The 72,089-nt window shown below is 41.6% G+C and overlaps 1 pseudogene; it reads left to right on the top strand.

The window, feature by feature from the left end:
• Positions 1-46,730: 46,730 nt before the first annotated feature.
• Positions 46,731-71,806, top strand: LOC122544132 (uncharacterized; annotated as a pseudogene).
• The last annotated feature ends 283 nt before the right edge of the window (positions 71,807-72,089 follow it).

Here is a 72,089-nt window from a genome sequence, read left to right as displayed (position 1 = left end):
TAGCATTAAAAATTCCATAAACAAAGTTGCTGGCAAGCAGGATTATTTCGTGCTCATCTTTAATGCTATCCTGAGAGCACTCGTTTTTCTGATAAAATTCCTACTGTAGCATTTATTTGGCGATTGAAGTGTAGGGAGTGCGTGGGAATGGTTGTGTGACAGAAAGACATGCAAAAAAAAAACATGAGCTGATGAAGGACAAAACCGGAATGAGTGTAATGTTCTAGTTGAGTCAGGAAAGTGTAGGGTTCAAATGCTGTCTCAGCCGATTTATTCAAGCCCTATTAAATAGAAGGAACAAAAAACAGGTAATGGTCGCTCTGATTGAAGCATGTATGTACTTTACCCCAATCTATTCAGCCACTCCCTATAGTTCTACCCTGACAACATTCCTATAAACCTTTTCTAAAATATTTCAAGTTTCACAACATGTTTCCTACAGCATGGATACCAGAGTTGGATGCAGCATTCCAAATGTGAGCTCGTGAATGTCCTCCACAGTTACAACATGACTTGCAAGCTCCTATTCTCAATACACTGACCCCTCAACGCAGGATTAGCAAACACCCTCCTCACTAATCTGTTTACCCGAGAGTTCTATTTCAATACGATATGAACCTTCAACACAAGGTCGCTTTGCTCGGCAACATTCCCCAGGATCTTACCATTACGTGTACAAGTTCTTCCCTGATTTGTCTTTCCAAAATGGGCACCTCACAACCGGTGATACTGATAATAACGCGGTTAGTTCTCACATTATTATGGATAAGGAAATAGATAAATGAGGAATAAAGGGTTTAATCGGGAGAAGTCTTGTAAAACTGAGTCGTGATTTGGCAGAGGTAGATTACTTTGGAATGGACTGCTGAACGCTAAACCACTGCGAGGTGCTGAAAATGAGATTCTTCGGGCAAAAGGCAGGCATGGTTCCAAAAATAAAAAAAGGTGCTGAAAAGTCTAGACTTCCAAGGTTGTGTTGAAAAATATAGGGCTAGATTAAACGGAAGAAGAAGACTTATGATAGTCACTAATAACCCTCACCGCTACAGATAACCTACTGCAGAAAGTGCAGAGATCAAGTAAAAAAGATGAAAGGAAATCATGACAATATACTAGCAAAGAAAATAAAGGAAAACAAAAAGTAGATTAACCAGTACTTTAAAAGCAGGAGGATAATTCAGGAAAAGGAATGTTTCAGGAAAGAATGGGGAGCATCAAAAATAAACAAGGGACTTAGTGTCAAGATATGGCAAGAACTCCAGAAGAATTCTTGTGGAGCTTTAAATAGTGTTAAGCCCATCCTGCAAACCATTTTATCAAAAAGAACCTTGAAATTGTATGTAACTGCTGTATGACAGGAGATGTGTTCGTGTTTGTGAAATGCACTTGTGAACGCTTTGTGGAGGGACATAGTCGACAGTGAGAAAGGAAGTATGGGAGAAATCCACTAAGGCAAAAGCAGATGACTGCAATATCCTCTGTTCATCATCGAAAGTCACTGCACTGCATCAGTGCATTGAGTACGGGTAGCTCATTCAGTTCAAATTCAGACTTATAATCTGAAGATCCGTGTTCAGGCGGTGCATTTAAATCTGATCTGTCCATGTAATTGCTGATTTCCGAGTTCCTGACCAATCAATTTAAACAGATCCTTTCATTGTACTCGATTGTGTTGTCGGTGTAAGTATTTCTCAAACACAATCCTCCAATTTGTGAACCTTCTTTCTGAGAGTCCTTCGGATTTGTTGGAAACAGACAAGGGGATCATGAAGAGATTTTTTATTCTCCAAGTTTTAGATTGCTTACAGTGTGGAAGCAGGCCCTTCGACCCAAGAACTCCACACCGACCTGCCGAAGCACAACCCACCCAGACCCATTCCCCTACATTTACCCCATTCACCTAACACTACGGGAAATTTGGCATTGTCAATTCACCTAACCTGCACATTTTTTTTTGGGACTGTGAGAGGAAACCGGAGCACCCGGAGGAAACTCACGCAGACACGGGGAGAATGTGCAAACTGCACACAGTCAGTTGCCTGAGGCAGGAATTGAACCCGAGTCAAAGGCTTGGGGCAACTGCTGCCAAAGTCCAATGGGGAAAGACCATTGTCTCAGGTCTTTTTATCGAGGTTGTTGGATTTTCCCGGTGCTTCACATAGATGTAAGTATAGTTTTGTACAAGTACGAAATGCGTTGGATTTGTTTCTTTGATAGAGTGAATCTCGAATAGTTGTTTCGTTCTTCATACACTACTGTACAGAACTGAACTGCTTTAGTGACTATTTTTGTACGTAAAAAAATTGAAATAAAATATACTTTGAAATAAAAAGAAGTTCAGGGGAAGATCAAACAGAAAAAATCTTTTGACAGTCGCAAAAAGATAAACACAGCAGATAATTGAGTGAAGTTTCGAAATTACAGGGATCAAGTTTAAAAAAGGGAGATCAAGCAGAAGGAATGAAATATATTAGGAAGCAAGTTGAAAGAATAGCCAACGATGTTTTACGAGTACACAACGTGTAATAAGATATTTAAGGAAAGAGTGGGTTGCTCTCAGAGATGAAGAAGGGGATCTGTCTGAAGATGTAGAGAATATGGAAAGCATTGCAATAGAAATTTTGTTGCCCTTTAGGTAGCGCAGATCTCAAACTGACAATTTCTTTTTCTTTGGTTTCAGTAAGACAGCCTTCGTAATAACCACACAGAAGAGTCAGGAAATAGTGTGTAATTGGTGTAGGATGTGAGATGCATCCTGCCTCGTGAAAAGTATTCATGAACGCATTGTGGAAGCTGCAGACGGCAGTGAGGAAGGAGGTCTGAGAGAAATTCAGTAGAAAAGCAGATGAATTCTTACACATGGTATGTATCAATCTATTTTCTAGAATAGAGTGGTGCTGGAAAAGCACAGCAGTTCAGGCAGCATCCGAGGAGCAGGAAAATCGACGGCTTTTGATGAAGGGCTTTTGCCCGAAACGACGATTTTCCTGCTCCTCGGATGCTGCCTGAACTGCTGTGCTTTTCCAGCACCACTCTATTGCGGAATCTGGTTTCCAGCATCTGCAGCCATTGCTTTTTCCATGTATTTTCTGCTTGTTCATGTGCCTAAGTGCGTTCCAAACACTGCCATCATATCTTTTCCTAACATTACCCCTGCCTACCCTGGTTATGCATTCCAAAAGCCTACCACCCACTGCCTATGCTACCTGAGCTGCTGAGCTTCAACATCGATTTATGTCCTTGGTGTTGTTTGTCCATTTAGGTCAAACAGCGTCGACGTTAAATTGATCAAATGTTTCGCTGTCATTAAGCCAACCTTCCACATCATTTGAAACGCAGGAAAGAAATGAAATTATGTGTAACTGGTGCAATTGTAAACGGATTGTGGAAGTCAGAGACAACAGTGAACAACGGAGAGTGAGACAAACCCATACATTTGAAGAGGAAATCGATGCAATAGCCTCTATTCACCAGCGAGTGCCACTGCTGTGCTCTGCAGTTTTCAGCACAGATTGAGCAGCTGGTCGATCATTCGAATTTTATTGCGTGAGTTCAGGAGTAAAATAATTGCCCGATTGCTACATTTTAATGGGAGTTCTGAGTATAGCCCGTAAGCAATCAATTCACGATATATACAAGGCTGATGTCTTTAAATTCTCAAAAGCACATTTGCCCAGACCAAAAAAAAATCGATTTCTTGCTCGTTTTCATGACTGTCTCGGTAACACTGGTTAATATGTATAAATTCCTTCCATTGCAGTTATTTGGTGATATAGAAGTGGAATGTTTGCGACTGAAGTGTAAGCAGTGTGTGGAATGTTTGTATAACAGAAACACACTGGGCAGAGGAGATAAAAGCTGAAAGAACTGCGGATGCCGCAAATCAGAAACAAAAACTGAAATTTCTGGAAACGTTCAGCACATCTGTGGGATATAATTCAGAGTTATCTTTTGGAGTAGAGAGACACTGCCACAGACCTCTAGGAAGCTTTTCCATCAATTTTTGCTATTGTTTCCATACAGACTCGATCCCGATGAACGTCAATATAAGACCATAAGACATAGGAGCGGAAGTAAGGCCATTAGGCCCATCGAGTCCACTCCGCCATTCAATCATGGTTGATGGGCATTTCAACTCCAATTACCCACATTCTCCCCGTAGCCCTTAATTCCTTGTGACATCAAGAATCATATGTCAATGATACTAATCTAAAGATAGTTTAGGAAAAAGTGGGAAAGTGTCAGAAATGAAGAAGGGAACCCTTGAGTAGCATTGAGCTGAAACTGATGAATGTTTTACTGTCAGCAGGACAATCCTGAAAATAACTGGACAAAAAAAAAAGAGTGCGTAATTGATGGGAGATGAGGTTGTGCTTGTGAAATGCAGTTGTTAACAAATTGTGGAAGATCGAGGATGACAGTGAGAAAACAAGTCTGCAAGAAATTCGCAATGACAAAAACATATGAATGCAATATTCTCCGCTCTTCAATCTGTGTCACTGGCAGCACAGACCGTATTTTTAAATCTGGGGATTTCGGTTTCCATTCCCTGTTTATGTGCTGCTTTTAAATCTGAGCTGTGCATGCCACTGTAGATTCTGCAGTCCCTAAACATTTAATTCAGGCTGACGTTTTTATTTGTACTTTATTGCTGGTCGATTTAAGCATTTCTGAAAGACATATTGGATGACCATTACGCCCCTCTTTCAGTGTCGACCGGACTGGTAGGAAACCGTCGAGGTAATCATCATTCCAGAGCAAGGAATTGCCCTCAGACGAGAATTAAGGAATGACACATTCCAAGATCCTGCACTTGGTACTGAGGGTGTAGTGGGGAAAGATGATCTTCTAATGTTTTTTTTCTGTTGAAATTATCGGACGCTCCCAATGCTTCGAGTAGATGTAAATATAGTGATGCACAAGTAGGAAATGACTTGGCATGTTTGTTGGTTGGAACCAAACTCATTTTAGTTTGTTTCTTCATACGATACGTAGTAAAACTGAACTACTTTCGTGATTATGTTTGCATATGAAGGTATTTTTACGAAACTAGCATATTTCTTGAATAAAAAAGAAGGTAAATCCTGGGGAGGATTAATCTGAAAGCGAAAGTTTTGGACAGTCATAAAAATGATTAAGCAAACAGTGGATTGAAGTTTGGAAAGTACAGTCACTATGTCAAAAAAAAAGAAAGAACAAAGACGAACAGAGTGAATGGAAAAGTATTAGCAAAGGAGTTCAAATAATACCCAACGATGTTTAACAAGTATATACAACGCATTTAGATAGTTAAGGAAGTAATGGGTATCTATCAGAGATGAAGAAGGAAACTTGTGTGAAGATGCAGACGATAAGGAAAGAACTGTAGAAGAATTTTTGCGAGCCTTTAAGCAGCGCGGAGCTGAAACAGATCATTTAATTTTGCTTTCAGTAGGGCAACCTTGAAAATAAACACACAATATAAAAAGGAAAGAATATGTAATTGGCGCAGAATGGGAAATACATTCGGCTGGGTGAAGTGCACTCGTGAGTACATTGTGGAGTTTGGGAAAGTTGACGATGAAGAAAATCTCAAAGAAATCCAGAGATACATAAGCAGATGAATGTCTACACATGGTGTGTCTTCAAGATTTTCTCTCTGTTGATGTGACTGCCTAAATGCATCTTAACTGTTGCTGTCGTATCTGCTTCTGCCACCTCCACTGGCAGTACATTCCACATACCAAAAGCCCTCTGTGTATGCTACCAGAGCTGCTGAGTTTCAGCAGCAATTTCTTTCTTTCTTCTCAGCTATTTAGGTGAGATTTTGAACAACATTGACGTCAAACTGGTCAAGTGTTTTGCTTTCAGTAAGCCAATATTCAACATAACTGCTTGCGCACACAAGCATGAAAGATTGTATAATTGGAGCAGGACGGAAGATGAGCTTCTGCTGGGGAAATGCAATTAGTAAACGGATTCTGGAAGTCCAAAACCGCAGGGAGAAAGGGAGTCTGCGACAAACCCGTAAAAACAAGCGGAAATCATTGCAATGAGAGTTGGAGGCTGAGGCGAGGCCTTATAGGGGTTTATAAAATGATAAAGGGCATGGATAGGGTAAATAGACAAGGTCTTTTCTCTGTGGTGTGTACGTCCAGAACCAGAGGGCGTAAGTTTAGGGGAAGAGTTACAATGTTAAAAAGGAGCTAAGACGGAACCTTTTCACGCATACACGTGATTCATGTGTGGAATGAGCTGCCAGAGGAAGTGGTGGAGGCTGGTACAATGACAACATTTAAAGCACTTCTGGATGACTTAATGGATAGGAAGGATTTAGAGGTATACTGGCCAGGTGCCGGCCAATGTGGCAAATTTAAGTAAGGAGATCGGGTCAGTTTGGATGCCTTGGGCTGAAGCATCTGTTTCAGAGCCACGTATCTCCTTAACTCTCTAACTGTCTGATCTGCTCTGGCCTTCGCCTAAAATGTAGATCTATTGATTCAGCTTTGGATTGTTGTTTCATATTTGAATGACAACATTCAAGTACTGACAATTTCCCAAATCATGTCAGTCAATGTAAATCTAAACAAAATTTTTATTTAAACTGGGTTTCAAAATCAGTACCTTCTGCGTGTAACACAAAAATGATAACCACTACACTATGGAACCAGCACATCATGCTGTGCAAACCCGTGAACCAACTGATGCATCTCTTTTATTTGATTTGAAACAAGATGCTTTCCGAGCCCGCTCCTTCTTTCGGTAGCTCACTGTCCTTCCTGTGGATTGAAGTAAACTTGTTGGTCAATAACCTGGTGTCATGTGACTTTTGACTTTGTCCAGCCCAATGCAACAAAAGTACCTATACACCATGTGTTTTGCTTGATACGTACTGGTTGCAGCCATTTGTAAGAATGTTTTTTTTCTTTTAAGAGAGCAGTTTGTTGTGAATTCCAAGTTGTGATTTGTGAAGAAGTCTCAGTGGGCTGGAAACATTAACTGTGCTTTGTCTCGACAGTTGCTACCAGAGCTGTTGAGTTTCACGAACAATTTGTGCCGTTTTTGTTGTGAATTCGTTTGGAAGCGTTAAGATTGAAGTGATGAATTTGTTTTTGTGATGTCATGAAGCAACCTGCGGGACAACCGCGCACTCATAAAAAGATGAGAGGGTATATATTTGGGGCAGGATGGGAGATGCATTGCTGCCGGTTGAATGCAATTGTGAACACATTATGGAAGTCAGAGGAAGCAGTGAGAAAGGAAATGTGTGATACAAACTCCAATAGTAAATAGGAAGTCAATGCAATATTCTCAGTTCACCACTGAGTGTCACTGCATCGATCAGCAATAAGAAGCCTGGGTGGTTCAGTTGTTAGCGCCTCCAACTGTCAATTTGAGGATCCAGGGTCCACACCCCTGTTGGGGCGCTGCTTTTAAATTGGAGTTCTCATTGCAGTCCATAAGCAATTGATTCATGATATATTTAGTGTTTTGCCTTTGAAGTGTCAAAAAATAAAGTTGCCCAGAATCAACAGTTGAAGTGTTATCCTGTTTAGTTTTCTTACTGCCTGTTTAACACTCGTCAACATATCTAAAATCAATGCATTTCATTTACTTTGTGGTCGAGACGTGGACTGATTGCAATTGACAGTGAGGAGTGTGTGGAAATGTTTGTGTGACAGAAACATACTGGACAGTGGAGGTGAACATTGTGGATGCTGCAAATCAGGAACCAGAGCAAAAATTGCTGGACAGTTTGAGCTGACCTGACAGCATCTGTGGAGAGAAATCCGAGTTAAACTTTCGGTTTGAGTGACCCATCCTCAGATTTCTGGGCAACGTTTCCATCAAAATCTGATTTTGTTTCTCGTCAACATAGACACTGAGAAAGTTCAAAATACGAATGACAGCAACCTTTCAGATCAGCAAGGGAAAATCCTTGTAGCAGAATGTACAGAGATCAAGTAAATCAAGAAGTAACGAAATCAAATATAGGGCATGATAATATATATTCGCAAGGAAGATAAAAGAAGCCCATAGCTTTTTTTTAAACAATATCAAATGGCAAACCAATAGTTCAAGAAACCGGATAGTTAAGGAAAAGTAGGGAACCGTCAGACACGCGGAAGGAAGCTTGTGTGAAGTTGCCTAGGATATGCAAACAATTCGAAACAGCATTGAACCCTTAAGTAGCGTTGAGCTGAAACTGATAAACACTTTGCTTTCAGCAAGCCAATCCTGAAAATACGTGTTAAAAAAAGGAAGAGTGTGTAGTTGGTGCGGGATGGGAGATGAGTTTGTGCTGGTGAAATTCAGTTTTCAACAAATATTGGAAGGTCAAAGAGAGCAATGATAAAGGAAACATTGAAGAAATTCACAAAGACACATGTACACGAATGCAATGTTCTCACTAAGCTACCGAGTTGCACTGGGTAGCTAAGTCATTAGAGCACCAGACTTGGAATTTGAGAGTCCAGGTGTCCATCCCTGCTCCCATGCCGGTTTAAAGCAGGGGCTATCCACTCCAGAGTACTTGCTGCTCTCCCTCAACAATCAATTGAGACTGACGCTTTTGCTGTACATTATTGGCTTGTTAATATAAATATTTCTCAAAAACATATTGGTGGACCTTTCAGTCCCTCTTTGAATGCCCATCGGGCGGGTATGAAACAGTAACTGGAATCATCATGTTGATGTTTGAGGAGTTGTCCTCAACTGAGTGTTGCAGACAGACACATTCCAAGGTCCAGGACTATGTGCTGAGTGGGGCACTAAAGCATGGGGCAGCTGCCGCCAAGGTACAGTCTGAAAAGACCACCGACTGATGTCTTTCTGCCAAAACAATTGGATGCTTGAGTGACTAAAATATGTTTAAATATAGTCGTTAATAAGGAAGACATGCCTTGGGTTTGTTTGTTGGTTCGAGTGAAACTCGAATGTTTGTTTGTCTCTTCATATGATACTGTATAGAACTAACCTGCTTTGGAGACTACTTTTGTACATAAAGATATTTTTTAGCAATCAAGTAGATTTTTTGATCAAAAAGAAAGCAAATGCTGGGGAAGATTAAACAGAAAAATAAATGCTTTGACAGTGACAAGAAAAGGTCAATTCAGCAGATAGTGGAGTGTAATTTTTGAGAGTAGATGGATCAAGCAAAAAAATGAATAAAATCGAAGGGAGGAAATGGAAAACAGATTAGTAAACAAGTTCAGATAATACCCAACAGTGTTTAACAATTATATCACGTGCAATAAAATAATTAAGGAAAGAGTAGTTATATTGATCAGAGATGAAGAAGGGAACTTACGTGAAGATGCAAAGGATATGGGAAGAGTTGTAAAATAAATTTTGTGACCTTTAAATAGCGATTAGCTGAAAGCAGACCGCCTTTAAAATATGTTCACATAACGAGCGAAAAAAGTGTGGGTAATTGGTGCAGAATAGAAGATGCATTTGGTCTTTTGAACTCGATATGGGAACGCATTGTGCAGGTTGGAGTCGACCATTGAGACAGAAGTTAGGGAGAAAGCCATAAATAGAAAAGCAGATGAATGCAAGGTTCTCTTTTCACCAGTAAGCATCGCTGAACTATACAGAAAGAGAGGGCCTGAATGCTAAATCATATGTGCCATCTAAGGTTCAAGTCCTTGTTCAGATGCTGGTTTAAGTCAGAATTGTGCATGACAATGTAGACTACAGAGTCCCTAAACAATCAATTTAAACCAATCCCTTTAATATTCTTAATTGGGTTTTTGATGTAAATATTTCTCGAAAAAGTAATTGCCCAGGCCAAACAAAGACAATTTTGACAAACTGAACTTGTTTGCTGCGCAAATAAAACACATTAAGCTGTTTCCGTTGCTTCTGAGTTGCCTCAATGCTCTTCTATCTAGAAGGACAAGGTTAACAGATATGTTGGAACACCACAACCAGCAAGTTCCCCTGTAAAACACTAACTGTATTGACTTGGAAAGATATTACTTTACCTTCAGCATTGCTGGGGCAAAATCCTGGTATTGTTTCTCTAACGGTATTATTGGGTCTAACTACAGCAAAGGGACTACAGAGGCTCATGAAAGCAGGTCACAACCGCCTTCTAAAGGGGCAATCACGGCCAATCAACGATGGTTCAGACAGCAAAAGCCATGTACAACGTACGAATAAACAAATGATAACGAGTATTTTGCTGTTTTTTTTAAAGGCAGATCATTCTCTTTGGTTTATTTTCCCAGGCATTATAGAGGATACAAAGATCATGGGGGCATGCATTTTGTAAATGGACAAGGCCTTTTCCCTGGGTTGGAGGAGTCCAGAAATAGAGTGTTAAGGTTTAGGGTGAGAGAGGAAAGATTTAAAAAGGGACTGAAGGTGTAACGTTTCCACACAAAGGTGGTCCATGTATGGAATTGGCTGCCAAAGGAAATGGTGGGGGCCTGTAGAGTTACAATGTATAAAAGCCGTCTGAATAGATACATGAGTAGGAAAGTGTTAGAGGGATATAGACCAAGTGCTGGTAAATGGGGCTAGATTAATTTAAGACATCTGAGGACCAAAGGGTTGATGAGATGGACCAAATGGTCTGTTTCCTTGCTGAACATCTCTATGACATTATCACTCTACAAATAAATAAACATGAACACTGCGTTGTAAACTGCAGCAACTTTGTGCCAACCTCCTGCATTCAGCCTCGAGTGTTCAGAGAAAAAAAGAAATATGATGAAATACTAAAGGAATGGAATGTCAGATTGCACATTGAGGAGAGCAATGGCTCTAGTAGTATAATCACAATGTTAATAATCTTGAGAATAGAAAGGTGTGGCGCTGGAAAAGCACTGTAGGTCAGGCAGCATCCAAGGAGCAAGGGAATCGACGTTTCAGACATTAGCCCTTCATTAGGGATGTCGGGGAAGGGGGCTGTGAGATAAATAGGAGAGGGTTTGTAGCTGGTGGAAGGGAGCTGGGAAGGTGATAGCTGGATGCAGGTGGAGGGCGACGCTGATACATCAGAGCAGACGTAGAATGGAAGGTGGAATGGAAGATGGGCAGGTGGGATAGTTAACGACGGAGGTGCCGTGTTGGAAGTTTGGATCTGGAATGTGTGGGTTGGGCGGGGGAAGATGAGAAAACTGGTGAAATCTACGTTGATACCGTGTGGAAGATGGGGCGTTTGTTCTCCAGTTGTCAGGCGGTTATGACTTGATGGTGGAGGAGGCCCAGGACTTGCATGTCCCTGAAGGAGTGGGAGGGCCATTTGAAGTGGTCGGACAAAGGCTGGTGGGGTTGTGTGGTGCGTGTGTCTCAGAGATGTTCTCTGAAACATTCTGTGCGTTGGTCGTTGGTGTCCTATCTCCTCAATGTCGAGAAGACCACATCAAGAACAACAGACAGAGAGAGTAAGCTGTTTGGATGTACAGGAAAATCTGTGCTGCGTATTGAAGGATAATTTTGGACCTTGGATGGAGGTGAAGGGGTGGTGTGGTCTCAGGTTTTGCTCGTCTGGCAGCTGCAAGGGAAGGTGCCAGTAGAGGAGGGTGGTTGTTGGGGAGAGTGGACTTAATGAGGGAGTCGCAGAGTGAATGGTCCCCACAGATTGCCAAGGACCTGGGCCTCCTCCACTGCCTAATCCGAGCCTCTCGACGCCTGGAGGAAGAACGCCTCATCATCCGCCTTTGGACCCTCGAACCACACAGCATCAACGTCGATTTCACAAGTTTTCTCATTTCTCCTCCGTCCACCTCATCCCACATCCAACCCTCCAACTGTTGAACTATCCTACCTATTCATCTTCCTTCCCATCTATCTGCTGTACCCTCCACTCTAATCTATCACCATCACCCCCCCACCTGCATGCAACTATCGTCTTCCCTGCTACATTCTCTCCAGCCCCACCCTGTCTCCTATTTATCTCTCAGCCCCCTTCCTCACCCCACATTCCGGATGAAGGGCTTATACCAGAAACATCAATTTTCCTGTTCCTTGGATGCTGCCGACGCATCTTTATATAGCAGAAGGGGCTGCACCTCAACGTTTGGTTGGACCCAGGCTCACACTCTTGATCTACAGCCTTTGAACAGGGAAGTGCAGGCACTTCAGAGGTCTTCGAGTGATGTATTTTTAGGGTGAAAGTACCTAACATGTTACCTTAGGTCTAAAAATGATTACAAGGATTTATGCGTAATGATAGAACATTACATGAACAGAACTAAATTGGCGCAGGTGTGCTTGGCATTCAGAAACATGGCTAATTGATAAATCATCATATTGCAGGCAATTTTCTTGTGAAATTTCGTATTGCCAAACTCGTAATTCAGATATATGTGACAGACTTGGGAGACTTGGGTCGGAATCCCAGCACAGCAGATGAATGAAAGTGACTTCAATCGAAATTTGGAGTTAAAACTTAATAGATTTTGCTTGCAAATATCAAAAGAGCCACATGGATATTTTACTGATTGTGGGAAGAAAATCTGCTAAGAAACATTATTCACAAAGTTATGATTCGGCGATGCCTGTGTTGGAATGGGGTGTACAAAGTTAAACATCACACAACACCAGGTTATAGTCCAACAGGTTTAATTGGAAACATTAGCTTTCGGAGCGCTGCTCCTACATCACGTGGTTGTGGAGTACACAATTATAAGACGCAGAGTTTAGAGCAAAACTTTACAGTGTGATGTAACTGAAATTATACATTGAAAAAGACCTTGATTGTTTATTAAGTCTCTAATCTGTAAGAGAGACCATGTTAGTTTCACTTCTTTAATATGTAGTTGTCGATCATATGTGTATGTGGGCGTGTGTGTGTGTGTGTGTGTGTGTGTGTGTGCGTGTGTGTGTGTGCGTGCGTGTGTGTGTGTGTGTGTTTGTGTCTGGGGTGGGGAATTGTGAGTGGCCAGTTGGAGAACACTTCAGCAGTCCAGGACATTTGATCTTGACCATCGTCTGACCATCCTCCAAGGCGGAGTTCGGGACAGGCAGCAGCGAAACGTGGCCTAGCAGAGGCTGATAGCTATGTTCGGTACCCATAGGGAGGGTCTCAACCGGGACCTTCGGTTCCTGTCACACTACAAGTGACCACCATTGCACTATACACACACACATGCGTGCGTGCACATACACATACACTCCTACAAACACACAGACACTCCTATACACATATACGCATATGTTCTCACACACTTCTGCAGACACACACACACACTTCCACACTCACACATGCACCCTCACACAGATGTAGACCCCTTTACACTCACACACACATGTACAACTATCTCTCACAGACAATCATAGTCCCCTCACCCTGACACATGCGCACACTCCTACAGACCCGCACACTCACACATGCATCCTCTCACAGACTTAGATCCCTTTATACTCACACACACACATATGCACTCTCTCTCACAGATACTCACAGCCCCCCACCCCAGCCACACACACCCACAAACACAAACCCAAATGCACCCATACACCCGTACAATTGTGGGGTGAATTTGTACGTGCAGAGTTACATTGTACTTTGCTCAAAAACTGCATGAAACGATGTAAAACCCAGTTAGATCAGTTTTTAGATTAGAAACAGTCTAAACATTGTAGCACAGACATCAGCACACCTTCAACATATTATCTGGACCGACACCAATTGTTAAAGTTAACGTGAGAATGTAACTTGTCAAAAACGGTTTTGTGATTTACTTGTGAAAGAAGTGAAACTAACATGGTCACTCTAAAAGATGACAGTCTTACCAAACAATCAAGGTATTTTTCAATGTGCAATTTCGGTTACATCACACTGTAATCGTTTGTTATAAATTCTGTGTCTTTCAATTGTGTACTCCACAACCACCTGATGAAGGAGCAGAACTCCGAAAGCTAGTGTTTCCAAATATAGCTGTTGGACCAGAACCTGGTGTTGTGTGATTTTTAACTTTATTAACTCAGTTGGCTTCATCTTGTGCCCTCACTGTGAAACAAATATGGAATAAGAAATACAAAGGAAAAAGAGGTTCTGTTGATAGGCCTGTTGAGGCACAGTGGTAGTATCCCTCCCGCTGTGCCAGAAAATATAGGTTCAAGTCTCAAATGTTCTAGAGGTGTGTAATAATATCTCCGAGCAGGTTGATTATAAACAAGTTTTAAATAAAAGTCTAATGATGGCTATGAAACCATTGTTGATGGTCAGGAAACATTCATCTGCTTCAATAATGTCCATTCGGGAAGCAAACTACCATCTTTACCCGGTCTGGCCTACACGTGAGTCCAGATCCATAATTGCACTCTGGGCAATGAATGGATGAAAAATGCATGCCCATATCCTGTGAAATGCATAAACACGAAGAACGATCATGACGAATTATCCATCATGTAGCCTTTGTTATCAGTTACAAAGGAAGCAGGAGCATTTTACCCAGTGTGAATTATTTATTGTAAGTGACTATTGTCAGTGTGAGTTAGCAATGCCAGTTTCTTGATTTCAGGCTGAAGATGCTCTCAGTCTAGACAGCAGTTACCCTGTCCTCTTCTCACTCTAAATGCACCTATCCTTAATGCTCTGGCATCCCTTAGTCTGTCGCCCAATCTTAACCTATTTTTGTATTATCTTCCTTTCCCTTCTGTGCTTTGTACTTGACCTTAAACACCTCTGTTGGCTGGATGATGACCTCATCTTCCTCCTTGATGAATGAGTATTCACTGACATCGACACCCATTTTGGTTTCAATCACAAGCAAAGTGTTATCACCTCGAACCTTCTTTATAAATCGTTCAGCTAATGTCAAGTCCAAGGATGATGAAATGAAGTATTGAAACCTCACATTTTTCCCTTTCCTGGCATGGAATGCCTTTTCAATTTACCGATAGGTTATGCACCTTTTTCTTTTTAACTTTTCCAGGGTGACGGAGAAGAAGTAGACAAAACGTTTGAAGTAGAACTTCCACTTGTAAATGACATTAATAGCTCCCTATTGCCTGCTTGCTGCATGTAACACCTGGTACAATACAGATGGTCAGGTGTAGGCGTGAATTTCCACCAGACGCTCTCTTCATAGTCCCCATGGAATAACACAGTTTAGGCCCAAGCTGCTGCTTGCCTTGAACCTGCCTTTCAGGATACTTGACATCCCTTCCATTCCATGCCTCGTCAGCCTGTCTGGTCTGCCTGAAGACATAAGAAACAGAGCTGTTCGTTATGTCCAGGTCAATGTACTTTTCTCCAGATCTGAAAGCAACAGCTCTCTCACCTGGGAAACAAAAGCGAATCAATGTTCAAATGCATCAGTGTTAACATCCTGGCGCTTACCATTCGTCAGAAACGGAAGTGTGCTCACCAAGTAAACACAACGTCAAAAAGAGCAGGTCAGAGGCTCAGAACGTTGCAGCCAGGAACGTTCGCCTCCAGCAAATAAATTATGGTTAGGCAGCCAGCAGCAGAAATAGCTTCTACACTGTATAAGCCTCAATCATGGTGAGAGATGGTGTCTCTGTGGTTAGCACTGCTGCCTCACAGCACCAGACGCACAGCTTCTACTCCATCTTGGTCTGATTGTTTGCACATTCTACACGTGTCTGCACTGGTTGCCTCCTGCAGGACAAAGTTGTCTCGGCTAGCTGGATTTCCCAATACCCAGCGATGTGTAGATTAGATGGATTAGCTGTGGAAAATGCTGGGATAGGAAAGGATATAGGTCTGGGTGGTATACTCGTCAGAGGGTCGGTGTAGAAAAATGGGTCGAATGATCAGCTTCTATACTTCAGGGACTCTATGATCATGCATTTTGGGACGTCTGGCTGGTTCAGAACCCGACCTCAGTTTAAAATGCAGCACGGGCATATTATAATTTGTAGTTTCCCGTGTTTACAAAATAAGGCAAGTGTCATTGTGTCTCTCGACAAACTGGTCGCATTCTATCTTATATGTGGCAGTAGATATGTGGAGAACAATGTTGGTCACATCACTCGAATCAAGGTAGCATTTGATTTAAAAAAATGAGGATTATTGAAAGTAAGATTGGACGAAGTGAGTTGAAGTTAAATTAAATGAAGTGAGAAGCAAATGTCGCCATGAATGTATGTTTCATATTAAATATGGGTACTAAAAGCATTAAGTAAAGAAGGGCATGTGTAATTTAATTCTAAATGATTTACCTCCCGTTTTCCTGTCAAGCAAAGTTAGAATACTGAAGTAAAAGATTGCAGTATTTCTTTTCAGGCAACAGAATAATATTTCTTAAAAATGTCATGCAGCATAACGATAAGAAACAAACCACTAGGAGCTGCTGATGTGTGATCTTATCACCGACATTTTCCCCTTTACAATCAGCATATGTTGTCCCTTTTCCTTATCTGAGTACGCAATTTCCTTTCAAATACATGAAGTGATTCCTACAACCCCATGTGAAAATCGATTCCTCATTCTTATTCAAGTTTGGGGGTTGGGATGGGGATGCAGTCGTTAGTACTGTTGCATCACAAGGCCCAAGGGTCTGCATTTACTTTCAACCTTTGATGACTCTTTATGTGGAGTTTGTAATGTTCTCCCTGTATATGTGTGGGGGCTTCTGATGGGTGCCCTTGCTTCCTCCCACAGTCCATGGGTTTTGCGGTGCTGATTTTGGACTGGGATGCACAAAGTCAGAATTCACATGCGTGACAATGCTGTCACTTTAAAAAGATTATTTTGTCCTTTTTAAGAGAGTTTATATAAAAAAACAGAGGTATCAAAGAGTCGAGTTGAACAAGGTAAGGGGGCGGTGGGGGGCGGGGGGAGCAGGCAGTTCTCCCCAGTACATGTCCTTCTCGTTTGATTTGAGCTGTACGAGTTACAAGATGTGTGAGTTCATAAACTAAAAAAGCTCAAGTAAAGGCTTTCTCTGACGTTTTTTGAAATCTCTCTCTGAGTTTTGTTCCTTCCTTCCTGTGTTTGATGTTGCCTCTTTTTGCCAAGGGGTATCTTTATGGGATGTGACCACATTGGAAAGTTAATGAGGAATAGTTACTGTATAAAGTCGGTTATGTTTTCCAAAAGTTGTTATCCTAAATTCCGCTTTATTTTGTTCGTGTTTCAGCTGTCGTGTTTAAACAAATTCTGTTTTACTTAAAGCAGAGTGGTTTAACCAGCTGCATCACACCTGGAACATCCACACCTATTCTACCTTTGACGTATGAAAAATTAGGGCTTACGTTACCTTCCCAAGATATTTTTGAGTGTTTCTGGACTGGTGCATAACACATGACATCAGGCTATAGACCAACAGTCTGTTTGAAATCAGGTGAAGTGACGAAGGAGCAGCGCTATACAATCTTGTGATTTCAAATAAACCTATTGAACGATAATTTGGTGTCATGTGACTTTTGACTCATCCAAAAATGTCCAGGCTAGACATAATTAAAAACCCTTTGTTGGGTTACAGTGAGGGAATGCTCAGTGTAGACTTCGTGAGTTTAATGCATCTCATAAGCCCTGCCTTCTAGTTCATTACCCTGATTTTCACTGAATCCCCCTCTATCAACAACCCACAAAAGATCTACAGGAGCAAATCAGATGCTGGGAATTCTGCTGCCGGTCATTGATCTTCTGTTCAATCACGTGATGAAGGGCAGCACTGGCTGGCAGAGCATTTATTGTCCAAACATAATTTACCAAAGGGCAGTTAAGAGTCCATTGCATTCGTGTGATTCTGTAGTCACGTGTAGGCCAGATCAGGTAAAGGTGGCTGATTTCTTTCCTTTGTGCATTACCGAATGAGGCCTTTTTTTGCCCTGATAATCAATAATACTCATCATCAGACTCCAGGTCAATAACCAGAAATCTAACTGGTATTTTTCTAAAAGTTGGTTCTAAATTTCAGCAGCTGCCATGGACGGACTTCGAACATGGTTCATTGCCTGGCAGGCCAACTCAACGGCTCACCAATAACTTCAGAAAACCACAAACGCCGCTGCTGCTTTCCTAAAGTACAACGATAAGATCAGAAGACATAGGAGCAGAAATTAGGCATTTCGGCGCATCAAGTCTCCATCGCCATTCAATGAGAGCTGATAAGTTACTTACCCTCTTTCTCCCGCCTTCTCACCATAATACTTGAAGTCCTTGCTAATCCAGAACCTATCTATCTCAGCGTTAAATATACTCGCAGCCCTGTCCTCCACAATCTTCTGTCGCAGTTAATTCCATAGATTCACCACTCTCCTTATCCCCGTTTGCAAAGATTTTCTATTGACTTTAAAGCTGTGTCCTTGGATCATAGTCTCTCCTACCAATGAAAATATCTTCCCAATATCCATTTTATCTCGGCCATTGAGTATTCTGCATGTTTCAGTTAGATGTCCCTCACCCTTCTAAACTAATTTGAGTATCATCCCACAGTCCTCAAGCGTTCCTCGTCAGTTAAGGTTTTCATTGCAGGGACCATTGTTGTGAACCTCCTCTGATTCAGCTCCAGGGCCAGTACATACTTCCTGAGATGTTGGGCCCCCAAGTGCTTATAATACTCTACATGCGTTCTGACCATGTCCTTGTAGAGTCTCAAAAATATATCCCTGCTTTTATATTCGAGTTCACTCAAAATAAATGCCATCTTTGCATTTGCTTTCTTAACTATGGACTCAGTCTGGAAGTTTATCTAGAGAGAATTCTGAACTAAAATAATCAAGTCTCTTTGCACTTCAGACTTCTGAATTTTCTTCCCATTTAGAAAATAGCCCATACTTCAATTTTCCTTCCTGAAGTATATGATTTCACAATTTCCCACGTTGTTCTCCATCAGCTACTTACTTACTCACTCTCCTGACCTGTGCAAATCCTTCTGCAGCCTCCCTGCCTCTCAGTATTGCCTGACCCGCTACCCATCGTTGTATCATCTGCAAACGTAACAAGTAAGCCGTCAGTTCCATCATCTAGATCATGAACGTATAAAGTGAAAAGTCCAGTGTACGAGACACAAGCCAGGCATATAATGGAATACTTTCCCATTATCTGGTCGAATGCCATTCCCAAAAATGAAGTGATTGGGCAATCTTCCCCGTGCTCTGGGAGAAAATTAGATCGTCGACCAAAATCCATTAACCAAGTGGAGACTGAATTTCGAGTTAGAATGTACCATCAGTTACAGAGTCCCTATGCTCTTAAAGAAAGTCAACATAGTGTCATAGAGTCATAGAGATGTACAGCATGTAAACAGATCCTTCAGTCCAACCCGTCCATGCCGACCCAATATCCCAACCCAATCTAGTCCCACCTGCCAGCATCCGGCCCATATCCCCCCAAACCCTTCCTATTCATATATCTATCCAAATACCTCTTAAATGTTGCAATTGTACCAGCCTCCACCATTTCCTCTGGCAGCTCATTCAATACACGTACCAACCTCTGTTTGAAAGAGTTGCCCTTTAGGTCTCTTTTATATCTTTCCCTCTCACCCTAAACCTATGCCCTCTCGTTCTGGACTCCACAACCCCAGGGAAAAGACTTTGCCTATTTACCCTATCCATGCCCCTCATAATTTTGTAAAACTCTTTAAGGTCAACCCTCAGCCTCCAACGCTCCAGGGAAAACAACCCCAGCCTGTTCAGCCTCTCCCTGTAGCTCAAATCCTCCAACCCTGGCAACATTCTTGCAAATCTTTTCTGAGCCTTTTCAAATTTCGCAACGTCTTTCGGATAGGAAGGAGACCAGACTGCAAACAATATTCCAATGGTGGCCTAACCAATGTCCTGTACCGCCGCAATATGACCTCCAAACTCCTGTACTCAATACTCTGACCAATAAAGGAAGGCATACCAAACGCCTTCTTCACTATCCTATCTATCTGCAACTCCACTTTCAAGGAGCTATGAACCTGCACTCCAAGGTCTCTTTGTTCAGCAACACTCCCTAGGACCTTAAATGCATAAGTCCTGAGAAGATTTGTTTTCCCAAAATGCAGCTCCTCGCATTTATCTGAATTAAACTCCATCAGCCACTTCTCAGCCCATTGGCCCATCTGATCAAGATCCTGTTGTAATCTGAGGTAACTCTCTTCACTGTCTGATGGAACCAATTTATTTGATTACAGTCTCCATTAAAATGACAAATAGGACAGATTATATGCGAAATTTTGGATATGCATTCACGCGGTTGCCGCGCACAATACGTTTCCTTTATAATGTCCAGCTGGAGACGCTGGATTCGCTATCAACAATAAGCCACAGAGGCCGGTTTCCATCACCACGTCACCCTTTACTTAAGCATGAACAGTCAGTGACTTCAGTCCTGCCTCACCAGAGTGTCAGTGTCTCTGACAGTCCCCTTTTTATATGTCAGCTAGAACTCCCAGGTTAACAGCTCCAATCAACGAACTGATGTTCTATGAGGTCCAGCTGGCTGACCCCGTTAGAATCGCTAGTCTGTATTATCGAAAGCCATAAACATTAAGAATGAACGTTTCCTTTAGTCCCAACAAAATTTGGAATACACATAGTCCACATATAGAGACAATAGCACAGGCAAATTAAAACCTGCATTGCTTCCATGTTCTGGGTTTCCCTCACTGAAAAAAATGACGTTAACTCCGGGACTTAGCTCTGTTGCTTTTCATTCTCCATTTGATCTTGCAGTGCAGTGCAGTGCAGGGTTTAGCAATCAACAAAGCTCGGTGATCCTGAAGCAATAAAAAAGGGAGCATGTGATACATTGGGGTGTGAAGTACAATGACTGGATGATAAAGCATCAGATGGACCCATCCACGCTGTAATGTTGGTTGCAGGGTTTTGGAGTAATGATAAGTTGGGTGCTCTTTTGACGTGGTGGTATTGTTATAACTCCGAACCCGGAAGCCTGGATTCAAGTACCATTAACTCCAGAGGTGTGTAATGACATACTTGAACAGGTTGATTTTAACAACTGGTTCATGAAAAAAGTCAAACCATTCCTGCTCTGTGCCGTTTGTACTTTCATTATCTTCTCTTCTAGTGTTCATTGAGATTTCTTTCAAGGTTACATGAAACTGCTTTCAATGCTGTCTTGTGTCACATATTTCCAATTACGACAACTGGTGGAGTAACTGTTTGCCTCATGCTATCATTGGTAATTCTCTGCAGTCTGAACAATTTAGTTACCTATGCTTCTACACCAGCGACAGTTTTCCTTTCGTCTTTCGATTATAAGCTTTAAAAATGGTTAATGCCTCTAACGATCCCACCCTATTGGCTCCGGAGTCGTTTAGGGCAATAGTCTCCCGACTGTGCTGCCAACTCTGGTTGGTATGTCCTATTAGTGGTTCAGATGTCACACAGGGGTGGTGCCATTGATCTATTTTTGGAGGTCAAGTGCAAGAGAAAAAATATGCAGTTAATGGCACGAGGTTCACAAGAATGTTCATAGAGATGAAGGGCCGAGTACATGAGGAATGGCCGAAAACTCTGGATCGGTAGTCGACAGAGTCTAGAAGAATGAAGGAGAATCTGAGTGAAACTTACAGAACAGTGAGAGTCCTGGATTCAGTCGACGTGGAATGAAGTCTCCACTCGTCAGAGGGGCTAGGACCAGAGGACATTGCATTGTAATGAACGGACGAACCTTGTGAACTGAGATGAGGATGGCACTCTCCAATGAGAAGGTGGTGAATCTGTGGAACTAATTGCTGCAGAATGATGTGGCGATCAAGTCATTGAGTGTATTAAAGACAGCAAAAAATGGTTCTTAATGAGTAAGAGGATCAAGTGTAACGGGGAAGAGATTAGCACTGCTGCCTCATAGAGCCAAAGACCTGGTTTCGTTTCCAGTCTTGGATGACTGTCTGCATGGACTTTGAACATTCTCTCTGTGTCTGTGTGAGTTTCCTCCGGGTTGTCCGCTTTTGTCTTACAGTCCAAAAATGTGCAGGTTAGGTGGACTGCCCCGTAGTGTCCAGGGATGTATGGACTATGTGGACTAGCCATGGTAAATGTGGGGATAGGGTGGGCCTGCGATGCATTTTCTTTGGAAGATTGGTGCAGACTTGATAGGCTGAAATACGTCTTTTGCACTGTCAGGATATTTTGAGAAATATTTCTGCCATGATCTAATGGCGATGCAGATTTGGTGGGCCGAATGACTTAATTCTGCTCCAATATCTTATAGTCTAAGAACCTGTTGTTCACAGTGAGAAGGAATTATATGCACAAATGCCTTATTCAATAGCACTAGCAGCACGGAATTGAACTTCTTATTTTAAAGACATGACATCTTAAAAGAAATGAAAACGTGTACCTGTAACACATGGGGATTTTGATAAAGCTGAGTTTACATTGAGAAGTGGTTTGTTCATATTCGGTCAGTTTTTTTCTATGTGGGCTATCAAGCATGACTTATGCTGCTCACAAGCTTTGCTGGCAGTTGTGGTTAGCTGTCGTCAGGGTAAGAAAAGACGATTTAACACTTCCTGAATCAGATGTACACATGCAATAAATTACAGCTTCCTTGATGCCTGTTCGCTCTAAAAGACAGAAAATGTATGAAATATTTTTAAAGGATACATTGTTATCAAAACAGAAGTAAATCAAGTACTTATCTTCTTGGACGTGGGAATGACCTTGTGCTGGTAGTTAGTGGGGAATTAATTTTCTCCTCTGCCTTCCTGTATCTATTATTGCCTTTTCTCTTTCAAGTCATTGTGTAAAACAAATCAAGCGTTCTCTTTTTTGTGATTTCCTGCCCGACCTATGAGTTAGATTTAAAGCCATGTCTTCTCTCACACTCTCTCTGTCTCTTAGACATGGACCTCTTTACCTCTGCCTCTCCATATCTCAACTTTTTTTAACTGTCCCCCTCTCATTTGCACAATGTTTTCTTTAATCTCTCTCAAATCACTTTTCTCTTTCTCATCTGTTGCTCATCTGTTTATTCTCCTTCTGGCCTTATGTTTTTATGGAATCCCTACAGTGCGGAAACAGGCCCTTCAGCCCAACAAGGCCATACCGACCTCCGAAGAGGAACCACCCCAGACCGATTCTCTTATATTTATCCCTTACTAATGCGCTTAACCTAGGCATCCTTGAACACGGTGGGGAATTTAGAATGGCCAATTCACCCAACCTGCATATCTTTGAATTGTGGGAGGAAACTGAGCACCTGGAGGAATCCCACGCAGTCACGAGGAGAATGTGCAAACTCCACACAGACAGTCGCCTGAGGGTGGAATCGCACCCAGGTCCTTGGCGCTGTGAGGCAGCAGTGATAACTACTGAGCCACCATTCCACCCAAAATGCATCTGGATTGGTCTTTGTGTAAGAAGGGTTTGCAGTGTTTTGGGCCAGATGCTGGAAAAGAGGGCTGACTTAGCTAAAGTTCTGTTCAGCATGGACAAGTTGGACTGAAGGGTCTGTTCTAGTGCAATACGTCTATATGACTGTCGAACTGTGAAATCTGCTCAGGCCTCCATGCAACATGTCAATCTTTCGATTAAACACATTGGATTCTTGGTACACATTTGAATGGCAACATGCAAGTCATCACAATTTTCCAACTCATTTCAGTCAATTTGCCCTAAAAGAGATTGGTGCCACTGTGGCCCGAACCAAGGGCTTTCTGTAAAGCAGATATGATATACACTACACTATGGAATATGCTTCTCAGCAGCTTTTCTCCGTATCCTTCTCCACTCTAAGGTCTTCATCAGATCTCCAGCAGCTGCAGTGCTCACTTTCTCCCTTTTGTGCTTATATGGCGCGTCCAGTTGGCTGTAATATGGTGGGTAATCGCCAGACAGTTGATACAAACGGTTTCAGTAATGGTAACAGCATTAAATGTCCCGGGCAACGATTACATTACTGGTGATGATCACTACTTGACATTTACGTGCTATGAATGTTACATGCGGGAAAAATCTATAATTGGAGGTCAACTGTTGTAAATAAGGCGTCGCCCACTTAAGGTTGAGGCAAGAAGTTTTTATTTTTAATCTCACACTGTGCCATTAAACTTTGAATCTCTCTTCCTTAAAACATATTGATGGCAGAGACTTTGCACCTTTTAAATGCAGATTTAGATTGGCTTTTGTTGAGGAGAAAAAGTGAAATAATTGCCCAACCTGGGCGGGAAGGAGAATGAATCATATCAGCCACGATCTTAAAAAAATACTAAGGCAGACTGAACACGCAGCCAGATCTACCTCTGTGGTTCATTGAAATGCTGCTGTATTTGAGTATTTCTTTACCTCTGTTGCACTTACACGATTGAACCATATTTAGCATTTAGGCAGAAATTTATGCATCTGTAACTTAATTTGAAAAGGAAAACAAATTGACCTCAGTGGTCAATTGTCAAAAATATGCTTGCCCTTTTAATTTTTAGAAAGGAAGATGAAATGTTGTTCCAGACTAATAACTTTTCAGGTATTAAGTACGTGGGCCATTCAATCGATTCAGTTGCGACTAATGTTGGTTCTTCGCCATTTAAAAAAAATCAACTTTTGTCTATTCATGCATTATCGAAAAACTGATCACTTTGGTGGTTGGCTAATGTGGTGCCACTGTTTAAGAAGGTTGGTAAGGACAAGCCAGGGAACTACAGACCAGTGAGCCTGACGTCGGGGTGGGCAAGTTGTTGGAGGGAATCCTGAGGGACAGGATGTTCATGTATTTGGAAAGGCAAGGACTGATTAGGGATAGTCAGCATGGCATTATGCGTGGGAAATCATATCTCACAAATTGATTGAGATTTTTGAGGAAGTAACAAAGAGGATTGTTGAGGGCAGAGCGCTAGATGTGATCTACATGGACTTCAGTAAGGCGTTCGACAAGGTTCCCATGGGTAACTGATTAGCAAAGTTAGATCTGATGGAATACAGGGAGAACAAGCCATTTGGATACAGAACTGGCTCAAAGTCGAATATGGAGGGTGGTGGTGGAGGGTTGTTTTCAGACCGCAGGCCTGTGACCAGTGGAGTGACATTAGGATTGATGATGGGTCCTCTACTTTTTGTCATTTACATAAATGATTTGGATGCGAGCATAAGAGGTACAGTTAGTAAGTTTGCAGATGACACCAAAATTGGTGATGTAGTGGACGGCGAAGAGGTTTACCTCAAATTACAACAGGATCTTGACCAGATGTGCCAATGGGCTGAGAAGTGGCAGATGGAGTTTAATTCAGATAAATGCGAGGTGCTGCATTTTGGGAAAGTAAATCTTAGCAGGACTTATGCACTTAATGCTAACGTCCGAGGGAGTGTTGCTGAACAAAGAGACCTTGGTGTGCAAGTTCATAGCTCCTTGAAAGTGGAGTCTCAGGTAGATAGGATAGTGAAGAAGGCGTTTGGTATGCTTTCCTTTATTGGTCAGTGTATTGAGGTCAGGAGTTTGGAGGCCATGTTGCGGCTGTACAGGACATTGGTTAGGCCACTGTTGAAATATTGCATGCAATTCTGGTCTCCTTCCTATCGGAAAGATGTTGTGAACCTTGAAAGGGTTTAGAAAAGATTTACAAGGATATTACCAGGGTTGGAGGATTTGAGTTATCGGGAGAGGTTGAATCGGTTAGGGCTTTTTCTCTTGGAGTATCAGTGACTGAGGTGTGACATTATAGAGAGTTATAAAGTCATGAGGGCGTGGATAGGTTAAGTAGACAAGGTCTTTTCCCTGGGGTTGGGAACTCTAGAATTATCGGGCATAGGTTAAAGGTGAGAAGGGATTAAAATAGACCTAAGGGGGAACTTTTTCATGCAGAGGCGGGTGCGTGTGTGGAATGGTCTCCCAGGTGAAGTGGTGGAGGCTCGCACAATTGCAACATTTAAAAGGCATCTGGATGGGTATATGAATAGGAAGGGTTTGGAGGGATATGGGCCAGGTGCTGGCAGGTGTTGAATAAATTGGGTTGGGATATCTGATTGGCATGGACGAGTTGTTCCGAAGGGTCTGTTTCCGTGCTGTTTATCTCGATGGCGCTATGATAACGATATATAATTCTCTTTTGAGTATTATTGTGGATGGGATGTACAATGCTTACTCAAGCACTTTTTCATGAGAATCTAGAAACTTAACCAAAGTACGCATTTCTTCTTCCCCTTCAATTCCTCATTCATTCTGTTTGATCTCTCCTTATGCCTCGTTACTCTATTATGTCTGGAAAGGTTCCCACCAACTCCATAAAGCTCAGCTTATTTTTCACTCCCCCAACGCGAATAACAGCACTAAATCCAGTGACCTGAATGCAGGAATATAACGTACTGTAGCCAACTTTGACAAAGACACTGAAATACGTAGGAAATTAAGTGCAGTAAAGGGGCAAGGAATCTACGAATGGAAATGGATAGTTTTGGTGAATGTGCCAAAATTTGGCAGAAGGAGGTTAACGTTCATTGTGAGGTTATCCAGTTTCAACACAGGAAAAGAAAGGCAGCTTATTCTCTAAATCATGGAATCCCTATAGTGCAGAAATAGGCCATTCAGCCGATCGACTCTGCGCTAGTGTTCTGATGAACATACCTCCTCGACTCAGCCCTATCCCGTAATCCTACCTTTGCCATGGTTACGTCACTAACCTACACATCACTGGACATGACAGGAAAAATTTAGCATGGCTAATATACTTAACCTGTGCATCTTTGGTCTGTGCGAAGAAACTCGTCACAGACAGTCACTCAAGGCTGGAATTAAACCTAGGGCCCTGGCACTGTGTGACTGCAGTGCTAATGGAGAGAATAATGGAGAGAAACTTCAGAGTGCGTTAGTACAGAGGGATCGAGGTGTCCTCACATGTGAATTACAGAAATCAAATGTACAGATAAGACAGCAGCTAATAGGGGAGGAAGTGAGGAATTTGAATTTTGGGATTTATTGTGAACATATCAGAGCATCGAATCAGGGAGGTCTTTATGCAACTGTAGAAGGCATTGGGTAAATCATATCTGGAATACTGTGAACAGTTCTGGTACCTTTACCTTCAGGAAGGATGCAATTGCTTTGCAGGCATTTGAGCGGAGGTTCACTTGATGAATTCCAGAGATGAAAGTCTTGTTTTATGAGGAAGCATTGAGCAGATTAGGGCTATACTGACTCGAGTACAGAAAGATTTTTTTAAATCTACACAAGATGCTGAAGCTGATTGACAAAGTAGACGTAGAGAAGGCGTCTTTTCACTGTGGGGCAAATCCGAGGAAGAGCCAATAGCTTTAGATGGAGGTGGCAGAGTTAAAACAGAGCAAAGGAAGAATTACTTCTCTCAAAATATGGCGAATCTGTAGAATTCATTCCGTTCGAGGATGGTGGATGCTGCTATATGGCGTATTTTTCAGAAGGGGCGAGATAATTTATTTTATTGTTAAGGGGTTGAAGGGTTACTGGGAGCGGGAAGGAAAGTGCATTGTGGCAAAAATAAGATCAACTGCGATCGTGATAAATGACAGAGCAAGTTAGAGGAGCTGAAGGGCCTATTCCTGTTCCTTGTTCTTATTTTTCCACCTCACTTAAATCTCAACTCCCTGCATCTATTCTGGAAGATATCACGTACACCTTGTTCACAGTCTTGTCATTCGTCCAAAAGTTTGCAATTCTACGGGTGTGATTGAACAAATCTCCAAGGAACGTTTGTCTTGACTATTTTGGATTTTGTCTCTGTACCCTGTTTTAAAACACTCAAGGATCCAATAAATTTTCAACAACATGATTAACTTGTCCTTCGTGCTTCAATGACTGGTATGCAGATTCTCACTTGCTCCGTGATGCATTTTAGAAACTGTAACAGCCCAAAATTGTGCAGGTTAGGTGGACTTCCCCGTAGTGTCCAGGGATGTACAGGCCATGTGGACTAGACATGGTAAATGTGGGGATAGGATGGGCCTCGGGCAAATGTTCTTTGGAAGGTTGGTGCAGATTTAATCGGCAGGAATGCCTCTTTTGCACTGACAGGATTTTATGAGAAACATTTCAGTCATGATCCAATGGCGCTGCAGATTAGATAGGCCGTATGCCCCAATTCTGCTCCAATATCTTATTGTTTAAGAATTCTGTTGTTCACAATAAGTAGGAATTACATGCACAATTACCTTATATGCAGTAGGAAATTGTCTCTGAATTTAAAGACATGGCAATATAAAAGAAATAACGGCTTGTATGTGCAAAATATGGGGCTTTTGATAAAGCTGAGGTTATGTTGAGAAGTGGTTTGTTCACATTGAACAGTGTTTTTTCCAATGTGGGCTATCAAACATGACTTATGCTGTTTAGAAGTAAAGGTCTTCAGCTTTGCCGGCAGTTGTGGTTAGTTGTTGTAAGGATAAGAAAAGACGAATTGACATTTCCTGAATTAAATGTACACATGTTATAAAGTACAGGTTCCTCGATATTTGATTGCGACAGTGAACTTTGCAAAGTATTCTCGAAACGTCAGAAAATGTGTGAAATAATTTTTGAAGTGTAAATTATGATCAAAACAAAGGAAAATCAAATATTTATCTTCTTGGACGTGGGAGTGGCGGTATGCTGGTAGTTGATGTGGAACTAATTTTCTCCTCTCCCTTCCTGTCGCTATTAGTGCTTTTTCTCTTTCAAGTCATTGTGTAAAACAGTCAAGCTTTCTTTTTTGGTCAGTTCCTCCCGACGCATGTGTTAGATTTAAAACCATACTTATTCTCAATTTCTCTCTGTCTCTTATCTTTGCCTCTCAATATCTCTACTTTTTAAAATTTCTCCCTCTCTCATTTGCACAATATTTTCTTTAATCTCTCCCAATTCCCTTCTCTTTCTCGCTGCTCATCTCTTTCTCCTCCTTCTGGCCTTATCATTTGATCGAATTCCCCCAATATGGAAACAGGCTGTTCAGCCCGAACAAGTCCACACTGACTCTCCAAATGGAAACCCTCCCAGACACATTCATTTATAATTATACCTTACCAATTCGCTAAGCCCAGACACTCCTGAACACTACGGGTAATTAAGTATGGCCAATTCATCTAACCTGCACATCTTTGAATTGTGGGAGGAAACTGGAGCACCCAAAGGACACTACGCAGACACGAGGAGAATGTGAAAACTTCACGCAGATAGTTGCCTGAGGTTGGAATCGCACCCAGGTCCTTGGCGCTGCGAGGCAGCAGTGCTAACCACCGAGCCACCATGCCACCGAAAAGGCATCTGGATGGGTATATGTGTAGGAAGGCTTCAGAGGGTTTTGGGCCAGGTGCTGGCAATTAGGGATAATTCAGGTAAAGCTCTGATCAGCATGGGTGATTCGGACGGAGGCATATGTTTCAGTGTCGTTCATCTGCATAACTTTTGTGCTGTGTGGTCAGCTCGGGCCTTTACAAAGCATGCTGATCTTTTGATTAAGCACGTTGGATTCTTGGGTTCACATATGAATAGCAACATGAAAGCAATTCCAATTTCCCAACTGACCTCAGTCAGTTCGCTATAAAGCTCGAACCCAGAACCATTTGCGGGTGAAGCAGGTGTGATATCCTTTACATTATGGAACCTGCAGGGCAGAATCCTTTCTCTGTCTCTTTCTCTTTCCTCCATTTCTACAGACTTTCCATTGCCTTCCCACTTTCTTTTACTCCCTCTCTCTCCGTCAAATTCACTATTCCCCAGTTCAAGTCCCTGTTTCACATAATGTCGGCAATCAAGCATTGTTTATGAAGACAGACATCGCTGTCCACAATGTGAAATTGCATTCAATCTCTAATCTCAGATCAAAACATCTTTACAATGTAACGCAAGTTAATGTTACTCTGTTTGAGGATGATCAGAGAAACAGAGAGATCCTCTGGTGTATGTCATACGCGGTGGGACAGATTGATAGGGAAGTTAAGAAGGAATAGTGGATGTTGGCATTTATCAGCAATGGCATCAATGATAAAAACAGAGAGATTATTTTGGAGCTGCATCAGACTTTCCTGTCCCCACATTACAGGAAGTATTCAATTGTACTGGAGGGGGTGATTTCACCGTGATGTTGCCTGGGATGGTACAGTTCAGCGACGTAGAGAGACTAGATAAGTTCATTTTGTTTTGTTTGGAACAGAAAAGGTTGTGGGTGTTGCCGACAGAGGTATATAAGATGATCAGGATGGATCACTAACAAGGGAGCATAGTTTTAAAGTGAAAGGCAGGAATTCCGGTTTACACCGGAATTTAAGAAGATTTTCCTTTCAACCAGAGAGTGGGGTGGAGTAGGAATGCACTGACGGGGAGGATATTGGTGGTGAGAAACCACATAATCGTTAAAAAGTACTTGAATAGCACTTGAAATGTTATCCCACCCAAAGCTATATCCTCACTGCGGGAAAGTGCAAGAGTTTAGATTGATTGACATAGACTTGGTGGACCAAAGAGCTTCTTTTGCACTGAATGCTCAATGACTCTATGTTTTTACAAACGAAATAAGAGGAGTGCGTGAAATTGGATGGTGGGGAAGGTAAACGAGCCTTCTCAGAAAAACAGCAACAGCCACGTTTTCCAGGTAGAAAGCACTGACACAGAAATCACAAACACATCAGTTTTGCATTCCCTAATTCAATCGAAGTGGATACATCAAATTTGGAAGTCTTCAGAGTGTAAAGAGAAATTGTACTGGTGACTTGGTTCCTTTCGCAATTCTGACATGCATACTTAATGCTGCTGCGATAGATTTGCCTGGTACTTGCTTAGCTGTGCCAGACTCTTTGGTTTCGGTCTCAGCTCTTCCAAACGTTCGTAGACTAATTGCGTGACATTGCATAAATTAAACGATTTTTCCAATTAAATATCGACGTTTTTGTTGAAGTTCTGCATGCGAAAAAGGCCAATGAATCTTCCAGGGATTAACAGTTCTACACATAAAGATTGGTAGATGCTTGGGACCCCCTTACCATTGTCATTCTGTCAACAACTACAATTTAGCTAAGGATCACATTTAATAACATTCAACTGAATTCCTTGCCTTCTGCTTTGAACATTAACTGTTGATTTATTGATTGTCACGTGCACTGACATACAGTGAGAAGCTTACAGAATGTTTGGAAGATGTCAACATGGAGGGTGGCCATTTACCTCCTCTTACTTGTGCTACGTCTGTATAACTTATCACAGTACTTTCTTATCAGACTGTCCTCTACCTATGGCTTCACAATATCATCTACTTCAGGTTCCCCATGTGAGACTGGTTAGCGAGGTTAGATCTCACAGAATACAGGGAGAACTAGCTATTTGGGTAGACAAGTGGCTCAAAGGTAGAATACAGAGTGAGGTGTTGGAGGCTTGCTTTTCAGACCGGAGGCCTGTGACCAGTGGATTGCCACAAGGATCAGTACTTGAGCCACGACTCTTTGTCGTTTACATAAATGATTTGGATGTGAGCTTAAGAGGTATAGTTAGTAAGTTTGCAGATTACACTAAAATTGGAGGTGTAGTGGATAGCGAAGAAGGTTACCTTAGATTAGAATGGGATCTTGATCAAATGAGCCAATGGACTGAGAAGTGACAGACTGAGTTTAATTTAGATCAATGCAAGGTGTTGCATTTTAGGAAAGCAAATCTTAGCAGGACTTATACACTCAATGGTAACGTCCTTGGGGGTGTTGCCGAACAAAAGAGATCTTGGAGTGAAGGTCATAACTCCTTGAAAGTAGAGTCACAGGTAGATAGTGAAGAAGGCGTTTGATATGCTTTGCTTTATTGGTCACAGTGTTGAGTACAGGAGTTAGGAGGTCCTGTTGCGGGTGTACAGGACCTTTATGGAATATTGTGTGCAATTCTGGTCTCCTTCCCATTGGAAGGATGTTGTGAAACTCAAAAAGGTTTAGAAAATATTTTTTAAAAATGTTGCCAGGGTTGGACGATTTGAGCAATAGGGAGTTTGAATAGGCTAGGGCTTTTTTCCATGGAGCTTCGGAGGCTGAGGTGTGACCATACAGACCAAACGTTTCGACCAACTCCGTAAAAAAGAACACCTCGTTTTTCACTCCTCCAACCCGAATAACCTCACTAAATTCAGTGACCTGAATGCAGGAATACAACGTACTCGAACCAACTTTGCCAAAGACACTGAAATTCGTGGAAAATTAGGTTGCAGTGTAAGAGCAAGAAATATGCAAACTGTAATGGTTAGATTAGGTGAATGTGCCAAAATTTGGCAGATGGAGATTAACGTTCATTGTGAGTTTATCCAGTTGGGTCAGAGGAAAGGAAAGACAGCTTATTGTCTGAACCATGTAACCCCAATGGTGCAGAAATAGGCCATTCAGCCCATCGACTCTGTGCTCAGGCTCCGAAGAGCATCCAACCTCGACTCAGCATTATCCCGCAATCCTGCATTTGCCATGGCTACTTCACTAACCTTTTCTTCCCTGGACATGATAGGCAAATTTAGCATGGCTAATACAGTTAACCTGTGCATCTTTGAGCTGTGGAAGGAATATCCACACAGTCATTCAAGTCTGGAATTGAACCCAGGGCACTGGCACTGTGGCAGCAGTGCTAACTACTGTTCCACCATACCAGCCAATAATGCAAAGGAATTTCAGAATGCATCAGTGCAGAGTGATCTCGGTGTCCTCGCGCATGAATTACAGAAAACACCTATACAAGTATACAGCAGAAAATAAGGAGGGAAAACTGAATTTTGGGATTTATTGTGAACGTATCAGAACATCGAATCAGGGAGGTCTTTATGCAACTGTAGAAGGCATTTGTTAAATCATATCTGGAATACTGCGTACAGTTCTGGTCCCGTTCCCTTCAGGAAGGATGCAATTGTTTTGCAGACAGTTCAGCCGAGGTTCACTTGATGAATTCCAGAGATGAAAGTCATGTTTTATGAGCAAGCATTGAACAGTTTAGGGCTATACTGGCTCGAGTTCAGAAATATGGGAGAAGATGTTTTTGAGGTACACAAGATGATGAAGGGGATTGACAAAATAAACATAGCTATGGCGCTTTTTTCAATTTGAGGTAAATCCGAAGAAGAGCCAATAGTTTTACATGGAGGTAACAGAATTAAAATCGAGAAAAAGAAGAATTACTTCTCTCAAATTATGCTGAATCTGTAGGATTCGCTCCGTTAGATAATGGTGGATGATGTGATATTGAGTCGATTAAGAAGGGGAGAGATAATTTCTTTTATGGGTAACGAGTTGAAGGGCGATGTGGAGCAAGAAGGAAAGTGCAGTTCTGGCAAAGATCAGATCAGCTGTGATCGTGTCAAATGACAGAGCAAGTTAGAGGAGGTGAACGGACTATTCTTACTCCCTGTTCTTATTTTCCACTTCAGTAAAATCTCACCTCCCTGCATCTATTCTGATAGATCTCACCTGCACCTTGTTCACAGTCTTGACATTCATCCGAAAATGTGCAGTTCTACTGGTGAGATCGGACAACTGGCCAAGAATATTAAGGAGGATAGTAAAAGCTTTTTTAGGTATGTGCAAGGCAAAAAAATGGTTAGGAAAACTGGCCAAGAATATTAAGGAGGATAGTAAAAGCTTTTTTAGGCATGTGCAAGGCAAAAAAATGGTTAGGACAAAAATTGGGCCCTTGAAGACAGAAACAGGGGAATATATTACTAGGAACAAAGAAATGGCAGAGGAATTAAATGGGTACTTCAGATCTGTGTTCACTTGGGAAGACACAAGCAATCTCCCTGAGGTAACAGTGGCTGAAGGACCTGAACTTAAGGGAATTTATATTTGCCAGGATTTGGTGTTGGAGAGACTGTTAGGTCTGAAGGTTGATAAGTCATCAGGGCCTGATGGCAGGGTACTGAAGGAGGTGGCTCGGGAAATCGTGGATGCGTTGGTGATTATTTTCCAGAGTTCAATAGATTCGGGGTCGGTTCCTGAGGATTGGAGGGTGGCTAATGTTATACCACTTTTTAAGAAAGGTGGACGAGAGAAAGCAGGAAATTATAGACCAGTTAGTCTGACCTCAGTGGTGGGAAAGATGCTGGAGTCTATTATAAAGGATGTAATTACTGCACATCTGGATAGTAGTAAGAGGATAGGACAGAGTCAGCATGGATTTATGAAGGGGAAATCATGCTTGACTAATCTTCTTGAATTTTTTGAGGATGTAACTATGAAGTTGGACGAGGGAAATCCAGTAGATGTAGTGTACCTGGACTTTCAGAAAGCTTTTGATAAAGTCCCACACAGGAGGTTAGTGAGTAAAATTAGGGTGCATGGTATTGGGGGCAAAGTACTAGATTGGATTGAAAATTGGTTGGTTAATAGGAAACAAAGGGTAGTGATAATCGGCTCCATTTCGGAATGGCAGGCAGTGACCAGTGGGGTACCGCAGGGATCCGTGCTGGGACCATAGCTTTTTGCAATATATGTTAATGATATAGAAGATGGTATCAGAAATATCATTAGCAAATTTGCTGATGATACAAAGCTGGGTGGCAGGGTGAAAAGTGATGAGAATGTTAGGAGATTACAGGGTGACCTGGACAAGTTAGGTGAGTGGGCAGATGCATGGCAGATGCAGTTTAATGTGGATAAATGTATTGTTATCCACTTTGGTAGCAAGAACAGGAAGGCAGACTACTACCTCAATAGAATCAATTTATGTAAAGGGGCAGTACAGAGAGATCTGGGTGTTCTTGTACACCAGTCAATGAAGGCAAGAATGCAGGTACAACAGCTAGTGAAGAAGGCTTATAGTATGCTGGCCTTCATAACAAGAGGAATTGAGTATAGAAGCAAAGAGGTGCTTCTGCAGCTGTACAGGGCCCTGGTGAGAGCACACCTGGAATACTGTGTGCAGTTCTGGTCTCCAAATTTGAGAAAAGACATTCTGACTGTTGAGGGAGTGCAGCGTAGGTTCACGAGGTCAATTCCTGGAATGGCAGGATTACCTTACACTGAAAGACTGAAGCGACTGGGCTTGTATACCCTTGAGTTTCGAAGATTGAGAGGGGATCTGATTGAGACGTATAAGATTATGAAAGGATTGGACACTCTGTCAGTAGGAACATATTTCCACTGATGGGTGAGTGCCAAACCAGAGGACACAGCTTAAAAATACGGGGTAGACCATTTAGGACAGAGCTCAGGAGAAACTTCTTCACCCAGAGAGTGGTGGCTGTGTGGAATGCTCTGCCCCAGAGGGCAGTGGAGGCCCACTCTCTGGATTCATTTCCGAAAGAGTTGGATAGAGCTCTCAAAGATAGTGGAATCAAGGGTTATGGAGATAAGGCAGGAACAGAATACTGATTAGGAATGATCAGCCATGATTATATTGAATGGCGGAGCAGGCTCGAAGGACTGAATGGCCTACTCCTGCACCTATTGTCTATTGTCTATTGTCTATTGTCTAAACCTCCAAGCAAAGTCTGTCTTGACTATTTTGGTTTTGATCTCTGCACCCTGTTTTAAATCACTCAAGGATCCAACAAATTTCCGACAACATGATGAACTTGTCCTCCAAACTTCAATGACTGGCGTGTACATTCTCACTTGGCATAATGCAAGGACTGAATGTTTAAGTAACAAAGAGAGGTTGGATAGGTTAGACGTCTTTTCCCTGAAGCTAAGGTGGTAAATAGGTGACCATCTCGAGGTTTGCAATGTCATGAGGACCACAGAGTTTATTTTTTCCACCTACGTGTGGAATTTCAAACCTCGAGAGCATATTTTTAAGTTGAGAGGAGAGAGAATTAAAAGGAACCTGAAGGACAACCTTTTTACACAGAGGGTGGTTCGTATGTGGAATGATCTGCCAGGGGAAGTGTCAGATGCACTATGGTTGCTATATTTTAAAAAGTACATTTGGACAGGTACATGAATAGGAAAAATTTAGAATGTATGTGAAATATTGGTAAATGGGATTAGGTTAGTTTGTGAAAATTGCTCAGATTGGACGAATTGGATCAACTGAAGGATCTCTTTTCGCGCTGTATGACTCGAAGAATCTACATATTTGCATCTGCAAAGCTTATGTTATTACATTTTCCACAATCAACATCGTTACTCTCAATAAAAATATGCTTACTGAATATCATATCATCGTTGTTGCATGTGTATTTTCTCTCTATTAATATATTATATTATTGCTCTATATCGCATATGTCACTGCATCATACTCTGTAAAGATGCACTAGATTTGTTGTCCCTCTCTTCAAAATATTATCACACGTCCATAAATCGATTGTGTTTCACACCGTCTCTCGTTTTAGCGCCATATATTGCATTAACTTGAATAAAACTTTCAGCACAAGTAAACATCATGCTTAAGATTAAGTATAAAATGTACACTTACAAAACGGAAGTTGGAAGCAAATTGCCTGAATGCTCTTAAACTTAGGCTAAGCTCGATCTATTGTTATCTCTTGATATCCAACACATGACAACAAGCATTCAGAAAAGCAAATCATTACCAAGATTCTATGATGATAGTTGCCTTGTTGTCCTCTGATGATTGGTTGTATCGCAAGTTTGGCAGAAAAGGCGAAGGTTTGTATCATTGGTGCGAAAATGAGCATTAAAACAAAATTGGACTTGCTTGCAAATTGTTCTTAATATAGGTAACTGTGTCTTGTGGTCTATGCAAAAAAATGTTTAATCGATTTCTGACATGGAATTTAAGAACAAAAGTATCAGGAAGAACCGTCAACAATTCAGTACTGAACTATCAGCTGCACCTGCGAAATTCTCACAGGAGGATACGTTAGTCCCATCACAGCACTGTGACCTTTCTCTCTATTTAGATGATAATCTGCATTTCTATTCCTCTGACAAAAATGGAATACCTCACACATCTGCATCAAACTTCATCTGACATTCCTTGGCCCATTCACTTAACCTATTTATTTCTGCATTTGTTATTTCTTCGTTGTGAAATACGTTTCGATCTATTTTAATGTCTTTGGCAAATTTGGCTGAAATGCATTGTATTCGCACATCCAGATCACTCATAAACGTTGCAAATAGTTGGGGACAGAGGACAGAATCCTGCGCACTGCAGTCATTACATATTGGCAAGTAGGGAAAGATCCATTCATTCCGACTCTGATTCTAATGTTTAGTTAATACATTGAACCTCATTCAGTGTGAGCTGAACGTATGGATCATTATGAACACTGAATGCAGGGAAACGCTCCCTGTTAGACTTCTGCATGGACCTCTTACAGTGCAAACCTAATTTGACCTTGCCTTTTTTACACCTTCTTTGAAACTGCAGCCTTGTGTCCCTCGGTCCATCTTCTTTATGTCTTTGCATGTTATGATCTACGTGTACTGCATACAAAACAAAAGATTTCACTGCACTTCGGCACAAGTGACAATAATAAATCAAATCAAAAATCCCCTGGGCTTAGTTCAGCGGGAGAGATTCCTGTTGAAGTGATATCCCCGTTATTGGCTGCAGCATTGATTTAAAACTGCCACTCTCTAACATTTGAAACAAAGGCTGAGTGTGCTGGAGAAGCTCAGCATGTCTTTCAGCATTTGTGGGGAGAAAGCGAAGTGAATGCTTCATGTCCAGTTCTTTTTCTTTTGCACATTTTGCCCATTTCTTCTGGTCACTTGACTCGAAACGTTCACCTTATTTGCTTTCCATGGATGCTGCCAACAATTTCAGATTGTTTTTGCTTCAGATATTCAGCATCCGCAGTTCTTTGTTTTATTTACTGTCGAATATCTCAGTTATAACAAAATTCCGGGTTTTAACTCAGATTCTATCTCTGACCGTTTAAGCATTATTAGTTAACTCTTAACTCATTTGGAGTAAAGTCACTCTTGTGCTTTTAGTCCAACCTTTAACACATGGATATGTTGAGGGCTTTACTTGGAAGGCTGGATCGTGGTCACTGATACCAAGAGTGGGTTTAATTCTCACTCCAGTTGAGGTTACCGTGAAGGACTCTCCTTCTCAAAGTCTTTTTAGAGACGGGATCAACCTTTTTAAAATATTCAGAAGAAACTCTAGATGCAAAAAGTTTCTCATTTTAAAAGTAAATGGAAGGTGTTGCATTCCAGATGCAATTTGAATGGCAGACAATCGGATTAAAAGCAAAACACACTATTTAATTCACTGTAGTTAAAATACAACAAAAGAAGGAAGGAATTGGAGTAACCTAACTCTATTTTAAAGGTAACAGAATCGTAAATTTATTAAGTATTAATAACTAATTGTTTCAATGTTGTAATCGCCCACAAACCCACCCTTGACAAAAGGCAACATCTCAAAACATAATGTTACACGTGCAAAGCAAGTAGCAGGAAGAGAACATCCAGCTTTTGTCTGGAAACGTGAGAGGGGAGAAATAGGTTGCATTTCTTCAAAACTAAAATCTAAAAATCTGGCTTCTGTGGGAGCTTGACAGGTTGCTTTACTTGTTCCAAGTTTAAAAATGAAGCAAGGCCTCCAAAGCTGCTTAGATAATTGGCTCTGAGTAGACTGCTCGTTATCTTTGCATTAACACTTACTTGCATTAAAAAGAAGCACAGAGTATACCTCTTTAAGCAGCAGTATCCTCACACTCTCTTTTTACCTGAATGACCCTCGAGAGAAACCACCATGTCCTGTGGTTTGATACCACTGTGGTGACTTTGCCTTCGTTCCAAATCTTAGAACTTTTCAACAAAATAAACAAATTTTGCTCAAGTTTCTTGCTCTTCAACGATACATTTCTTCCTTATTTTCTCGTAGCGTTTAATGGCGTGTTAATGTTTACATCACTCTTCATTTCAATGTGCTACTTGGTAAAACACATAAGGGCAGGATTCATGCAATTAATAGTCTGGCTGTGGGTCGTGTTGCCGAACAGAGAAACCATGAGTTAAAGTCAATAATTCTTTGAAATTTGCGTCATTGGTAGACAGGGTCGTTTGGGACGCATTTAGCACACTTGCATTCATTGTTCAATCTTTTGAGTACAGTCATTGGGAGGCCTTGTTGAGATTCTTCAGGACGCTAGAGGCGCCTCCTATGAAGAACTGTGTACAATTATGCTACAAGCCGAGTATAATTGAATTGGAGAGGGTTCAGAAGAGATTTACCAGACTTTTGCTGGTGATGGAGAGCTTCAGGTATAAAGATAGGCCCGACAAGGTGGGGCATAGGAGGTTGAAGCGTGGCCTTATCGCAGTTTATAAAATCATGAGTGGCATAGATATAGTGAATAGCAAGGGTCTTTTCCCCGAGGGTGAGCGAATTCAGAAGTATGGGGTATTTTTATTGGGATGAGAAGAGAAAGATTTAAAAAGGACATAACGGACAATATTTTTACACAGGAAGTTGTTCGTGTGTCGAATAAACTCTCAGAGGATGTGATAGATTCATGTATAGTTGCATTACTAAAAAGACAATTGGATACGTAGATGAACACAAACGGTTTGGAGGGACATGGGCCAAATGCATATAAGATGGAAAATTTGGTATGGGAACACAGTCATCATAGACGATTTCAAATGAAGTTACTTTTCCAACGTGTACGATTCCAGCTTCTCTGACTATATGACTCCTGCTGGATGTGGACCTGGATGTAAGTTTACAGCTGAGATAGAAGTATCGCTTTCAGACGTTTCGTCGCCATACTAGGTAACATTATCAGTGAACGTCTGGTGACGCACTGGTGTTATTTCTATTTATGAGCTTAGGTTTCCTTGGATTGGTGATGTAATTTCGTGGAGAAAGTGAGGTCTGCAGATGCTGGAGATCAGAGGTGGAAATGTATTGTTGGAAAAGCGCAGCAGGTCAATTTCGTGTGTTGATATTCGTTTCCGTGTTGGTAATGTAATTTCCTGTTCATTTTCTCAGAAGGTAGCAGATGGGGTTCAACTTGATGTGTGTTTTTTTTTATAGAGTTCCGGTATGTTATGACATGAGGTAAACCCACTCTGCTACTTAAACCAGCAATGCAGAAAGGTTTTACCTTGGCCTGCAATCTGTTAAAATTCTAGAGGCAAAGAACCATCCCGGGGTCGCTATTTAAAGAAAAAAAAACAAAGAATATTAAAACCAACAACTATTTACGACTCCTTCCTCTGAAACCTATCTTTTACCTCCCAGTCTACAATACTAGAGCGACCACAAAAATAAAATCTCGATTAAGATTTACAAAATAAAAATCGCGTTTCAAAACCAGTTTGCTTTGTCGACTCTCCTTTACAGATTTTCCTCTGTAGATTCTCTCCAGGTCGGGTTCGATTTTCTGATGTGCAAACTCCTTCTGCAGACAGGTATCTTTCAGAGGACTCTTGAGCCAGAGGTCTCCATGGCAGTTTTCCTCTAGCTGTTCAAAACGTCCGGTTTTCTACCCCAAAACATCAGATCGTTTCATTGGTTTGAATATTATCAAGATACTAAATTCGAATTTGATTGGATTTGGTTATGAGGCATAATGTCAACCGATTAGAATTTTATTTTGTTTATTTTGTTTCATGACAACGCTAACCATTTTGACCAAGTTACATTATTACATTGTTACATTGCATTGTACGATGTCATTGCTAGCTTTCTAACTCTCTTAAACGTACAGTAGCATTACACCTTCATGACATGCTTTTGGGTGTCAGAAAGTTGTTTATCCTTACTGTGTGAAGACTGTGTTTATTGATACTACTGCGAATATATGTTTTTCACTCTGATCCCAGAGGAAACCATGCCCCATTCAACCTCTTTTTGTCTCTCAGCCTACACCCCATTTCTCAGTCTATTCTCCTAAGGCACCAAAAGCAGAGTTGCCGGTGCATTGAGGATACAAGAAGTGAGGTAGGTAAAGTCAGGCATTTCTCAGACTAGAGACGAGTTGGAAGCAGTGTTCCCCATGTATTTGTGTTATTATGTCTGCTTTTTTCTGATTGATATAAATGATTTGGATTTGGGCATTGAAGGCAGAACTTTTAAATTTGCACTGCTGATAATAAACTTACGAAAGTAGTGAATTGTAAGAATGTCTGTGAATAACATCAGAGAGACAATGTAAAAAATTACCAATAGGCAGACACCTGGGAAAATAATTTAAGTGCAAATAAACTTAAGGCATTGCTTTTTGCAGGAGAAGTACAGAGAGGAAATATAGACTCAGTGGTAAGACTTTGAGAAGAACTCAAGAACAGAGGAACCTCCGGGTTCACGTACATAATTCGCTGAAGGTGGCCAGGCAAGTGAAAACAGTTGACAAGAATTTTACAGGATGCTTGAATTCCTAAAATTAAAAGAAAAATCATACAGTATAAAAGCAAGTAAGTGATGCTAGACATCGACAAATCATCGGTGGGACCACATTTGGGGAATCGTTTTCAAGTCTGGGCATGATATTGAAGGAAAGATGTTAAACTCAGAAAAAAACGTGGAAAGGTAAATTGCCAGAATGTCACCAGGAACAAAGCATTGTAGATATAAGGAAAAACTAGCTACATTAGACTTAATCTCCTTGCAGCAGAGAAAATTAAGAGCTGACATTTTGGACTTGTTCAATATGACAAACATCTTTTTTGCAGGGTAATGAATGGTATTTTGTTTGCACGAGTTCATTTAATGAACTACAGGTCATATTGCCAAGATTGTTGGCAAGAGAGCTAGGAGCAAGATAAGGATAAACTTCTTAACTCAGAATTGTTAGGATTTGGAATGCGCTAGACAGTGGTGGAGGTTGCTTCCACAGGAGATTTTAAAAGAGAGCTGGGTATATTTCTGAAAAGGATAAAGTTAGAGGAAAGTGGAATTACGGTTGGAGAATGGAACCAGTTCCTTCAAAAATCTGTACAGACACGATGGGTTAATTGGCCTCCTTCTGTACTGTAAAGGAATATGCGGGAAAGTAAAGTTGAAGATGAAATACGAACAACCAATGGTCTTATTAAATGCTTGGTCAGGCTCGAAGAATCAAGTAAATTACTTTTGTTCTAATGTTCCTATTCTCTGTTTTCTGCATTACCTCTCAACCCAAGTTTTCGCTCATCTTAAGATAATTATCTGAAAAAGTTTTCGAAAAACATGGAAGTGGGCAAAGAATTGGCAAATGGTGTATGATTCTGGAACGTTGCTCATTTTGCAAGGGAGAGCAACTCGTCAAACACCTCATTTGTATTTGTCAGACACGACACGCCCTTGACAGAACCACGTTTACTGTTTAGCATTTTTATCTAAGTGTATTATGATCCTGAATTATGATTGCCATCTGTTTCCAATAGTTGATGTCAAAGAAATAAAAGATAAGCTGTGAAAGTGGCTAAGGATACTTGTGAGGAGAATCACATGCAGCAGAAATGTCTGCAATGTGAGGATATCTCTGAGCAAAATCAGAGAGACTTTGAAAAATTGGCGAAATAAACAGATACCTGGGAAGTAAGTTTCAATGCAGAGAAAATTAAGGCAATGCTTTTATGGTAGAAGAAATACAGAGAAGCAATATCGGGACAGTGGTAGAACTTCGAGAGCAATTCAGGAGCAGAGCACTGAATGTGGCCAGGCAAGATGAAACTGTCCATAAATAAAAAAAATCATAGGTCGTTTGAATTTGTAAACAAAGACATAAAGTATAATGCAAGTAAGTGGTGCTTCACATCCACAAATCATTGCTGGAAAATTGTTCATTTTGCAAGGGAGAACAAGGCACGAATTGTCTTTTTTTTCAATTCACTCATGGGATGTGGGCGCCCCTAACTTTGTATTGCTGGTCCCAGTTGACGGTGGGAAGGTAGTGTGACCTGCCTTCTTGAATGGTGCAGACAATGTGCTGTATCTACACGCACAATTCCATTAGAGAAGAACTTCCATGATATTGACGCATCGATAGTGAGGAGACAGTGATATATTGCCAGGCTAAAGCATCTCACTTGATTAGCAAAAGAAATGCAATCAGTCACTCACTCTACCATCGACGCTCAGGAACAGTAGTGCGTACTATCTACATGATGCACTGCAGAAATTCGCCAAAGATCCTCAACACTCTCCTCTGGAAGGGCAAAGGCAGCCGATACATTGGAACACCAACACTGCAACTTGCCCTCTGAGCAACTCACCATGCTGACGTGGAGATATATCGTAATTCCTTCAGTGTTGCTGCAACAAAATCCTGGAATACCCTATCCAGGCACACAGCAGGTGGACTGCAGCGGTTCATGAAGGGAACTCACCACCATCATCTCAAGAACAACTAGGAAGTGGGCAATAAATGCTGGGACCTGCCAGCAACGCCACATCCCTGAAGTGAATAAAGCAAAATTAGACTAATGCGAAGGTTAGAAAAGCTATCATAGCGTATTATGATGGGAAATACCAATTTCTATTTGCGAAAACATGGAAGTCAGCCAGCACAGAAGACTAACTGGGATAGATTATCTGAAAAATTAGCTTCATGTTGTAATGAAGTAACGAAGAGCAGAGATGAAAGGACAACAGCCGAAGCCAATAGGGTTCTTAATGTATAGTTGTAGTGTTTTTACCTCAGAAACCCCATGTTCTAAACAGAACGACAATGGAGATTGTAGTGTGTTGTCTTAAACTCTAGCAAAAGAAAATTGGTCAGTGGACAAAAGGCTTTTTGGATTCCACAAAGCGGATTTCATTGTGAACAGATAAACATTGTATTTCTTTTTGCAAAAGTACATATGACAATAAATTCTAAATTGTAATTCAAAATTCTAAAGGAGCAATTGATACATGGTCATCCTGTGCGGGGACCTTAGTGAATCGGTTTTGAAATCATAGAATTTAAATAGAGAACAAGCTGCAGAAATCAGTCAACTTAGAGGGACTTGTCAGAACCTGTGCATGAAAGACAGAAAGCTAACAAGTGGCATGCAGCAGGTAATTAAGAAAGCTAATACAACGTTGGCCCGTATATAAAGGGGATTGTTGTATGAGAACAGGGAAGTCTTAGGGTAAATATGTGAGGGACTAATGAGAACATATCTGTCACATTGTGAAAAGATTTCCTGATGGATTTGTAAAAGGACACCAATTTAAGACTGGGTTGAGGAGGAATTTCTTGTCTCAGAATGTTGTGAGTCCTGGAACGCCTTGCCACATAGAGCTTTTGGGGCAGCGACATTGTGTATATTTAAGGCTGATACAGAACGTTTTTTGATTATTTTGAGAACCATGGGTTTTCGAGAAAGGGCAAGAAAGTGGATGTGATCAATGTGGTATTTGTCATGATTTTATTGAATAGTGCAGCAGGCTTGAGGTGCCTCTCCCTACATTTACAGAAAACCTCTGGTTTTCCGACCAGAGAAAACGGTGTGGTAGGTCCTTACAGACATCAGAATTAGTTCCTTTACATTTCTTACTTTCAGTGCCTATTCAGGCATTGGGTTTCCATAGTGTAATTAAAAGGTTACGGATTGAAGAACCTTCAAATTTTCAGAAAGTGCGAGGACTTAGATAGAGCAATAAAATGCGCAAACACATGGAGATGTCAGTTAAAACGAAAGTTGTCATATTGGAAGAAGAAACAGAGGAAAAGATACTCTTGTGGACTACAAATTGAATCCAAGCACAAGAGTAATGGGATCATTGCAAATAGGGGCGCACATTAGAGTCAAAACAGGAATCGTGCCAATCATTTACAAATTCCTGCTTGCTTCTCTCTGTCTGTCTGTATCTCTCTCTCTTTCTGTCTCACACACGCACATAATCAACAAGCTCACTCTTCTGGGTATTGTCTGAATAATACTCAGACGCAAAACAAAAACTGCCAAATCTCTACTCTACAAAGCGAAAACAATGCTGGAGAGGTAGACTCGAAACGTAAGCTTGCTGTCTGTCCATGGACTTTGCTTGTGCGTGGTGAGCATCTGTTAGTGTGTGTGTGTGTGTGTTATTGTGTGCGTTTGCCTTTGAATTGGGTATTTTCCAGACCCCTTTAAAATCAGCCAGACAATGCTGAATAGACATTTGCGTAAGTAAGAATAATAGTTTACCCTCCCTAAATGGCATTCAAGACTCAGATGTGTTTTCACAAGAATTAATGGCGTGTTTTCATTGTAATGAAGATTACAGAGACAGCTTTGGTTTAAATTTATTTAATGACAGTAGTTTCCATGCAGCTTTGTATCCATTTCCAAACGTTTGCAATTTAGTCGTTTGGATGGCTATTCCCCTCGCATGACCACAAATACACCATATATGCTCACAGTTTTACATTCACCTTGCCAGTCCCAAGCAATGAGAGAGGACGTTTTCACATATATTAGGTGCATGAACAGAATTGCGATAAGGTCGTCAAAAATAACAATATTCCTTGCATCTTCTTGAAAAATAACACGATGTTTGGCAAATGTTGGAACAAGAATTATGTCTGGGAGGTTACATTAAGTCTCAAAATAGCACAGAAATCACAAACACCAACTTTTTTTCTGATGTACGCTCACAAAACTGTGCAATGCCGGAAGCACAACAGCATACAATTTTCACTGAACAAATGATGTGATATGACGAGTCGACACAGGATGCCCAGAGACCTACTGGCAGAAAGGCAGCTGCAGTAGTTTTTTTGCTGTAAAAAGAAACCCCAATATCGTGCTTTTTTCAGAGAACCGACCATGATTTGAAGTTTTGCAGGTTTTGAATCAATTAGGCCATGTCACAATAAAAAATGGATCCTTAGACTGATTTGAAAGATTTATAAAAGCGAATGTCATCCCCAATCACAGAAAGAAAATGGTAGATCTGGTGGCAGAAGGAGAAGGAAATAACCAACCTGGAATTAATTAAGTGACAGAGACAAAATTTCAGCATATTATAGAGGAAGGATAATAAAATAGGAAGACAGAAAGAGTAAAGTTTGATTTGTATAGTTGATGAGAAAAGATTGCTTTGTTGTAGTTGTGTCGGAAGGGGTGCAGAGGAGATTGGCCAAGGTGTTTCCTGGGGTGGAGAATTTCAGCGATGAATAGAGGCTGGATAAGTTCAGTTTATTTTCTTCATAGCAGAAAAGGTTAGTTGGATAAGATTATGTAGGACAGGAACAGTGTGGATAAAATAACTTTTCTTCCCTTGGTTGAATAGTCAATAATTGTGGGAGGAGGGGAGTGTGGTGGGAGCGGGAGGTTATGTTTTTAAAATGAAGTGAAGAAGCTTCAAAAGAGATTTGAAGAATACTTTCCTCCTGCAAGTGTTGGAATCTGGATTGCACTATCTGGAAGTGCAGAAAGAGCAGGAAACCTGAAAGTGTTGGGAAAGTACGAAGATGAGCACTTGAATTGTCATAACACATAAAAGTTTGAGCTGAGTGCAGGAAAGTTGGATTAGTGTAAATAAGTCGGTGAAGGATTAATGAGTTGAATGACCTCTTCTGTTGTCTATGACTCTGAATTTTAAAAAGCAGCAGACAGATTGGTAATGACTATTTTTGGAACTCAGGGAAAGGAATGAAAATAATGCAAAAACAGGTAAGCACTTACCTGTATTTGCAGGTAAGTGCTTACCTCTGACATCTATAGGCTGAAAATTGAGTTTTTAATGGAGAAGGTGCCAACAGTTTCGGAAGATCTGGATGGACTGGGGAAATGTGAAGAGAAACAAGCCTTTTGTGAGTTAATGATGGAAAAACTGAATTTTTGGCAGAAGACGCAGAAGAAAAGGGCATCTGCAATACAAACAAAAAGTAAGTGTGGTACTGTTAGTGGGTATGCACGCAAGAAGATCTTTAGTATGTTCAACAGGTGGAATGGCCTAACTTTGCTCCTTCATGTTTTAGGTTTGTTGAATGTCAATGGAAGACGGTTAGATAATTTCTTGTTTGATCGTTTCATTGCCAAGCACTTGTGCAGTGCAAAATGTTACCAACCACCAGACTGCACAAGCTGTCTTCATTGTTCTACATTTGCATACTTCGGATTCAGAAGAGTAGCGAACTGTGCGGGACAATATGCAATCAACAGCTAATATTCGTACGAATGATGGAAGGAAGGTCATCATTGGAGCGGCTATGGATGTTTGGATTTGTTACTGGGGCCTTCTGGAGGAAGCCGATTGGGCTCATAAATTTATAGAGATTCTATGGTACAGTGCCCTGGTCTGTTCCTGACTATCGACATCTCCACTGAGGGGAGAGGCCTCTCTAAAACTGTTTGATCCTTGCCCCTCAGAAATTCAATAAGTTATCATCACAGCCTTCACTTCTTTAACGAAAGCACCCACAGACTATTGAGTCTCTTTTCAAAGGTGAATCTCTCCAGCACAGGCAACATGTGGATTAATTTCTTTTGCACTCCGTCTCTAGTTTAATCACAGGAGGAATTGGTTACCTTGGTTAGCTAGTTTGAAATGCACAGTGCTGCCAACAGTCAGGACCCATGTCCTGCAGCAGCTGAGGTTACCAACGAAAGACTCTCCTTCTCAACTTCTCCCATTGCCTAAGGCGTAATGACCCTCAGATTAAACCACCACCAGTCATTTCTCTATTTCTCACTCTCCCTGTCTTTCTCTCTCTCTCTTTCTCTCTGTCTGTCTCATGAAAAGGCAGCTATATAATCTGCTAAGACTTTATCTTTTCATCAGTCTACTCATATGTATTTTGGGAGAGTGTTTTGGAAATAAAGATCATACCTACTTCAGTTTTAAGGTAGTTATGAATAAGAACAATTCAGGACTTTGTGGAAAAGTAACAAATTGGGAGAGGGCAGATTATGTCAGTATTAGACAGCAGCTGGTGAGTGTTAATTTGGAGCAACGTGACTAGATAAGTTCGGATAAAGCACGTGGGAATTGTTTAAAGATCTATTGATGAGAGTTCAGGGCAGCCATGTTCCATTAAGGAGGAAGGACAAATATGGCAAGGTAAGGGTCTCTTGCATAATCAGCGAAGCTATGAATTCAGTCAAAAGCTTTAGGAAGCTGCAGTTGGACAAGACACGTGTGGAATATAAGGACAGCAGCAAAGAATCAAGCAAGGAATTAGTGAGAGCAACAAAGGACTATGAAGTGACTTTGCTGGCAGGAGTAAAGAGAAGCCTAACACATTCTATACAGACATTAAAAATAAGAGGATAACGAGGGAGAAGGTACCCAAGGATAAAGGGTGGAATTTTGGAGGCAGAGAATGTTTTCGACATCCTAAGTGAATAGCTTTCCTCAGTCCTCACCCAGGAGAAGGAAATTGAGGATAGTGAGATTTGTGTGGAGCATGCTAATATGCTACCGTATATTGAAGTCAAGAAAGAAACGGTATTGTGTCTCTTGAGGTGGATAAGGTGGATAAATCATCGGGACACACTGGTATCTACTCCCGGTTATTCAGACACCCAAACAAGGAGATTGTTCAGGCCGTGACGAAGATCTATGTATCCTCATTATCCAGTAGAGGACAGGTGAGCAGCTAATTCAGGTCCTCTGTTCAAAAAAGGAGATAGGGATAATCCAGGAAAATATAGACCAGTGAATCTCCCATCAGTGGTTCAGAGACGTTCGGAGAGAATTCTTAGGGATAAAATTTACATTCATTTGAAAAGCATGACCAAATTAAGTTTGTCACTATGGCTTTGTGCAGGCAACGTAATGTCCTACTAACTTGATTGAGTTAAAAATCACACAACACCAGGTTTTAGTCCAACAGGTTTATTTAGAGGCACTAGATTTCGAAGCGCTGCTTCTTCATCATGTGGTTATAAAGCTGGATTATAAGACACAGCATTTATAGCAAATGATTACAGTGTCATGCAGCATGTAATGTCTTGTAAATTCCACTTCAGAAATGGAACCAGTCTGACTCAAAATTGGGATGCAGACAGAATTTAACCTCACATATTTATTGCATTGTCTGAGCTGAGATGGCACCCTTCCTTACAGTATCTTAAGCTATCTTGAGAATGTGACTTAAAAGAAGTTCTGAGATTTACATATTAAAGAACCGAAACTACCAATCCCACTCTAAAAGATGAAATACTTCATCTAAATTTGTTCAATAGAGCATTTCAACTGCACGACACGGTAATTTTTTGCGACAAATTCTGTGTCTTTTGATCCTGCTTCACAATCGCCTGGTAAACAAGCAGGACCTCAAAACCTAGTGCCACCAAAAAAACCGGTTGGGTTATAATCTGGTGTTGTATAATTTTTAATTTTGTTCACTCTATTGAACACCGGCTCCTCCAAATCATAATTGAATCTTTCAAGGAGGTGATGAAAGTGAGCAATGAGGATAGCGCAGTAAATGCTGTTTACATGTATACTAGTAAGGTTTTCAACAAGGTCTCTCATTTCAGACACGCCCAAACGAATAAGATGCATGGGACCCATCGTGACTTGGCCACGTGGCTTCATAATTAGATTGCCCATGGAAGACAGAGGTTAGTAGTGCAAGGGTCTATTCAGGCTGGAGGTCCGTGAGTCATGGTGTTGTACAGGTATCAGTACTGAGACCTCTCCTGGCTATATATAACTTAGATGGAAACATCAATAGGTGGGTCAGTAGGTTTTAAGACGATACATAAATCATGGTTCCCTTTATTGGTTGGGGCATTGAGTACGAGAGTCGGGATGTCATTTCATAGTTTTACAAGGCTTTGGTCAGGTCACGCCATGTTCTGTTCACTATATTACAGGAAGAATGTGGAGGTTTTAGAGACCGTGCAGGAAACTTTATCAGGATTCTGTCTGGATTGATGGATATGAACTAAGGAGAGACTAGGAAAAGTCGGATTGCTTTCCTGGGAGTAGCGGACGCTGAGGGGAGACTTGATTATTATCTATATATGTTGGAGATGCATAGATAGAGTTGTCCATCAGAACTCTTTTTTTCGCCCAGAGTTAAAGTACCTGAAATTAGGGGGATGCATTTTAGGGGTGGGGGGAAATTTCAAAGGACAGGTGGAGGAAAGCTTTTTCACAAAGAGTGGCAGGAGTGTGGAACACCGTGGAGGCAGATAGGATAAATGGCATTTAAAGCAATTTTAGATAGGATCATGAATATGCAATGAATGGAGGGAAATTGACCAAGGGAAGGCAGAAGAAATTTGTTTAATTGGGCGTTATGTTCGAAATAACATCATGGGCGGTGAGCAGAACTGCACACACTACTCCAACAGTGACCAAAATAGTGCTATGCACAGCTACCATCATAATTCAACGTGCACTTGTAATCAGTGCCTTGATTGAGAAAGATAAATGTCCGAAATGCCTTCTGAACCACGTTTCTAACTTGTATGATATCTTTCAAGTGTCCGTAGGCTTGTACACCAAGGTCTGCCCGATCCTGTCGGCTTCCTGAGCTGACTCCATTCAGTGTGCACTTCCTTACTTTGTTAGTTCTTCCAAAATGTGTCAGCTATCACTATTCTGGTTTAATTTTGTTTATGGCCATCTGCCACGTCACCAATTTGTGTATCATTTGTGACTTTACTGATCAAACCTTCTACATGCATACCGAACAAATGACAAAGAACCGAAACCTAACTCTGCAAAATCATGGACACAAGGCTTCCATTAATGGAGTACCATTCACCTATTGCCCTCGGATTCCTGACACTCAGTTAATTTTGGACATATGTCCGGCATCCGTTGGACTCTTTACTTATTAACCAGTAATGATTTGAATCTGATATGATTTGTCTTTGGAATTGAGAATTTTTGGAAAAATGTAGGATTTTATAATTTTGTAGCCAGAGGACAGAAGGAAAGAATTGGGTTAAAGTCCCACTGCGAAAGACAGGGTTTGGAAATTTTTTATTTAGAATAATAGAGATTCACTGTGGAAGAGTGGTTGTTAGTGCTGCCTCACAGGGCTGGTTATCCTGGTTTGATTCCAGACCTGGGTGACTACCAGTGTGGAGTTTTCATGTTCTCGCATGTCTGTGTGCGTTTTCTCCCCTGTTCAAAGAGTTTGTGGGAGGTTTTGTGGGATGGCCATGGTAAATTGCAGTGACATATCAAGGGATGTGTTTGTTAGCCATGGTAAAACTCACTTGAGGGAGGATGGGGTGGTTGGAATGGTCTTATGGTGGTCAATGCAGAATGGATGGGCTGAATTGCTTCTTTCTGGACTTCAGGGGTTCTATGAATCTAGATGTCAATGAATGTGTGAACGCTGGATGTCACAACTGTGACTGAAGGCAGGGTGGCCTTTTGTTGCTACTTAGTCATTCACAGGATGTGGGCTTCAGTGTCAAATTCAAACATTTATTGACAAACATTTGATTTTCGTTGTTAATTTCCTCAGACATCGGTTAAGAGTCAACCATATCGTTGTGGATCTGGAGTCACAATTAGGACAAACAAGGTAAGCACGGAAACTAGGGAATTATTCCCCAATCAAGAATGGTTGGGATTTAAAAAATATGATTTTAAAATTCCACCATTTGTCATACTGGGATTTGAAATCAGACCTCTGGATTAATCACAGGGGTGTCTGGACTAATCTTCTCTTGATTATGCAATAATACAATCATTGCCTCCTCTAAAACTCTCGATCCAAAAATACATTTACACATACTCAGGGATAATTAGCAAATTATGGACTTTTATTTTGTGCCTTTAAGAAATAAGGTAAATAGCTTTTTATTCCTTAATTAGGACTTGGATGCGTAGATGTGTGTATTTAACTAGTATTGGGTCAATAATCGCAGGATGATTTCCTTAATGCCTTAAACGCTTGTTCACTTGGCATGATTGCAATGTTTTCTGACTGCTGTCAACTGCATAATATGCTAAATTACCAGAAGGGCAATTGCTCTGTCTATGAGCCACGAGACAGGAATGACGAATCTTGGTCCTGTATGATCTCAGAACATGCTTGTGCCAGGATGACACGATTCCTCAGTGGTGAGCACTGTTGCCTCACAGCACCAGAGACTCGGGTTAAATTCCCAGCTCAGGTGACCGTCTGTGCGGAGTTGCACATTCTCCTCTTATTTTCGTGAGTTTTCTATGGGTGCTGCAGTTTCCTCCCGAAATCCAAAGATGTACAGGTTAATGACCGTGTTAAATTACCCATATCATTAGGTGTGCCATTTACGGATAAATGTAGGAGAGTGGGCCTGGGTGGGTTACTCTTCGGCGGTCAGTGTAGACTTGCAGGGCCGAATAGCCTGTTTCCACACTGTAGAGAATTTAACCTGTATTATCTTTGGACAAGACATGAAACTGGCTTGAAAGATTACAACTTTATATGATATGTTTTTACAACGTGGTCTCTTGTTTAATAATAAAAATTGAATCATAACGTCTCTAAATTTTGAAAAAGGCTGTTTGGCCATTGAGGTAAAAACAATGACTGCAGATGCTGGAAACTGGATTCTGGATTAGTGGTGCTGGAAGAGCACAGCAGTTCAGGCAGCATCCGAGTCTGCATCAAACCTCCAGTGAGCATCCCACGGAAATTCAGCGTATCCCCATGATCCTGCACGAACCATGACCAATCACTAAACCTGTGCAACTTTAAATATGGGGGAAATCAGAAGCCCCCAAATGAACCATACGGAGGCAGGAAAAATGTGCAAACTCCACAAAGACAGTCATGCAAACGCTGGGAGCGAATGCAGCTGTTTGGTATTGTGAGGCAGTAGTGTTAATCAGTGAGCCACAACGCTTCAGATTCTGATTCAACAACAAAACTGATATTCATTGCAAAATAATGTAAGATAAAATAGAGTCATACCATTTATCTACTAACAATGCAAACTGAAAGATTACAAACGGCAGTCAAAGTAGAAACCCATATTGGCTTTGGAAGTGGGCAATAACAATTTCGAACATAGGTACTTGAGGAAGGTTTCTGATAGGTTACTCAGGTTGTTAAAAGCACCACTTTGGATTCAATGTATTAACGATTAGGACAAAAGAACTGAAAGTACATGCAAAGTTTGCAGATGGCACAAAGATACGTGAAGTGATCAGTGGCGTTGAAGAGGTGGGGCGGCTGCAAAGCGACTTGGACAGATTAGGACACTGGGCATAAAAAGTAGCAGATGGCTTCTACTGTAGGAAAGTGTGAGACTATACACTTCAGAAGGAGTAATAAAGGCAAAGGCTATTTTCTAAATGGGAAAGGGCTTCGGAAATATGATGTATAATGGGACTTGTGAGTCCTAATTCATGATTCCATTAATACTAACAAGCAAGTCCAGTTGGCAGTTAGGATTCATTTCAAGACGGCCAAGATATAACACCAGAGATATAATGTTTTGGCTGCATACGAATCCCGTCAGACTGCTTTTGAAATATATGATCAGTTTTGGGCCTTGTATTTAAGGGAAGATATGTTGAGTTTGAAGGGATAGTTGGAGGTTTCAAAGAACGATTCTGGGGATGAAGAGCTTATCATATCAGGAGACACTGAGAACTCTGGATCAGTAGAAGAGACAGGTTAGAAATGTGAGGGGGGATCTCATTGTAACTTGCAGAATACTGAGATACCTGGATACAGTGAGACTGGGGAAGATGTTTGCAACAATAGGAGAGACGAGGATCCGAGGGCGCAGCATTAGGATAAAGAGACGACGATTTAGAACTAACATGAAGAGGAAGTTCTTCAGCCAGAGGGTAGTGAATCTTTGGAATTTATTGTCACAGAAGTCTGTCGTGGGTAGGACATTGTGTATATTCAAGGCAAAGATATATCAGTTCGTGATCAGGAAGGCGATCAAAGGTCAAGGGGAGAAAGCAGGAAAATGATCGGCTATGATCAAGTGGTCGAGCAGACAGGATGGGCGCAATAGCCTAATTCTGCACCAATATCTTACAGTTTTATGAATATCCTAGTTAATTAGACAAACACAGGAATTATACGAGCTGCGACCATGATGATTGAATGACCAAAAAGCTCTTTGGTAGTTTGGAGAATCAGAAGTGACAGCTTTATATTGATAGTGTGATGCTTTGAATCTTTGGACCTTAGAGATCAACATCACAGAAAGGAGGCGTTTCGACACTTCAACTCTGCCCCAGTCAAAAGAACCAAGCTGACATCATTTTCTGTTGCTTTGTCCAAAGCTTTGTAGCTCTATGTTAGGAACAAATTGAGTTTCTTTCCTCGGTCTGTCGTCAGACATCTGCAGGTCTTCATCAAAGAAGAAGATGGGTTCATTCCCTGGAACCTCTCCCTCTCTCACTGCCCGCCTCTCAACGGTAAAATTTCATATTTTTAAGTCTTGGATCAATGCTGCGTCAGCCATCCATCGAAAACGTCTCAGCCAGTGACAATTGGAAATCATTCTTGATATCAGGGTATCCATTTTTCCCTCTCCTACCATCATCAGAGGATTGTTCAGCACTCTTTCGAAGATCAAAATGTTTCTTATTTTCCCCCAAAACACACTGGCACCAGATAGATTGCTGATGTTGAAGGAGGCACCATGACTTCTGTCACTCTTGTGATATCCCCCATTATGCTTTATGTGCTCGACATTTGGAATGTCAATTACTGCAGGACTAGCAGTTCAATGAAGTCTAACGCTGTACAGTAAAAAGAAGAATAATTAAGTTTTTTTAAAGGAATTTCCCAACAATATTAATCTTAGAAAGCTCCTTTGTCAAGTAAAAGCAAATACACACAGCATTTGCATCGCACCCAGTGCTTTCTCGTATATAATACTAAACTCTACTTTTTGTAAAGCATACAAACATGACTTCTTTAATACACAGACCAGTGCCAGTGTAATCGACACCTCGGTGTTTTTATCGACACTTGAGACTTCAGATTTCAAACTAGAAGCTGCGACAGTGTCTCCCTGAAGCTTTCAGGTACGTCAACCTCACCACTCTTACTTTTAATAACCGTGGTTTTGCTTTTCCATCTGACTGAAAAACAATACTTCATCTTCGTCAGTCCCAGAGAGTCAAAGGTGACTTCATTTCTTTCTACGAGTGCTTGGTTCTATTGCATCCATCGAAGAAGCTCACTCACTCTGACCTTATGTTTTTTGGCGAACTCCTTAGTACTTCTATCTTGATTGAACACTTTTACAGGACTGAAAATGAAAACGATTAGAATTTCAATATTCGAACTAAAGATTTATTTGAATTAACCAAGGATCCCTCAGCAAACTGAAAACCAATCCATTTTCAGACCTCTCCAGCAAAACTTTGGGTCCTGTGCTGGGTCATAAACAATCTTAAGTTAGCATCAGGGCATTATTTTATCGGAACCCATTCACTCTCGAGGCAGGCTTCAAAATACTTTTCAAAAGAAACCACCATGCTTACAGAAACACATACTTGTTAATCATTTACCTCAGACACATAGAGAAGTCCAGTAGTTACTAACTCAAACCCTGAAATCCACGATGCAGTAACTACCATGAAAGAATATGCACAGCAAGCTTTTTTATTATCTGGCACATGCGGGACCTGGTATGCTGTAATTCAGCAAAAATTCCGTTTGATCAAATATACCAGTTGATCCAGATGTCAATATAATCATTTATAAAATACACACTAGTAATAGGAATGTAATGCGTGGAGCATAAATCATCGCTGCTTAAACTTTATTTATAGCATAAATCACTTTAATAATAACGCAACTTTGCCTTTGGAAGAAGCTATTGCGCAGAGACTTCTCACTTACACCCGACGGGTACAACATGATTAAACAGTAAATTCAAGAGTTTTGAGATATATAATTTTTGCCAGTCTATCTAGAGTACCTGTTCACGAGATGCCATTTTAAACAAAACTTGCTTAACAAATTAACCCACAGTGAAAGTCAGATTAGGACAAATTAATTTTGGAATTGTTTATTCATACATATGGATATGAGAGAGAAATACTTCTCTTGTGAGAAACCAGGAGACGTTGGTGAGTTGATTGTAATGCACCTTTATGAGTGGAGGTACACAGTAAATAAATAAAATGTGTTGTGCTAACTTTTGATAAATCAACTTGAGCCCAATTTGTGTAACTCTGTGACAATCTGAGTTTGTATATTAGATACTAGCCAAAGAAGTTGATGGGTTTACTGGCATGGTGCAAAAGAAGACTTCAGTTTAGGACAGGAAATGGAGATGTTGCATTTCACAGAAAAAGTGCAGATCATTTTTAAAAAAAAAATCAACAAAACATGAAGTGTTCAAAAGAAGCAAATGGCGAAAAAGGATCGGATTTCATTAGCAGCAGTGTCTATAGCAGAAGGTGCTCACAGAAAACAATTGTGAAAGCAATTCTGATAATTATTCACGCGCAATAAAATATTGTGAGGCCTGGAAAAATTGTGAAAACTCAATTGAATAGTGAGTTCAAAAATAGTATTTGGACAAAAAAAAAAACCAAAAAATTACTTTAAATATAAATTTAAAAACCAGGAGCAGGAGTAGGCCGTCTGGCCTTTCAAACATCCTCCACTGTTCAATTAGATCATGGATAATCTGTTCGTGTACTCAGATCCACTTATTCCTGTTCTCACCGTCCACCTTAATTCCCTTACTGTTCAAAAAAAGCTATCTTAGCTTTTAAAACGTTTACTGAAGTAGTATCAACTACTTCACTGAGTAAGGAATGCCATAGGTTTGCAATCCTCTGGGTTAAGAAGTTCCTCCTCCATTCAGTCCAAACTCTGCTCACGCTTATCTCAAGGCCTTGCCCTCTCTTCCTAGTTTCACCTGCCAGTAGAAGCATCCTCTGTACTTCTAGTTTAATTATTCCCTCCATAATTGTATGTGTTTCAAACGATCCCTCCACATTATTCTGACTTCCAATGAATATAATTGCAGTCTGCTCTGTCTCTCCTCATAAACCAACTTGTCCACTCTGGAATCAACAAAGTGAACCTCCTCTGCACCCGTTCCAGTGTCAGTATATTGTTTCTCAAGTAAGAAGATCAAACTGCACACAGTACTCCAGGTGTGGCCTCGCCATCACCCAGTTCAGCTGCAACGTAACCTCCCTGCATTTAAACTAAATCCCTTTAGCAGTGAAGGACATTCTTCCATTTATCTTCCTAATTACTTGTTGTACCTGCAGGCTAACCTTCTGCGATTCATGCACAAGGACACCCAGGTCCCTCTGCAAAGCAGCATGCTGCATCTTTTTACCATTATAGTTATAATCATAGTTACTGTTGCTCCTACCAAAATGGATGACTTGATATTTGTTAACATTGTATTTCTCTGCCAGACCTTTGCCCTCATTTTCACAGTCCTCTGCACACTTTCCTCTGCCACTCATTTTAGTGTCTTCTGTAAACTGTGTCACACTACACATGGTCCCCAACTCCAAATCAGCTATATAAATTACGAAAAATTGCAGTCCCAACACTGATCGCTGAGTCACACCGTTAGTCACTGATTGCCAGCCAGAATACCATTCATATATCCCCAAGCTTTGCATCTTTCTAGTCAACTAATTCTCTATCCATGCTAATACTTTAATAGTAACACCTTCCATTCTTATCTAATGCAGCAGCCTCTTTTGTGGGATCTTGTCGAAGGTCTTTTGGAAATATTGATACACCACATCCACTGGGGCCTCCGTGTCTACCTTGCTCGTAATATCTGCATAGAATTCCAAAAAAAGTAAAACATGACCTGCCTTTCATGAACACATGCTGTGTCTGCTCAACGGGACAATTTATAAGGAGATGCCTTACTATTTCTTCTTTGATAATAGACTTTAGCATCTTCCCCACGACAGAAGTTAAGATAATTGGTCTATAACTCCCCAACTTGTGTTGATTTCACTTTTAAACAGTGGTGTCACATTTGTTGTTTTCCAATCTGCTCTGACTGCGCCAGCGTCCAACAAGTTTTGAAAAATTGCCACCAATGTACTTGTTATTTCTCCCGCCATCACGCAGAAAAATGGGCAAAAAATAGGGAGATTGCAGCTAGCTGCGTGGCATTTTCACATAATTTTCACAGGAATTATAGCACCACCTTTCCGTGTTAGTTTGTGATCGTGTTCCGTTGTGCTATTTCACACGCTGGGTGTTTGACATTTCCTTTTCATATAATTTCAAGATTGGCGAAAATCATTTGCTGTGACGACAGTTCATTTCTGTGGTGAAACATGGAGGAGTGGGCAATATAGGAGAAACAAGACGTCTGGGAAAAAATTTCTCCAAGAGACAGACCAAAGCTGATGAGAATGCAGCTTTTGGGGAAAATTCTTCTTCTCTCTCTGTATTTGGAGAGTAAGTATTTTCTGTCTGCAGTAAGGTCAAAAGAAATATTTTTGGTTAATGTTATTAGTCTTGTAAATGGACAAGCATTCTCCAGTTGTTGAAGGATTCTGGAATTGAACGCTAAAGGTAAAGTCACCATTACCGACTGCTCATTAATTAAACAGACGTGACTGCTGTTAAAATACCCGAGTTTACCATGCCTCAGGCAAATTGTGAGTTTAGGAAAGAGAGCCCTTCGTGGTAATTTCAGCTAGAACAGGAGTTGAACGCTTGCTGCTCGCGTCAGGTACGGTGGTTAAGTGTTTTCCAATGCTGCCTTTCAGGTCCAAGGTTTCGGGTTGAACCCCAGCTGCGGATGAAGGATTGCGTGGGTTTTGCACCTTCTCTCACTGACCTCAAGCGCTTCTGCTGAGTGCTCTTGTTTCCTCCTGCAGTTTATATATGTGTAAGTTTGGTGGATGATAAATTCCCCTGTAGTGTCCAGCATTGTGGCAGGTTAGGTGGATTGCATTGTTTGGTTTGGATGGGGCGCCCTTCTGAGGATTGGTTAAGACTTAATAGGCAAAAAGGCCTCTTTCTGCACTTTCAAGATTCTACAATTCATGACATTGCAAGCCAATCTTTTAGGCCAATGAGCAAACTGACCGCATCGGATGGTTTGCACTTAAGAATTAACGAATGCATTTCTGTTTTCTTCTTCTATGGACTCTGACTAGCCAGCTCAGAGCCAGTCCCTGGGGTGAATAGATTATCCAAAGGAAGCTATTCTAAGGCAGCCTGTTAAGGTAGAAACAGGTAGCGTCCACTCAGTCTGACATATAACTTCAGCTGGAGGTTATCCAAATCGCTTACTACGTTTAACTTCAGGCTAGTGTGGCAGTCAAAAACTTCTGTGCTAGATTAGTGTGAACGATGAAACTGGACACCCAGACACATTCAGTCTTAACTCATCGATAGCACAGATAAAGGTACTTCGATTCATCATGTCTGTGGTAGTGAAAACCAAACAGCTAACTATTCAAACCTATTTCCCCATAGCCTTGGCAATGCAAGTGCACATCTAAACACCTCAGCAATAGAATGAGGGTTTCTGCCTCTACCACCCTGACAAGCAGTGAGTTCCTGATTCCGTTCATTCTCTGGGTGAAAAACCTTTCCTTTACATTCCCTGAAAACGTCTGCTCCTTTCCTGAAATCCATGCCACCGAATATTGATCCATCCATCAAGGGGGAAGGTCTTTTCTTAAATCTATCTATCCCGTTAAAGTCCTGACAAATTTTATACATTTCAACCAGTTCTCTCACAATCTCCACTACTCTATTTGTATAAATGGTTTGGATGTGGACATCAGACGTATGGTTTGTGCGTTTCCAGTTAACAGCGAATTTGATAGTGTAGTGATAAGCGAAGATGTTTATTTCACAGCACAATGTGACCTTGACCAGTTCCGCCAGTGGGATGAGGAATATCTCGTGGCGGTTAATTTGGATGAATGTGAGGTGTTGCATTTTGATAAAGCATTCCAGGGAACGACTTATAGTCAATGTTAGGACCGTGAAGAGTGCTGCTGAAAAAGATGATATTCGGGTTATTCGGGAAGCACAAGGGGTTATGAGAGAAGTTACAAGGAGCTAGTCACACCTCAAGCACCAGAAAAAGGCAGATGGGTGACAGTCAGGGGCCGGAAAGGGATCCCCTGTGGACTATTCCTTCAATAACAATATATCATTTTGTCCACTATTGCGGGAATGGGGCGGGGGTTGGGTACCGAGGTAAGCCACGAGGTACAAGTTTCTGGCACAGAGTCTGTCCCAGTTGCTTAGAAGGGAAGGAGGAGAAGAGCAGAACATTAGTCATTGGGGACTCCATACTTACGGGGACAGATCGGAGGTTCTGTGGGAATGAGACATTCACAGATACATAGAGTCTTAGCGATGTACAGCAGAGAAACAGACCCTTCAGTCTTGTCCATGCCGACCAGATATCCCAACCAAATCTCGTCCCACCTGCCAGCTCCCGGCCCATATCCCTCCGATCCCTTCCTCTTCATATACCCAGTGGAGATGCATTTTAAATGTTGCAATTGTACTAGCCTTCACCACTTCCTCTGGCAGCGCATTCCATGCATGTAAGATGCTCTGTGTAAAAAAGTTGCCCCTTAGTTCTCTTTTCTATCTTTTTCCTCTCACCCTAAACATATGCCCTCTAGTTTTGAACTCCCACATTCAACGAAAATACTTTGTGTATTTATCCCATCCATGCCCCTCATGATTTTCTAAACCTCTTTGTTGTCACCCCTCTGCCTCCGACGCTCCAGGGAAAACTGCACCAGCCTATTCAACCTCTCCTAAAGATCAAATCCTCCAACCCTGGCAACGTTTATGCGTTTCAAGACATACATCACTTCTCCCTCTGAAATATGGATTTTTTTTCAAGCTGTCACCATGTGCTTCCTTGCATTCTATATCTTCCATGTCCTTTTCCACATTAAATACTGATGCTAAATACTCGCTTAGTATCTCCCCCATCTCCTGCGACTACACACAAATGCCGTTGCCTTGCTGATCTTTGTGGGGCCCTTGTTACCCTTTTGTTCTTAATGTAGTTGTAAAAAACCTTTGGATTCTCCTTATCACGATTTGCCAAAGCTATCTCATGTCCCTTTTTTGCCCCCCGATTTCTCTTTCATGTATTCTCCCACTGCCTGTATTCTCGTCGAAGGATTCATTCGATCTATCCTGTCTATGCCTGCGATATGCTTCCTTCTTTTCCGTAACCCTCAATTTCTTTTGTCATTCAGCATTCCCCATACCTCGCAGCCTTTCCTTTCACTCTGACAGGAATATGTTGTACCTGGACTCTCGTTATCTAATTTCTGAAGGTTTCCCATTTCCAGCCGTCCCTTCACCAGTGAATATCTGCCTCAAATAGCTTTTGAAAGTTCTTGTCAAAATGGACCTTTCTCGAACTTTGAACTTCAACTTTTAGATTTTGTCTATCTTGTTCCATCGCTATTTTAAATCTAATAGAATTATGGTTGCTGGCCCCAAAGTGCTCCCCGACTAACACCTCAGTCACCGGCCCTGCCTTATTTCCTAAGAGTAGGTCAAACTTTGCACCTTCTCTAGTTGGTGATTCATACTGAATCAGAAAAGTTACTACTGCACACTTCACAACTTCCTCTCCATCTAATCCTTAACACTATGGTAGTCCCATTCGATGTTTGGAAAGTTAAAATCCCTGACCATAACCACCTCATTATTCTACAGATAACTGAGCTCTCCTTACAAATTTGTTTCTCAATTTCCCTCTGACTCTTAAGGAGTCTACAATACAATTCCAGCTGATCACCCTTTTCTTATTTATCATTTCCACTCAAATAAATTTCCTGGATGTATTCGGGGAATATCTAACCCCAGCACAGCTATAATGCTTTCCCTTATCAAAGACGCCACTCCCCTCCTCGCTTGCCTCCCTTTCTGCCTATCCTGTAGCATTTGTATCCTGGAATATTAAGCGGCCAGTTTTGTCCTTCCCTGAACCATGTATCTGTAATTGCTAGTCCCGGGTTTCTAACCATACCATAAGTTCATCTGTCTTCCCTGTTAGGCCTCTTGCATTGTAATAAATGCAGTTTAATTGATCAGTCCTACTTTATTCTCTGCTTTCTCCCTGCCTGCCCTGAATGTTTGACTCGCTTCTTTTCTCGACTGTAACAATTTCAGATTGATCTCTTTCCTCACTATCTCCCTGATTCCCACCCCCCACTGTAGTAGTTTAAATCCTCCCAAGCAGCTGTAGTAAATCTCCCTGCAGGTATATTAGTCCCCTATCAATTTCGGTGCAATCCGTCCTTCTTGTGCAGGTCAATTCGAACCTAAAACTGCTTCCAATGATCCAGCCCCCTACCAATTCTCATGCAACACGTCCTTCTTGTACAGGTCACTTCGAACCGAAAAGAGCTTCCAATGATCCAAAAATGTGAAGTACTCATGGTTGGTGCGTTGCCTCCCACGTGATGCCTTGTACCATGGTTTAAGGATCCTTTAGGGGGAGGGGGAGCAGATCCAAGACATGCTCCACGTAGGCACTAACGACATAGTTAGGAAACGAATTGGTGATGTAAAGCTGAAATTCGGGAACGTATGATGGAAGCTCAGTGCTGAGACAAGCCGAGTTGTTGTCTCTGGTTTGATGGCCGTGCCACGTGCTAGCGAGGCAAAGCATAAGAAGAGAGAAGAGTTGAACACGTCGCCACACGAATGGTGCAATTGGGAGGGTTTCTGATACCTGGATAACTTGGTGTCATTCTGGGGTAGGTGCGACCTCTACAAACAGGATGGTCTACACCTGAAACAGAGGGGCACCAATAATCTGTGGGCAAAATTGCCGAATGCTCTTCGGGAGGTATTAAATTCATTCAGCAGGCGGATTGGGGCCTAACTGGCAGTTTCATTGTTCAACAGGGTGCGAGTAGTGAGGTCAGAAATAAGGTTTCATGGTCGCAAAAGTTCAGTGGCAAACAGGAAGCTGTTTTGAAGTGTGTCTACTCCAAAACCAGGAGCATCCGGAATAACTGTAGATGAACATGCAGCATGGGTTGGTACCTGGGCCTTCAATGTTGTGGCTATTTCAGAGACTTGGATAGAGCAGGGACGGGAATGGTTGCTGCAGGTTCTGGGATTTAGATGCTTCAATAAGAACAGAGCAAAGGTGTGGCATTTATAGTCAAGGAATGTTTGACAATGGCAGAAAGGATGTTTGAGGACTCGTCTACTCAGGTAGTATGGGCTGAGGTTACAAACAGGAAAGGAGAGGCCACCCTGTTCGGAATTTTCTGTAGTCTTCCGAATAGTACCAGAAATGTAGAGGAAACGATATCAAAGATTGTTCACTGAAAGTTGCCACTCAGGTTGATAAGTTTGTTTAGAAGGCATGTGGTGTGTGAGCCTTTATTGGTAGAAGGACTGTGTTTCGCGCGACGAGTTGATGCTGCAACTGTATAAAATCCTGGTGTGGCCACATTTGGTTTATTGCATACAGTTCTAATCATCACGTTATAGGAAGGAAGTGGAAGCTTTGCGAAAGGTTCAGAGGACATTTACTAGGGTGTTGCCTGGTACTGAGGGATTGTCTTATGAGGAAAGGCTGAGTGTCTTGAGGTTGTTTTCGTTAGAGGGAAAAACGTTTGAGAGGTGACTTAATTGAGCACACATAAGATAATCAGAGGATTGTATGGAGTAAACAGTGAGAGCCTTTTTCCTCGGATGGTGACGGCAAGAACGAGGTCATTTAGCTAAGGTCATTTATCCTGGGTTGAAGAGTCCAAGACTAGATGTCAATGGTTTCAGGATAGGGGGCTGATTGAGAAAGCATCTGGGTTCGGGGGTGAGGAGTATAGGAGTAATATTGTCATGCTGATGTTGGTGCATGTATGAAATTCTCGAGCCCAAGGACATATCCTGTTAAATCCCCTCTGCATCCCGTCCAGTTATGTCTCATCTCTCCTATGATGTGGCTTGCAAATCTGCACACAATACTCTCGCCTGCAGCCAAACCAAGCAAGAACTTTGGGCATTAACATTTTTGAAGAAGATTACTCCTGTCAAAGCTCTTTCAATTCAGCATAATTATTCTAACCAATAAGAGATTTCCTTGTTCTTATTTTGTCTCTTTTAACATCCAATTACAAATTAGACAGTCTGCTCGTTTTCAGAACTATGTGAAAACAAGTTTGGATTATGTAATTTTCCTTTCTTAATAAATACAGCGCAAAAAACAAAAATCCACAGAGTTGCCTGAACCAGGCTTCTGTGATTATCGATTGGTGGGTGCCAATAGAAGTGTATTTCCCTTATTTGTGCAATAAATTAAAAAAAAAAGAATTGTAGACGCTGGAAATCTAAAACGAAAAGCAGAGTTTGCTGGATAAACTCAGCATATCTGGCAAACGTCTGTGGAGAGAAAGCCAAATTAAAGCTTGCAGTGCAGTCACTCTTCTTCTTTATCTCGCTGTTGGGTTCCAATCTACCTGCAAACAACCTTCAATGATAATAAGAGCATAATAAGACACAACAAGTAAGGATCCGATTGTGCATAATGGAATGGTTAACAGAATAAGCCGACTATTACTCTTCCCTTTCCCCACAGTCTTATGAACATCATTCGTTGTAATATTTATGACATTCTCTTTTGGAACGTTGTCGCTGTATGAATTTCTCTAATACTCTGGTACTGATATTAAATTATCGCAACAGTGACAGAGCACTGTCTATAGAGACAACATGGTGCACTCAGAAACATTGGAAATCCTCGTCTGCACAAATGCACTGTTTCAAAGTGTCACAGGACTCGAAACCGTTACTCTGTGCTTGTCCATCTCTACAAATGCTGGGGTTCCCCATGCTTTCTGTTTTTTTCTTTCCAATGCCCTCATCCTGTCCTTTAAACTAAAAACTGAATTCAATGTCGGGGGATTTAAGCTCATTATGTGATGGTTAAGAGGTAGCCTCAAATTATTCCAAAGCCGAGTCTATGCTGCTACTTAGTGATTAGCAGAAGAATTCACCACATCATCCTCACTTCCAACCAAACCTCATCCAGCAGTGCAATTCCCCAGATGTGACCGCATTACCTTACCTGGGCTCCTTGACCCGAGCTAAAATAGATCCACCATACATGCTTCGAAACCTACCACCAGGCTTCCGCAGACAATGTGCTGCAGCTTACCCTGGATTTATGTATGCATTCAAATATCTATCCAGCCAGTCACTGCAATCAATCCTTGCACTCAATAAATGCACTCACTCACTCACGCATTCAGTGGAACTATTCACTCACTCACTCACTGGCACTCACTCACACTGACACACACACACACACACACACACACACACACACACACACACACACACACACACACACACACACACACACACACACACACACACACACACACACACACACACACACACACACACACACACACACACACACACACACACACACACACACCTCATTCACTCCTCCTTGACAGTCATACACTCACTGGCTTATACTCATTTACTCAAGCACTCCCTGACATGTTGACTTATTCACTAGCAGTCACTCATGGACACTCACTGGCAAATTATTCACTCACTCAAACACTCACTCACATGCTCATTTGCACTCACTCAACCACGCCCCACTCATTCACCCTCTCACCCATCCTTTCACTCACTCACTCGCTGACACATTCACTCACTCACACTAGCTCACTCATTTATTAACTCATAACATGTGCTCACTCACTGCTGGGGTTCACTCACTCATACTCTCCCTTACGCACTGGCATTTATTCATTCTCCGACCCTTTCACCTCACTAACTCAGTCATAGGACATAAAACATAGAAGGTGACAGTTCTGAGGAAGTGCTACTCGACTGAAATTCTAGGTTTGATTTCATCCCACAGACGTTGCTACGATTTTTCTTTATGTTAAAGAACAGGATAGCAACAGAAGACCTTCAGCTCAATAAGTTGTGCCTAACATGACACAAAATTAAACAAATCTTCTGCCTGCCCTTGGTACATACCCCTCCATTCCTTGCATATTCATGCACTTATCAACAGTCCCTTAAACGTACCTATCATATCTGCCTCCATCACCACTCCTGACAGAGTGTTCCACTCTCCTACGAATCTCTGTATTAAAAAAAATGCCCCTCACATCTCCCCGATCATCCTCAGTGCATGCCCCTTAATATTAGGCATTTCAACTCTGGGAACTAAATTCTGATTGCCAACTCTATCTATGCCTCTCATAACTTTATAGACTTCTCTCTAGTCTCCCTTCAGCGTCCACTGCTCCCGGCAAAATAACCCAATCTTTCCAGCCTCTCGTTATCACTCATACCGTCTAATCCATGCAGCTTGCCCAAAGCTCCCATATCCTTCCTGCAAACTGGTGATAATATTTGAATGCAGTACTCTAAGTAAGGCCTAGCTAAAGTCTTATAAAGCTGCTGCATGACACCCTGTCTATTGCACTCAAATTCCCAAACAATAAAGTCAAGCAGGCCATGTATCTTTTTTTTATCACCCTATCTCCTCTTTGTCCACTTTCAGGAAGTATGGACTAAAATCCCAAGATCAATCTGTACATCAATGCTGTTTAGCGACCTGCAATTAACTGTAGTGTTGTCTGCAATCTTACCATCCACGTTAATTTTCAACCACGTGCATTTTCAACCAAGTCGTTTTCATATATATATATCACAAACAGCAGCGAACCAAGCACATATCCGTGTGGAATACCGCTAGTCACGGACCTCCAGCTTTGAAAAAAACCCTTCCACTATTACTGCCTCCCGTCTATGCCAAGCCAATTCCGAATCAACGTGGTCAATATACGGTGGATCCCAAGAACTTTAATCTTCTGGGTGTACCATGAGGAACTTGGTTGAATGCCTTAATAATATCTATTTTGACAATATTCACTGCTATGCCATTAATTAAATTCTTTGTCACCCCGCGAAAAATCCAACCAAGTCAGTATGACATGACCTCTCCATACATGGACAAGATTAGCGTGGTGCTGGAAAAGCAGGAAGGGCTGATGATGGACTCCTGCCCAAAACGTCGATTTTCCTGCTCCTCAGATGCTGCCTGACCTGCTATACTGACTCTGATCTCCAGCATCTGCAGTCCTCACTTTCGCCTGTTCCATAAACAGCAATGCTAACTGTCTATAATTGGATCATATGTTCCAATGTATGTAAGACATATCTCTAAGAATTCTCCCGCTCATAGCTTCCCAAACATTGATTTGAAATTCAATGATTTGCAGTCTGTGGGGTTATTCTTATTTCTCTTCTTGAACAGGGAACAACATTAACGACTTGGCAGTCCTCTGGGATCTCTCCAGAGGCTACCGAGGATGCAAAGATCTTGATCAAGGACCCAGAAATCTCCTCCCTTGCCTCTGCCAACAGCCTGGGGAAGACACCATTGTTCCCTGAGAACGTATCCAACTTAAAGCTCTTCAAGAAACCCAATTCACGTCTTTATTATTCTGAAAATGCCCTAGCATATTAATATGCTCGACACTATTCTCACTACCCTCTATATCTTTCTCTTGGGTGAAAAGTGACGTAACGTACGGGCTGACTTTTGACGTTGCCTACATCCTCTGCTTCCAAGCACAAGTTCTCTCCTTTAGCCTTGAGGGATCCCACCTTCTCCCTTGTTATCCCCTTGTTTTTAATGTACACTTCAGGATTCGCTTTAACCTGACTTGTCAAGGTCATTTCTTGGCGTCCTATTGCTCTCCGAATTCCCTGTTGAATTTGTCTCGTAATTTCTTTATACCCTGTTCAATTCTGGCTTCTTACATAGGTTTCTCTTTGTTTCACCTTTTGACTAAATTCACAGCCCTCCTTGTCATCCAAGCGTCCATTACTTTTCCATCCTTGTCTTTCCTGAATTCCGATCAGCAGGTCTGAAAAAAAAGTCCCATTTGTTAAACGTGGAGTTCCAATAATCGCTCTTCCAGATTAGCACTCCCGAGCTCCTGCCTGAAGCTGGCTTAATTTGCCCATTTCCCCCATTTAGTACCTTCCTACAATGTGGTGATTTATCGTAATTCATAGCTATCTTAAAAATTAAGGAGTCATGATCACTGTTCCTGAACTATTCTCCTACTGAAATGTCCAGTCTCTTAGCCAATACAAGGATCATTATGGCCCCTCCCCCAGTTGTAATATCCACATACTGTTTCCAGAAACCCTCTTGGATGCACTTAAGAAATTCTGCCCTGTTCATGCCTCTTGCTTGAAGGGAGTCGCAGTGAATATTGGGGAAGTTAAAGTCGCCCACTCTGACAACTTTGTTGTTATTGCATCTTTCTAAAATCTGTGACATACTTATTCTCCACAATCTTGGTGGCTGTTTTCGGGCCCACAGTAAAGTCCTATCAGAGATATAGCATCCATCTTGTTTTTAAGGTCTACCCATCCTGTGTCAGTGGATAACCCTTCTCGTATGTCCTCTCTGAGTGCAGATTTAGCATTCTCGTAATTAGTCACGTAACAATTGCATTGGGACTCACTCACTTATTCAATCACCCATGCATTTACTTGTACACTGTGTTGCTCACACATTTCCATCTATTCATTCACTTTCTGTTCCCACTCAGTTAAAGCACATACTAACTTATCCCAGTTACTCACTTACTAATTCATCACTCGAACTCACTCACTCTTCTCGTTCACTCACTTCAATATTTGCTGGAATTAAATTACTCACTTGCTAACGAATTCACTCCTACACAGACACTCAAACAGCCACTCACTCTACTTACTAACACACTCACAAACTCACTCAATCACTCATCACCACTCACTCACTTGCATTCCTTATTGCTCACTCACTCACAATAACTCATTCATTCACTCGCAGACTGGTACTCACTCACTTATATTCACTCCATGGCTCTTATTCACTCACTAGCACAGTCGCTCACTTACTCAATAGCACTTACTCCATCCATCCCTCACCCAGTAGTACTCAGTCCCCCACTCACACACTCTCCCACTCACTCAGTTACCCACTCACTAACTTACTCATTCAATTTCACTCATTCATTCCATCTCTCATTCATTCAGTTGCATTCAGGCACTGGCCATCACTCAATCATTCACTCATCCCTGACACTCACTCACTCACTCAACCATTCACTTCCTTTACTTGCACAATTGTACTTTCTCTCACTTACTGACACTTACTATCTCCGCGGCGGTAACTGGGCGGAAGTGAAGTCGGAGCGCAAAGCTGGTCGGGAAGTTTATTTGAGTGGAGAAGGAACCCGAGACACTACATGTGTAGTGTCTCCCACCCTCCCTCCTCCTCTAACATAAAAAAAGGTAAGCAACATAGTGTTCTTGTTTTGGAGACTAAGTGTAGAGTTATGGCAGCGCAGGCAGTGGAATGTTCCTCGTTAAGGATGTTTGAGGTAGGGGTGACCACCGATGCTCCTGCTGACTTCATCTGCAGGAAGTGCAGTCAGCTCCAGCTCCTCACAGACCGCGTTAGGGAACTGGAGCTGGAGTTGGATGAACTGAGAATTCTTCGAGAGGCCGAGAGGGTGATAGGTAAAAGCTACAGGGACATAGTTACGCCAGAGAACAGAGGTAGCTGGGTAACAGTTAGAGTTGGGAAGGGGAGGAAGCAGGCAGTGCAGGGATCCCCTGTGGTCGTTCCCCTCAACAATACGTATACCGCTTTGGATACTGTTTGGGGGACGGCCTAGCAGGGGTAAGCTGCAGTGACCGGGTCTCTGGCACGAGGTCCAGCTCTGAGGCTCAGAAGGGAAAGGAGGAGAGGAGGAGTGTGCTAGTTATAGGAGACTCTATAGTTAGAGGGACAGACAGGTGGTCCTGTGGACACGGGCGAGACTCTCGTTTGGTTTGTTGCCTCCCGGGTGCCAGGGTCCGAGACTTCTCGGACCATATCTTCAGAATCCTTAAGGGGGAGGGTGTGCAGCCAGAAGTCGTGGTGCACATTGGCACGAACGACAGAGGTAGGAAGAGGGGTGGGGAGGACATTCAGGAGCTCAGGGAGTTAGGCTGGAAGCTAAAAGCTAGACGGACAGAGTTGTCATCTCTGGGTTGCTGCCGGTGCCACGTGGCAGTGAGGCAAGGAACAGGGAGGGAGTGCAGTTGAACACGTGGCTGCAAGGATGGTGTAGGAGGGAGGGCTTCAGGTATTTGGACAATTGGACTGCATTCTGGGGAAGGTGGGACCTGTATAAGCAGGACAGGTTGCACCTGAACCAGAAGGGCACCAATATCCTGGGAGGTAGGTTTGCTAGCACTCTTCGGGGGGTTTAAACTAATTTGGCAGGGGGATGGGATCCGGACTTGTAGTCCAGAAGTAGGTTAGCTGTTTTTCAGGATGTCCAAGAATATAGGGAGGCTGTGAAGAAGGTAGCACTGACAGGGAATACTTGCAGACACAGAGATGGGTTCAAGTGCGTATACTTCAACGCAAGGAGTATCAGAAATAAGGTGGGTGAACTTAAGGCGTGGATTATGCATGTATCATGTTAAGTATTACTGCTTAATTGTCAATGTTTTATCTCAGTTAGTGAATGATAGAAAACTGATAGAACATCCTTTATATTACATGTTTAATTACTGATGATGTATCAATCATAGCACAAGAGACACCTTGTTGAATCTCCTCTTCAGTGCTATCACATCCCTCCTATAATGTGGATTCCGGAACTGCACATTGTGGCCTAACTAATGTTTCATGCAGTTCTCGAATCACCTACGTGATTTAATGCGTCAATAGTAAAGGTCTGATTCCGATACTGATTCCCAGTAAATTGACCACTCTTGGACATTCTACATGGGCTGTCTCTCCCGAAGGACACAAGTGGGAATGACAGGATACGAGTTCAGTCTTGCTGTAGAAGCAGCCATCTGATTGCAATAGAGTACATTGTATGGCAGAATAATGTAGTTGTTTTCCACCATCTAATTTGTAGGGTTCATAACATTGAGGCAATGGGGATCCGACACATTTGTATCTGCGGTGTGGCCGCATGACGGAGTAAAATCCACTTTCTTTCACAGACCAGCGAACTTCAACTCTGAGAGCTACGGGAAAATGGATCAAACTGGACATGGCAAAGAATTCGGCCGCTTATATATTCACCCAGGAAGACACCACCGACCAGGCAGCAATTGATTATATCAGAAAGGAATGGCAAGACCGAAGCGATTTTCTCGAAGTATGAGAACGTGCAAACAGAAGCTTGGGGCAAAATTGCATTATGCCAGCAGGATTGCGCAGGGAGGATTTGATGGCTATTAACGCTTACACTCAAGAATCCAGTTTTTATGAGGAATTTAATGCAGCCACCAGAAAGTATGGAGCAAGCGACACCATCTATCAAACGAACTTCCATTTCAAAAGTTTCCATTATCTCTTCTCTGTAGCACGAGCTAAGTTTCAGCAAAAACAGCACATCACCTTCAGGGGAGTTCGGATCCTATTCAACGCCACAAAGGGAGAGGACGTCCGCCTGGGCCAGTTTTCTTCGACCTCGTTAATGCGTTCAATAGCCATTAGCTTCATGAACAGCAGGTCGGATGCCAACACGCTATTCGAAATAAGGACCAAGCTAGGAGTGCTCATCCGGGAATTTTCGGATATGGAACATGAAGAAGAAGTCGTCATTCCACCCACCGAGGTCTTTGAAGTTGAAAACATGCCGAAGTGGGAAAAGCAAGGCAGTAAGAAGTGGATCAAGATTATACTTGCTTCGAGGGGAAGCAAGGGTGTCAGGATGACAGTTGACACGCAACTGCTCCAAACGCAACTGCTCCAAACTTGGTCAGCTCTTACGAGGCAGAAAACCTTCCTGGCTCAGCAATAAGAGGCTGATAGCTAACTGTTTATAAATGTTTGATAATAGATAGTGCATGGCGCATATGGATGGTATATATTTCAACTTTTAAAGTACATTATTGGTTAACAATTCTCGCAATCATTAGTGCATGGCATGTAACTGATAAAAGTGCATCATTTTTTATATTGCATGCTTGATTATCAATGCTTAATCATAGTGCATATTATATGACTGATATAACATGCTCCATGTTTCATATAAGATATTTGAGTAGCAATGCGTGATGATAGAAAGTGCTCGTTATTGAACTGATAGTGCATTCTTCGTGCTTTACATTATATTATTGATTATCGATGTTTGATAAATGTGCCGGTCATGTAATTGATGATACATGCTTAAGTTTTTTTTATATGCTTGATAATCAATGTTCGCTAATCGATAGTGTATGATATATAACTAAGAATGCGTGCTTTATGTTTTCTATAAAATACTTTATTATCAATGGCTGATAATAGATTGTGCATAATAGATAAATGTAGTGTCTACTTCATGTTTTATATTACACGCTTAATTATCAATGCTCATTAATGGATATGCCTGGTAAATAACCAAAAGAACATGATTTATGTTTTATGCAACATACTTGACAACAGACAGAGCATGGTATTTAAATTGTCATGCTTGATTATCAATGTTTGATAACAGATAATGCTTGGCATAGACCTATAAGTGCGCAATTTCAACTTTGCATTATATGCTTGATTATGAATACTCGCTA

Source organism: Chiloscyllium plagiosum, unplaced genomic scaffold (assembly GCF_037043375.1).
Source record: "Chiloscyllium plagiosum isolate Xiang-an unplaced genomic scaffold, Cpla_swu_hap1 HiC_scaffold_40, whole genome shotgun sequence".
Lineage (NCBI taxonomy): Eukaryota > Metazoa > Chordata > Chondrichthyes > Orectolobiformes > Hemiscylliidae > Chiloscyllium > Chiloscyllium plagiosum.
Note: the sequence above shows the minus strand (reverse complement) of the source record. Positions and strands in the feature narration are given on the sequence as shown.